This window comes from Eulemur rufifrons, chromosome 20 (assembly GCF_041146395.1).
Source record: "Eulemur rufifrons isolate Redbay chromosome 20, OSU_ERuf_1, whole genome shotgun sequence".
Lineage (NCBI taxonomy): Eukaryota > Metazoa > Chordata > Mammalia > Primates > Lemuridae > Eulemur > Eulemur rufifrons.
Genome location: NC_091002.1, coordinates 14751883 through 14821391, shown reverse-complemented (window position 1 = coordinate 14821391; position 69509 = coordinate 14751883). Strand labels below are relative to the sequence as shown.

The 69509-nt window shown below is 46.0% G+C and overlaps 3 protein-coding genes and 2 non-coding genes across 14 annotated transcripts; 3 read left to right on the top strand and 2 right to left on the bottom strand.

Moving 5' to 3' along the window:
* Positions 1-1118: 1118 nt before the first annotated feature.
* Positions 1119-4599, bottom strand: TP53TG5 (TP53 target 5). The gene is made up of 5 exons (XM_069496334.1): positions 4552-4599; positions 4208-4264; positions 3878-4008; positions 1824-2328; positions 1119-1127 (listed from the first exon to the last, which is right to left on the bottom strand). The coding sequence occupies exons 1-5, from the start codon at positions 4597-4599 to the stop codon at positions 1119-1121; spliced, it is 750 nt and encodes a 249-aa protein (XP_069352435.1).
* A 14709-nt stretch (positions 4600-19308) lies between these two features.
* Positions 19309-23899, top strand: DBNDD2 (dysbindin domain containing 2). 5 transcript variants are annotated; one of them, XM_069496542.1, is made up of 4 exons: positions 19309-19334; positions 21741-21887; positions 22079-22216; positions 23223-23899. In XM_069496542.1, the coding sequence occupies exons 2-4, from the start codon at positions 21749-21751 to the stop codon at positions 23426-23428; spliced, it is 483 nt and encodes a 160-aa protein (XP_069352643.1). In that variant the 5' UTR covers positions 19309-19334; positions 21741-21748; the 3' UTR covers positions 23429-23899. The 5 variants fall into 5 exon arrangements, with proteins under 5 accessions (XP_069352643.1, XP_069352642.1, XP_069352641.1 ...); XM_069496541.1 differs by lacking the exon at positions 19309-19334 and adding an exon at positions 19352-19389 and having other exon boundaries at positions 23223-23868; XM_069496540.1 differs by lacking the exon at positions 19309-19334 and adding an exon at positions 19366-19555.
* Positions 23900-29981: 6082 nt separating this feature from the next.
* On the top strand, positions 29982-37797 carry PIGT (phosphatidylinositol glycan anchor biosynthesis class T). 6 transcript variants are annotated; one of them, XM_069496359.1, is made up of 12 exons: positions 29982-30184; positions 30350-30487; positions 31516-31643; positions 31923-32023; positions 32131-32217; positions 32766-32853; positions 32952-33049; positions 33142-33307; positions 34023-34223; positions 36054-36219; positions 36334-36417; positions 37128-37797. In XM_069496359.1, the coding sequence occupies exons 7-12, from the start codon at positions 32969-32971 to the stop codon at positions 37378-37380; spliced, it is 951 nt and encodes a 316-aa protein (XP_069352460.1). In that variant the 5' UTR covers positions 29982-30184; positions 30350-30487; positions 31516-31643; positions 31923-32023; positions 32131-32217; positions 32766-32853; positions 32952-32968; the 3' UTR covers positions 37381-37797. The 6 variants fall into 6 exon arrangements, with proteins under 6 accessions (XP_069352460.1, XP_069352455.1, XP_069352461.1 ...); XM_069496354.1 differs by having other exon boundaries at positions 30350-30527; XM_069496360.1 differs by lacking the exon at positions 30350-30487.
* A 6012-nt stretch (positions 37798-43809) lies between these two features.
* On the top strand, positions 43810-43916 carry LOC138401278 (U6 spliceosomal RNA). The gene has a single exon (XR_011236442.1). It is a non-coding gene; the product is annotated as a U6 spliceosomal RNA (small nuclear RNA).
* A 14020-nt stretch (positions 43917-57936) lies between these two features.
* LOC138401332 (small nucleolar RNA U13) lies at positions 57937-58037 on the bottom strand. The gene has a single exon (XR_011236488.1). It is a non-coding gene; the product is annotated as a small nucleolar RNA U13 (small nucleolar RNA).
* Positions 58038-69509: the final 11472 nt, after the last annotated feature.

Below are 69509 nucleotides of genomic sequence, written 5' to 3'. Positions count from 1 at the left end.
GCAGTCCCCGCACCATGGCTCCGCCCAGTCACCCTACGGAGCACCGGTGGGGAGGAGTGGTAGCCGGCGGGGTAAGAGGGATCCCCCCAATCGTTCTCCTTCTCCCCCCAAGTGGAGATCTCTTATCACTGTCCCGACTCCCTCCGGGAGGGCTCTGCGCCCCTCGATGGCTCCGCTGCTCTCCCGAGGGCGCCCGCTCTGTGCAGCCTGCCTCCGGGAATATGGAGGTCAGAAAATCTGAGCTCCCTCGACTTCTCTCTCCCCGACTGCGTGTTTAGGGCCCTGTGACTCCTAGTCACAGAGGTGACTCCAACCAGATGGGGTCGCCAGGGCTTGGGGTTGAGGGTGGACATACTGTGTCACACTGGAGCAGTACGGACGCAGTACTGACTTCCCGCCTGATCCGGTGCTTTCCGTGATCTGTGACCAAAGCAGGGCACATTTGGAGGCCCAGTTGACACCCATTTATTGACATCAGAAGCACCAATAATCAGGGCGCGACGCGTGTGCGTGAACCACTGGACGCTGGGGCTACTCCGCCCGACCGACCTGTGACTTCTGTGCAGGCTCTCATTTCGCTGTTTTCCTTTCTTGAGAAAACGGGATGGGGAGCAGCCAGGAGACCTAGGTTAGAGTCTTTGCTGCTGCTACTTTCTAGCTGAGCGAGCCTGGTCAGTTTACTTTCCGGCTCGGCGCCGCAGTTTCCCTGGCTGGCAGAGCCATTGTGAGGCCGTGCACCCAGGCAGCACACGGCAAATGTTCCCCTTCTCTGACTTCATAGAGAAGAGTGAGACCAGCTAGCGGAGGTGGGGGAGGAGTGCAGATCGCTGGCTTCTTTGTTCGGTTCTAGACTGACCTCTGGGGCCTGGGGATGTGGATGGGGATGGGGAAAGCCTGAAGGCGTGACACAGGCTCCCTCCCCACCTCTGCGAGGGCCTCTTTCCTCCATCCTTCCCAGCCCCGCATGAACAGGCAGAGTCAGCGGTAGTACTCTTCGGTGCCATATGGGAGATTTTATTTGTAGACTCGTAAATTTCCCCACCCATCCCTCCGGTTCAGCTGATTTTGCGATCATCCACCCTCTGCCCTCGGCTCGCACCTCTGGCTCCCATCCAGGGTCACATCACCTGCGAGCAGAGACCTCGGTGTTAGGTGCTAAGATCGCCCCCAGGGGGCGCTGTGGTTTGGGGAGAGGGCGTTACGGTGTCTGTGGCAGGTTGGAGACGCTGCTTTTGCTAAATGGAAAGAGCCTCCTTCAGCTGGAACCCTGGAAATAATCACCCACTTCCTTTTATGGGACTTCAGTTCTCCCATGAAGGGAGGCTGGAGTATTTTCTTCTTCTTCTTCTTTTTTTTTTTGCTAAGGAAACTTTTCATTTGAAGCATGAATAAATCAAACATAAATGGAGAGTTGATTTGGTCTAAGAAGGGATGAGATGCAGTAAAGCCCTACCTGACCACTTCCCCCTCCCACATTTGGACATCCTTAAACTGCTTAGACCTCTGACTGTGAGATTCAGAGCCACAGCAATTTCCTCCCTTCCTAAGGCCCTCAGGCGATGAGATGACCCACCTCAGAACCCACACTCCAATGCCCCCTGCTTCCCCAGAGCCCCTGGCTGCACCCTGAGAGGTCTCAGCCTAGCCATTGCCCTGCTCTGTGGCCTTGGTCAACGGTTTCTCCCTCTCTGGGCATGAAGGCAGAGACTCCCAGCACTGCCAGACACAACCCTCAAGATTCTGGAACCTGAGCCTTCTGACTCTAGGGCCCAGCTCTGGGCCTGCATCTCCCCCTGGCCTGGCAGCAGTGTTGTCACACCCACCTTGTATGGATGGTGCATAGGCAGCTCAAGTGATGCGGAGCAGAAGCGGGTGCAGCAGCGCTTAACCCAGCGCAGAGCGGAGGATCTGCACAGCATCCGGGGAGCTGGAACATGGACTCGTGTGGGCAGCCCCTCAAACCACATACACTGGTCAGCTACATCAAGCTGCTTCATGTCTCCCATGGGGGTTCTGTGGTGGGGTTTCTTCAGGAAGATGATTTGGGGGCCCTCAGTGAGTAGTTGCCCCCTCGGGGCTCCAGTGTTCAGACCTCTCGATGTGCTTGGGACCTCAGACTCCATCTGTTCTGTCCATAGCACTGCTGCAGGGGACCCCTTTGCCTTGTCCCGCATGCTTGACCCCACCTTAGGCTTCTGCTCCTTAGGGTTTGTCTCCTTAGATTTCCCTATGGACTCTAATTTCTTGGACTTCAGTTCTGTCTCGGGGCACCTAGTCTCCTGGAACTCTTCATGATTTTGTTTCACTTTATTGCGGACATTGTTTTCCCTGGCAGGGAGAGGAAAGGCAGTCAGAAGAGGAGGACTAAGGCCCTGGTCCTCTAGCCTAGCCTAGCTCTAGCCTAGGTCCTCCTCTAGCCTAGCTCTGAGATGGCTGCTATGCAGTCATCTCAGGGGAGCCTGTTAAGAAAGCTAGAGAGGGCCTGAAAAGAAACTTCTCTAGTAATCCTAGCACTCTGGGATGCCGAGGTGGGAGGATTGCTTGAGCTCAGGAGTTTGAGACCAGCCTGAGCAAGAGTGAGACCGTCTCTACCAAAAACAGAAAAAAATAGCTGGGCGTGGTGGCATGCGCCTGTGGTCCCAGCTACTTCGGAGGCTGAGGCAGGAGGTTCACTTGAGCCCAGAAGTCTGAGGTTGCTGTGAGCTAGGCTGACGCCATGGCACTCTAGTCCAGGCAACACAGTGAGATTCTGTCTCAAAAAAAAAAAACAAAAAAAACTGGTGGCCACTGCTGATTGAGTGCCTGCTCTATGTCAGGGTCAGCCCTGCAAATTAGGAGGCAGTGAAGCAGCAGAGTGGCTTATAGAACAAGGCTTTGCAGTCAGACAAACTGGGACTCAGATCCTGCTTTTGTCTCTTACTATCTGTGTGATTTGTTTTGAGGGCTTGTTTGTTTGTTTGTTTGTTTTGAGACAGAGTCTTGCTCTCTTTCCCGGGCTAGAGTGCCGTGGCCTCAGCCTAGCTCACAGCAACTTCAAACTCCTGGGCTCAAACGATCCTTCTGCCTCAGCCTCCTGAGTAGCTGGGATTACAGGCGCAAGCCACCACACCTGGCTAATTTTTCAATTTTTGGTAGAGATGGGTCTTGCTCTTGCTCAGGCTGGTCTCGAACTCCTGACCTCAAGCGATCCTTCCACCTCGGCCTGCCAGAGTGCTAAGATTACCAGCGTGAGCCACCATACTTGGCCCATCTGTGTGATTTGGGCAAGAAATTTAACTTCTCAGAGCCTTAGTTTCCCTATCTATAAAACAGGGGTAATTCTATCTACCCAATAGGATTGTTATGAAGAATAAACTAAATGGGAAATACTCATAAAGTGCTTATTAGCACAGTAGCTGGCACTTAGCAGGCACCTAATAAATGTTAGGTTTCTTAATATTTTGAGGGGACATATAAGGAACTTGAGCCTCAGCAAGATTAACTAATGCTTAGACTTCAGGGGCCAGTGTGCAGGTGAATCTCTGGGATATGTTGACTAGGAGGTGGGGAGGAGGAGTGGCCCCTCTCACTCAGTGCCCAGGTGGAGGCTAGGCCCGAGACTGGGTGACAACCATTGTTATGACCACAGCTCTGATATCAGACAGGAGTGGCTTCAAATCCTAGCTCTGCCAGTTACTAGTTCAGTTAACTGAGACATGTCACTTTACCGCTTGAGCCTCAGCTCTCCATCAGTAAAACAGGGCTAATAAATACCTTTCTCACAGAGCCTTTGTGAAAATTAGACTGGTGGTTCTCTAAAATTCCTTAGCACCGTGCCTGTTCCCAGTAAAGATAGCTACTGGGTCCACCCTGGGGACCATGGGTGGGCCGAGCTCACCCAGAGGTGATATCGGGCATCTTTGGAACTCTGAGAAGTGAATTCCAACACCTTTTGGCCAGCTTATGCAGGTCTTGGATCCGCTGGTTGGAGCTCTTGAGCAGCTTCAAGAGCGACAAGTTTTTTAACACCTGCCAGGGACAAGAAACCAAAAAAAATAGAAGCTTCAGCTCTCCCAGGAAAGCCTCCCACTCCCCTGCCTGTCTCTGGCTCAGCTCAGCTCAGGGCTGGGCCTGCTGACTCCTTCTGGGTCACTCAGCCTGGCAACCAGGAGCAGCACTGCGGGGGTACTTAGGCTCCCTAAGCTTGGGCCAAAATGGGGCATCTCACCCTTCTAAGTCGGTTCCACTCAATTCCTTTGCTGACAGGCTGCTCCTTGTCTTGCATCTGAGGGACAGAGAGTGTGAAAGAGAGAGAGAGAGAGAGAATGAACAAAGGAGGAATCCATGCCTTTCCATTTGCCTGAGCCTGGTTTGACCAACCCTAGACTGGGAGTGTTGTCACCTTGGTTTGGGAGCAGAACTGGGGAGACCATTTTAACTCTCCTGACATCGCTTCACCCTTCACCATTCCCTTTCCTCCCAAGCTGGAAGGTCTCTGTCCTTGGTAAGGCTGGACCCTTCCTTAAGGCCCTGCTAGGGGGCCCACCCCCAGGGTTGGGTCCAAAGTCTGACCTTGGAAACCATGCTTTTCTTCAGCCTCTTCTTTGCTGATGGACTCATGCTCGGGCTGTGTGGCCCCAAAGATGGATGAAGCAAGACTTGTACTGGGCACCACCTGCACCCTGCCCCTCTCAGCTCAGCCAGCACTCAGACTGGGCATCACATGGCGGTGCTGGCTCTCCCAGGGTGGGGTAGCTGTGACATCACTGAAATGTGACAGCAGCAGGGCTGCATCTCCAAGGAGTGTGTGTGGCAGGGGTGGAGGGTGGAGGGTGAGAAGGAAACTCCCATCTGTAGGAAAACAGACGGTGGGTGACAGGCAGCAGTGTCCATTGTCACGACCTCCCTGTGAGGTAAGAGAATTATCTCCTCTTTTTTAAATGAGGAAGTCAAGGTTCAAAGAGGTTAAATAATTTACACAGCTGGATAATGGTAAACTTGAAACCTAACCAAGGTCTGAGAGTCAACCCATGAAACCAAGGACCCCCAGACTACGCCCATCCATTCATTCGTGTCTGTCACATGTTTGACTGGGCGACTGCTACATGCCAGGTGCTTTTCTAAGCACTAGAATTACAGAGAATTGTTACTCTCAAAGAGCTTACATTTTAGTGGAGGGGAAACAACACAGTAAATGTTCAATAATTGGCTCTCTGAAACAAAGGGTATGTGTGTGTATTATAAATTTTACTGATAGAAATCTGGAAATAATAAAATTCTACAATACTCTTTATTGTAAACTCCATTAGCCAATTGCTTCTTTTTTTTTTTTCCAAAATTTTTTTAAGGGGAGGGTGGTTATGAGGAGGGGTACAGAGTTTCCATGTTTGTTTTTTTGTTGTAGTTGTTGAGACAGAGTCTCACTCTGTACCCTGAGTAAAGTGCAGTGGCATCATCATAGCTCACTGCAACCTCAAACTCCTGGGCTCAAGCAATCCTCCTGCCTCAGCCTCCCAAGTGGCTGGGACTACAGGTGTGCACACCACACCTGCCTAATTTTTCTATTTTTTTGTAGAGACAGAGTCTCATTCTTGCTCAGGCTGGTCTCGAACTCCTGAGCTCAATCAGTGCTCCCGCCTTGGCCTGCCAGAGTGCTAGGATTACAAGCATGAGCCACCTCGCCCAGTCCCTTACTATCTTTTTAATGTCTATGGAGTCTGTAGGGATATGCCCTGGTGCATTCCTAATGTTGATAATTTAAGTCTTCTCTCTTTTTTCTTTGTTAATCTTTTTTTAAAAAAAATTTATTTGTTTATATTTGAAGTTTACAACATGATGAGACAGTAAAATGGTTATTATAATGAATCAAATTAACTACCCACTATCTCACATAGTTGTTTTGTGTGTGTGACAATAACAGCTAAAATCTACTTATTTAACAAAAATCCCTAATATAATCCAATTTTATTAACCACAGTCCTCTTGTACATTAATTAGAGCTGTAGATTTGTTCATCCTACATATCTGCTACTTTGTATCCTTTGAGCTACATCTCCCCATTTCCTCACCCATCCCTCCCTTGCCCCTGATAACCACTGTTCTATTTTCTATTTCTGTATATTTGACCTTTTTATTTTGTAAAGATTCCACATACAAGAGAGATCATGCAATATTTTTCTTTCTGTGTCTGGCTTATGTCAAATTTGTTAGAGGTTTGTCAATTTTATTGATCTTTTCAAAGAGATAACTTTTTGTATCATTGCTTTTTCTCTGTTGTTTTCCCACTTTCAATTGCATTAACTTTTACTTCTGGGGGGTTTATTTTGCTCTTCTGATTCTAGTTTCTTAAGGCAGGAACTCACAGTATTGATTGGAGGCCTTTCCTCTTTTTATTTTTATTTTTTAATTAATTTAATTTTTTTAGAGATGTGGGTCACACTATGTTGCCCATGCTAGAGTGCAGTGGCTATTCACAGGCTCTATCATGGGGCACTACAGCCTCAAGATCCTGGCCTCAAGTGATCCTCCTGCCTCAGCCTCCCAAGAGGCTAGAACTACAGGGTCATGCCACCACACCTGGCTAATTTTTTCTACCTTTTGTAGAGATGAGATCTCACTATGTTGCTCAGGCTAGTCTCCAATTCCTCTACTCAAGTGATCCTCCCACCTTGGCCTCCCAAAGTTCTAGGATTACAGGCATGAGCCACCACACCCGGCCTACTTCATGTAATTTGAAGGTGTTTTGTTGTTTGGTACATACACATTTATGATTGCTATGTCTTGTCTTTTGATCCTGTCATGATTATTTTATGTCCCTTTTAGGCCCTGGTGATTTTCTTTTCTCTGCAGTCTATTTTATCTGATATTAACAGCCAACTCTGCTTTCTTTTTATTAATCTTTGCATAGTATATCTTTTTCCATCCTTTTATGTTCAATTTACCTATGTCATTATATTTGAAGTGAGTTTCTTGCAGACAGCTTATGTTGGGTCATTTTTTCTTACTCCATTTGCCAGTCTCTCAGAGTTACAAATTATGTCTTTAAAGCATTTGCAGTTAATGTAATTACTTATGTGTTAGGGATTAAGACTGCCATTTTATTGTTTGTTTTCTGTTTGTTCCCTCTGTGTTTCATTCCTTTCTTTTATTTTTTTCACCCTTCCTGTAGGTTACTTAAACAGTTTTTAGAATCCCATTTTTATCTATCGTGGGTTTTTTTTTAGTGTATCTCTTTCTATAGGTTTTTTAGTGGCTGCTCTAAGTATTACATTATACATACATAATTTATCACAGTGTACTAGTATTGACACTTTTGCTACTTCAAGTGAGGGAGAGAAGCCTTACCTCTATTTAGGTGCTTTCACCCTTCCCCTTGTATAATGTAACTGTCCTTTTTTTTTTTTTTTTTGAGACAGAGTTTCACTCTGTTGCCCAGGCTAGAGTGCCATGGCATCAGCCTAACTCACAGCAACCTCAAACTCCTGGGCTCAAGCAATCCTCCTGCCTCAGCCTCCCGAGTAGCTGGGACTACAGGCATACACCACTATGCCCAGCTAACTTTTTCTATGTGTTTTTAGTCCAGCTAATTTCTTTCTATTCTTTTAGTAGAGATGGGGTCTCACTCTTGCTCAGGCTGGTCTCAAACTCCTGAGCTCAAACAATCCATCTGCCTCAGCCTCCCAAAGTGCTAGGATTACAGGCATGAGCCACCGCGCCCGGCCATGTAATTGTCTTAAATATCATCATTACATACATTGAGAACAACATCAGGCAATAATTTATGCCATAGCCATCAGGCACAATTTAGAAAATGCAAGTGAAGGATAGGCGATTATATTTACCCATATTTTTATTCTTTCCATTGTTGTTTCTTCATTCCTGATGTTTCAGGTTTTCTTCTTTGATCATTTCCTTTGTTTGAAGAACTGCCGTTAGCCCTTTTAGGGTACAGCAGGTCCTCAAATAATGTCATTTTGTTCAATGTCATTTCCTTACAACATTGATGAGAAAAAAATTGATTCCCAGCTGGGGCCACTGTCTGCATGGAGTTTGCACATTCTCCATGTCTGTGTGGGTTTTCTCCAGGTACTCGAGTTTCTTCCCATACCCCAAAGATGTGCATGTGAGGTTAACTGATATATCTAAATGTTTCCAGTATGAGTGAGTGTGTGTGTGTTGAATTGCTCTATGGTGGAATGGCATCCTGTCCAGAGTTGGCTCCCACGTTGTGCCCTAAACTGCTGGGATAGGCTCTGGCCACTCAGGACCCCGAACTGGAATAAGCAAGTTGGAAAATGAATGAAGGAAGGAATACACATTATTGCAAAATAAAAATTTGTAAACTGTACGATAATCATAAAATGCACAATAAATGATGTGGTATGAAAGTGCTCAGCAAGCCTGCCATATTTGTTGTTTTTTCGAACTGCATGGTGGTAGGAGGTGCTTATAATTTTTGATTTGCAAACATTTATTCCTTGATTTAACTCACTACCACTATGACTGTCGTCATTTACTGATTCACCAGAAATTGGGTAAATAACAATCTTACTTGTTTTTAATTAATCATTCTTCGATGTATGTACAGCTCGCATTTATTTCAATGTTTAATATTAGTAGTGTTTGGAGGTATTTATTTAGAAGTTTGGTGATGTTTTTGTGGTCAGAAGTATGCTGTAGGAACTTAACTCTTTTTATGTCAATTAGCCTATGGCACAGTTTCATTATACGTGCTTTGGCTTAAAGTTGCAGTTTCCGAGAACCTTCTGATGACATTGAGGACTTACCACAGTTCTTCTGACAACAAATTCTCTTAGTTTTTCCTTCATTTGAGAATACCTTGATTTTACCTGCATTCCTGAAGAATCTTTTCACTAACTGAAATGCTAACTGAAGGTTTAGCATTCTGGGTTTTTTCTTTCAGTACTTAAAAATTTTGTGTCACTTCTTTCTGGCTTCCATGGTTTCTGATGAGAAATCTGCTGCAGTTTGAATTGTGGTTCTCCTATCAGTAAGATGTCACTTCTCTGTAATTGCTTTCTAGACTCTTTGGTTTTCAAAAGTTTGAATATGATGTGCCTTGTAATGGATTTCTTTGGGCTTATAATGTTTGGGGTTTAGTCAGCTTCTTGAATCTGTAAGTGTATGACTTTCATCAAATTTGGGAAAATTCCAGCCTTATTTCTTTGTACATCTTTTCAGCTCTACCTTTTTTTTTTTCTGTCCACCTGGGAATCTGATGACACAAATGTTAGATCTTTTGTTATTGTCTTCCAGGTTTCTGAGGCTCTGTTCTTTCTTTTCTTCTTTTTCTTTTAATCTAATTTCTCTATTTTTCAGATTGGGTAATTTCTACTGTCCTATCTTCACATTCACTAATTCTTTCCTATAATATCTTAGTCCCCTCAGGCTGCCATAACCATAGACTGGGTGTCTGTCTGTGACACCAGTCGGGGAGAAATTTATTTTCTATGTGTGCACACAGAGAGACAGAAAGAGAGCAAGAGTGATCGATCTCTCTGGTGTCTCTTATAATGTCACTAATCTTATCAGATCAGAGCCCTACCCTTATGACCTCCTTTAAGGACCCTTCTCCAAATACAGCAGCACTGGGGGTTAAAGGCTTAAACATATAAATTTGTGGGAGACACAAATGTTCAGTCCATAATGTATCTCGATTCTTCTATTGAACCCATCCAGTGAATTCTGAAACATTTTTGGTTATTCTGTTTGTTTCCTAGGGCTGCTGTAATAAATTACCACAAACTTGGTGGCTTAAAACAACAGAAATTTATTCTCTTACAATACTAGAGGCCAAAAGTCCAAAATCAAGATGTTGGCAAAGTTGGTTCCTTCTGGAGGCCCTGAGGGAGAATCTGTTCCATGCCTCTCTCCTTGCCAGCAATCCTTGTCATTACTTGGCTTGTAGAAACATAATTCACATGTCTGCTCCGTCTTCACATAGCCTGTTTATAAGGACACCAGTCATTGGATTTAGCGATTATGGTTATCCTAATCCAGTATGACTTCATCCTAACTAATTACATCTGGAAAGACCCTATTTCCAAATAAAGTCACATCCTGAGGTTCTGGATATCTTCTGTTTTTGTTTTTTCTTTCTTTTTTGACTGAGATTTTCTATTTTTTTTTCATTTATTTCAAAAATATTAGTAAATGCTTGTTAAAGCATTTTTATAGTGCCTGTTTTAAAATCCTTGTCAGGTAATTCCAACAAGCTGTGTTGGTGTCTGTTGATTTCTTGGGTTTTCTCCAGGTACTCGAGTTTCTTCCCATACCCCAAAGATGTGCATGTTAGGTTAGTTGGCATACTAAATGTTCCCAGTATGAGTGAGTGTATGTGTGTGAATTGCTCTATGGTGGAATGGCATCCTGTCCAGGGTTGGCTCCCACCTAGTGTCCTAAGCTACTGGGATAGGCTCTGGCCACCCAGGACGCTGAACTGGAATAAGCAAGTTAGAAAATGAATGAAGGAAGGAGTACACATTATTGCAAAATAAAAATTTGTAAAGTATACAATAATCATAAAATGTAAAATAAATGATGTGGTATCAAAGTTGGGATTTTCCTGGTTCTTGGTACGGTGAGTTACTTTTCTTATAACTTGGACATTTCAAATATTATGTTATGAGACTCTGGATCTCATTTACATCTTCTGTTTAAGAGACCTCTGCTGAAACTGGGCTGGTAAAATATGGGGGGCACCAACCCTTTACTGCTGGGTAGAAGTGAAAGCCCAGACTTGCTATGTGACCTCCAATGACACCACTCTGTAGGATAAGAGGAGGGTTGCCCCATTATTGCTGGGAAGAGGTAGAAATATAGGCCCCACAGCTGGCCTCCTTTACTCTGTGGGCAAGGGAATGGAGCTTCTTTACTGCTGGCTGGGGAGGGCAGCTCAGGCTCTCCACATGGCCTTTACTGATATCATGGAGGAGGTGGGGAGGGTGCTTAGTTACTGCTGGGCATTAATGAAAGCCCAGGTTCCCCACTTGGCCTTCTCTGAGACCATCTGGAGGTAAGGGAGAAGAGCATTTTGTTATCACCAGACAAAGACTGAAATCTATGCTTTCTCCTCTGCCTTTGCTGATAGAGTTTAGGAGTGAGATTTTTTTCCCCTGGGATTTTGCTGGAGGCATTTAATGTCAAAAGGTATTTGTCTTGGTAGGGTTCCCCTTTCCCAGTCTTTTAACAAGATAAATCGGGCTTTTTGTGGGGACATTTTTGTCTGTGACTGTTTGGCATTTCTAGTTTGCAGGCTTTTCCAGTGCCCTAGCAAAAATAAAAAACCCAGAGACTCACTACTGTATCATTCCTCCAATACTGGGGTTTCTAGCTGTTCTGCCTTCTTACATTTGTTTTATATATAGTGTCCAACATTTTAAACTTTACTTAGTGGCAGGGATAGAAACGAATGCATCTACTCCATCCTGTCTAGAACCAGAAATCCTCTTTTTATTTATACTCTCCTTATCCCTATAAATCCAAGGTGGAGATGTTTCTGAATATATAATCTTTTTAAAAACTTGTGGATCAGTTTGATTCTTATTTGATTCCACTCAGTTAGATGAAAGACATATCCACAAATTTCTCTGAGATAAGTAAGCCTTTCTCTACTGTAGGCTTCTGCTGAGATGGCTAAGAGACAACAATCACTTTTAAGATTTCTAGACTGCCTATTGTTTGATTTAGAGGATCTGTGAGGCATACCCATAATTTGTTCAGATTTTTTTTTTTATCTGACTGAATAATACTCTGAGGCACTGCCTTAAATCTTTCTGAGATGTTAACAAAAGACTTTGCAGTAATATTCCTAGTTTCCTATTTGGGTCAGGTTTTCCTGGCAGTATCCTGGATTTGAGTTTTGCTAGAAAGCCGTTTTTTAATTTTGCCATTTGGACAGGCTGAGCATTTTCTTTTTCTTTCTTTCTTTCTTTTTTTTTTTTTTAATAAGAGAAAGAGGTTTATTTACCATGCACATGGGGAGAATCACAGGGTGATTTCCCCATATCCCAGTGAAGTCCAGAAATTTTTTTTTAATTTCAGCATATTATGGGGGTACAAAAGTTTAGGTTATGTATATTGCCCATGCCCCCACTCCCCGAGTCAGAGCTTCAAGCATGTCCATTCCCTAGACGGTGCGCATCACATTCATTATGTAGGTATACACCCATCCCCTCCCCCCGAGGCTGAGCATTTTCTAAACCATGAAGTCCTGGCTTTTTCATGTTTAACATTCCTTCCTTTTAAAAAGTTCAGGGTTTCTCAGCCTCAGCACTACTGATATTTTGGGCAGGGTAATCCTTTGATGTGTGTTGGGGGTGAGGGATAGGGGTGGTTTGAGAGAGGCTGTCCTACTAATTAGATGCCAGTAGCAACCTCCCCAGCTTTGACATCCAAAATTGTCTCCAGACATTGCCAAGTTGTCTCCTGGGAGGCAATATCACTCTCACTTGAGAGCTGTTGCTGTAGTTTATCCTTCTCCTCCTGCCCTGTACTAACTACAAGCAGCAAAAAGAAAGCAGGTGGCACCATCAACACTTTGTTTGGAAATATCCTTAGCTAGATCACCCAATTCATTGGGCACCTTTCCTATTTTTCACTCTATTGCAGGCAACAGGGGTGCTGAACTTGGTTCCACAACATAGTTTCCAATAATATCTAACTCACTTTCTTGCGTGCCGTCACTGCCACCTTACTCAGGGCCCAAAGGCTTCCATGAACAGCTTCTTCAAGGCACTTAAGGTTTTTACTTCACTCTTCTCAAAGCTCAATTCTAATGCCACTCCCACATTTTAGAGTGCCGTTACAACAGCACTCTACCCTAGTACCAAAACCTCTGTAGGTTCTCTATTGCTACATAACAAACTATCCCAAAATTTAACAGTTTAAAACAAGAAATATTTATTATCTCAGAGTGAGCATTAGGAATCCAAGAGCGTTTTAACTGAGGGGTTCTGCCTCAGAATCTCTCACAAAGTCTCAGTCAAGCTGCTGGCCTGGCCTACAGTCATCTCAAGGCTCTATTCGGGCCAGTGAATCTGTTTCCAAACTCACTCGTGTGGTTGCCGGCAGGCCTCAGTTCTTCACTGGCTGTTGGCTGGAAGCTTCAGTTCCTTGCCATGTGGGCCTCTCCATCGGACTGTTGACAATATGGCGGCGTGCTTCCCCAGAGCGAGTGACCCAAGCAATGGAGAGAGAGAGTACACACCCAAGACAGAGGCTGCAGTCTTTTTTTTTTTTTTAATTTGAATTTTGGAAGTGACATATCATCATTTTTGCCATATCCTATGGTCACATACAGTAACCTTGATACAGAGTGGGAGAGGACTGCACAGGTATGAATAATGAAGGCAAGCTACTCTGGGAGATGTTTTGGTGGCTGACTGCTGCATTTCAATTTTATTCAATTCGGTCGGGCGCGGTGGCTCACGCCTGTAATCCTAGCACTCTGGGAGGCCAAGGCGGGTGGATCGCTCAAAGTCAGGAGTTCAAGACCAGCCTGAGCAAGAGCGAGACCCCGTCTCTACTAAAAATAGAAAGAAATTATCTGGCCAACTAAAATATATATATACAAAAAATTAGCCGGGCATGGTGGCGCATGCCTGTAGTCCCAGCTACTCGAGAGGCTGAGGCAGTAGGATCACTTGAGCCCAGGAGTTTGAGGTTGCTATGAGCTGGGCTGACACCATGGCACTCACTCTAGCCCGGGCAACAAAGCAAGACTCTGTCTTAAAAAAAAAAAAAAAAAAATTTTATTCAATTCAAGATATTTTGTCTAATGTCCCTTTGGACTTCATCTTGGACTTATGTTTTATTTCCAATATCAGGGTTGTTTTTCAGTTATCTTTCTGTTATTTGTATTTTAATTCTGTTATGGCCATAAAGCATGTTTTATATGATTTAAATTCTTCTAAATTTGTTGAGGTTTGTTTTTATGGCCCAGAATATGATGCAGCTCATTGACTTTTGTATGTGTAGTTGAAAAGAATGTTTGGGGGGGTGCGGGGCATGGACAATATACATAACCTAAACTTTTTACCCCCATAATATGCTGAAATAAAAAAAAAGAAAAAAGGAAAAAAAAAAGAAAAGAATGTTTATTCTTCTGTTGCTGGGTAAAGTGTTACGAAAATATCAATTTGGACAAGTTAGTGATGGTGTTAAGGTTTTCTATATACTTACTTTTTTGGTCTACTTGTTTTATTGATTACTGAGAGAAGTGTTGAATTCTTTAAATGCAATATAGATTTTTCTATTTCTTATTTCAAGTCTATTGTCTTTTACCTCATATATTTCTAAGTTCTGTTACTAGATAATACTCATTTATGGTTGTTAAGTTTTCTTGGTGAATTGAACCTTTTATCTTTATGTAATGTCCCTCTTCATCCCTGCTAATAGTCCTTCTTCTGAAGTCTACTTTGTCCAATATTAATATTGCCACTCCAACTTGTTCATTAGTGTCTGTGTGGTGTATCTTATTCCATCCTTTTGCTTTTAACTCATATATTTCTTTACATTTAAAGTGGGTCTTAGGACAGCATATTATTGTCTTTTACTGTTTTCCCCAATCTTCTAATTTTTGTCTTTTAATCTGGTATCTTTTTATTGATACACTTGGATTAAGATCTTCCATCTTGCTATTTGTTTTCTCTTTTTCCATCTGTGCTTTTTTCCTTTTTTCCTTCCTTGCTTTGGATTAATTGATTATGTTTTGAAAGAGAAAACTTCCAATCTCATGGGTGCTGAAAGTAGACAATGAGATATATTGCATTATATTGAACCAGTTTATTACTCATACACAACAAACAACATGAACATCATCATAATTGTGTTGGTTTCCCTGCCCCTATGTCCAACAGGGGGTGTGGTGAGCCCAGATATATGATACACACATGGTGGTTTTGCACTGTAGCTCAGGAACCCAGGCCCAGCACTCTTTATAGCAAGCAATAAGCAAGCCTTCCTTGGTCTGAGAAAAAGTAGTATCTCATCTCTCAAAATTGCCAGCTGTATTAACAATACTGAGCAAGGGCCCAGGCGAAAGAGAGTTCAGGGCTTTGCAATCTTGACATACTCAGCAAGTTATGTAGAACACAAGAGACCTAGGGAGGATGCCTCCTAATGTTTAAAAAAATTACTATATATATATATTTTTTTATGTTCAACATTTATTTTTAAAAGTAAATTTTGTTGCATATGTTTAAGGTATACAACATGATGTTATGGAATACATACAGATAGTAAAATAGTTACCATAGTGAAGCAAATCAATGCATATATCATCTCACATAGTTACCAATTTCAACATGTTTATGATTCCATTTTACTTCCATTGTTGGCTTGTTACTTATATCTTTAAAAAATTTTTTTTGCTGTGGTTGCCTTTGAATTTATATGTCTTTAGTTAATCACAGTCTATCTTCAAATAATATTATACCACTTCTTATATAGAGTAAGGATCCTTTAACAGCATAGTTCCAATTCCTCCAGCCCATCATTTTTATTATTATTATTGTCATACATTTTACTTTTGTATATGCTATAAACCCACAATGGATTGTACTCTTTTGCTTTAGTCAAGCAATTACCTTTTAAGGTGATTAAAAATCAGAAAAATGTCTGTTATATTTACCTTTATTTTATCCATTGCCAGAGATCTTCATTTCTTTATGTACATCCAAGTTTCTCTTGGATAGCATATTTCTTCTGCCTACAGAACTTCCTTTACCATTTCTTATAGTGCTGGTCTGCTGGTAATAAATTTTCTCAGTTTTTGTTTATCAGAAAAAGTGTTTGTATCTCCTTGGTTGAAAGATATTTTTGCTAAGTATAGAGTTTGGGTTAACAAGTCCCCCCTGCCCCAGCATTTTAAAGATATAATGCTGTTATCTTCTGGTCATATAATTTCTGATGAGAAATCTGCTGTAATTGTCATCTTTGTTCTCTGTAGGTAGCATGTCTTTTTCCTGTAGATGCCTTCAAGATTTTTCTCTTTATCTTTGGCTTTCACAAGTTTGAATGTGATATATTAGGTTGTGTTTGAATGTGCTTATTTGTTGTGTGTGTTTATGTATTTAATCTTCTTCAGATTCTGTGGGTTTCTTGGCTCTGTGGTTTACTATCTTTCATTATTTTGGAAAACTATTGGCTATTATATCTACACATACATTTTTTTCCCCTCCATTTCTTCTCCTGGGATGTGAATTACTCACTCATATGTTAGCACTTGGTTATTTTGTTCTGTTTTTTGTTTATTTGTTTCATTCTTTTTTTCTCTTTTGTTTAGCTTGAGTAGTCTCTGTTGACCTATCTTCATTCTCACTGATTCTTTCCTCAGCTGTGTTGAGTTTACTGATGAGTCTATCAAAGGCATTCTTCATATCTCTGTGTGGGTTTTTTTTTTTTAATTTCTAGCATTTCCTTATGACTCTTTTTTGATAGTCCTATATCTCTGCTATAATTCCCCTTCCGTTCATTCATGTTGTCTACATTGTCCATGGGAGCCTTTCATATTAGTTAAAATTGTCTTAAGTTCTCTGTTAGATAACTATAACATGTTGGTCTGACATCTGATCCTGCTGACTGCTTTGTCTCTTGACTGTAGGGTTTTTTTTGTTTGTTTTTTGGGGTTTTTTTTTTCTTTTGGTATTTTAAAATGTGTGTGTGTGTTATAATTTTTGATTGATATTTGGGATATCGTAGGACAGTAGGGACTGAGTTTCCTATTATTTATGACTGGAAATTGTCACATTTCTTTTTCTGTTAGACCATGAGTGTGGAGGATTGAGTCAATCTTGTTAGGAGTTGAATTAGGTTTCAGTTTTGTTGTTTCCATGTTTACTACAGTGTCTGTGGCTCCTATGGATTCTATACTCTCATACGAGCCACACTGGGACTGTAGGAATCAATAAAAATTTTGGCTGAGCTCCCCTTACCAACTTGGGTGGAGACCTTGTCTCCCTCCTGCTTCACAAGTGAGCCAGTGCCTGCATCCCACCTCTTTTTGGAGGTTCCCATCCTTTGGAATTCAGGTTAATTGGTTGCTCTGCAACCTTAGCTCTCTGATGAGTTTGACAAAAGTTACCATTTTGTAGATTGCCCAACATTAAAAAAAAAATGTTATTCGTGTGGTAATGATGCTCTTCCTAGATTTCTCCATCCTAGTTGGAAGCCAGAAGACTCAAGCCATCTACTTTTTCACTGCTCTTTTCAACTGCTTTGGCCATCCACTTCTGGCCTGCTGCTTGGGTCTTTCTCTTGGGTAACACCCTTCCAGCTTCTCGGCCCTAATTATTTTCAGCTTGGATGTTTCCCCCTCTCCACCATTCTGGTGGCAAATATCTGGTGAAGAGAAGGGACAGAGGCCTCATCTTTCTTCAGCTTGAGCTCAAAATAATCCGTGGAGTCCCATTCCCAGGGATGTTTGAAAATGGGGGAGATGACTTTGGGAGCTGAGCTCTCATCCACTGTACTCCTGATTTGGCCTCATTCTTCTGTGCTAGAAAATGGGATGAAGCATCTACTCTATCCATAAATGAGAAATAAGAATCTCACTGGTCTCTGGAGGCAGCCTGCCTGGGTTCAAATTCCAGCTCCATCACTTACTGGCTATAGGGCTGTTCCTTCACCTCTCTGCATCTTCACCTTTCTGTATCTGTAAAACGGAAATAACGAGAATGACTGGTACATAATAAGCTCTGTAGAAGTGGTAACAATCTCGGCCGGGCGCGGTGGCTCACGCCTGTAATCCTAGCACTCTGGGAGGCCGAGGCGGGTGGATTGCTCAAGGTCAGGAGTTCGAGACCAGCCTGAGCGAGACCCCGTCTCTACTAAAAAAATAGAAAGACATTATATGGACAACTAAAAATCTATATAGAAAAAATTAGCCGGGCATAGTGGCGCATGCCTGTAGTCCCAGCTACTCGGGAGGCTGAGGCAGTAGGATCGCTTAAGCCGAGGAGTCTGAGGTTGCTGTGAGCTAAGCTGACGCCACGGCACTCACTCTAGCCTGGGCAACAAAGTGAGACTCTGTCTCAACAAACAAACAAAAAAAAGAAGTGGTAACAATCAGGGCTCACTTCCTTTAATTTCAGAAATTCATGGAAGAAAGCAGTTCCCTCCTTTTCTCAGAACCTATTACAATCAAAACAGCTAATGTTCATTGAGCTATATCAAAGTGCCCAAGTCCTGTACTAAGCATTTCATATGAATCTCCTCATAAGAGGTAGGGATTAATTATTCTTATATAATAGGTAAGGAGATCAAGGATCAGAGAAGTGTCTACCCAGCTGGCTAGAGGCAACGGTAGGTTTACAACCCAAGAAGGTCTCACTACAATGCCTGTGCTCTTAACCATCACACTTGTTGCCTCCCACAAACTAGTTTCCAGGCTTGTGAACTAGTGGGAAAGTTGCTTGCTGTATTTATCTCACAGCGTTGTTTTGAGATCCCAATGATATAATGTAAGAGCCAGTGCTTTAGGTATTTGTACACAGTGTTGGTTCCCTGGCAGGGAAACCTGAATGTGTCATGACTTTTCACATCCTAATCCCTCTGCACGTGCCCTTCCCCCACTTCTCTGCTTGTTTAACTCATTTCTTCAAGACTCAGCGCAGATATCAGCGCCTGGATTTTGTTCTAACAATGGAGGATTCGAGCAGCGGGTGCACATCAGACTTGGGTTCTGAAAAGACACAGCTAACCGCTGTGTGGGGAATGGAGTGTAGCCGGGCCAGAGTGAGTACAGGAAAATCAAATAGAAGGCTACTACAGTAGGAGCCCAAGCGAGAGACGGTGGTGGAAACGGAGGGGGAATGGTGGATGCAAAGATATTTAGGAAAAAGAATCGACAGGAAATGGAGGTGTATTTTAATGTGGGCGGCGAGGGAGAGGGAGGTACCAAGGATGACTCCTAGTTCCTGGCTTGCTCACGGATGTTTGTTGAGTGATCTAGTGACCCACGACAGAAGCATTCTCAGACGGACCCCGCGCCCCTCGCGCCGGTCCCCGCGCTGCTTCCTGAGCTATGACCACCAGGGGATGGGTATGAAGGGAGGAGGAAGAGAATAGGCACGGAGTCTTGGTCCAGAAGCTGCTAGATTGGGCACTTCTAGCATTGGCCTGAGCGAGGAGGCGCTGCGAAGGGGGCAAGCGTTTGCCCTCTCGGCCTGCAGTTTCCGCCTCGCCCCTCCAACCTCGCCAGGCCGGACCTGCAGCGCCCCTCTCAGCACTGTTGAGGTGCTGGCTCCCTGCCAGCGTCTGGGGGCGCGGCGCAGCGGCCCACCCCTTTGGCCCTGACCCGCCCGGTCTCGGCGCCCACCCCGCCCAGTGCGCTGGTAAACTGGGCGGCGGCCCTGTCTAGACCCGGAGCCAGGAATCAGGGGCAGCCGGGTGAGTCCCGGGCTCAGGGGGTCCTCCACCGCAGTGCACCTGCCCTGCTGGCCGGCCCCGGGTCAGTGCCCTGCCGCTCTCCGGCGGGTTCCCAGCGTGCGCCTTCTCCAGCAGTGCGCGCGTACGCGTGGCGAGTGTGGCCGAGGTGCCGGGAGTCCGGGTGCTGGTGCTGGGCCGCTGCGTGGGCGCTACCAGGACCCGGAGCGCAGCAAGTGTGCGTGGGCGGAGAGCCGGCGCGGGTGCCCGCCGCGGGGCTGCGCGGGGCGGGGGCGCACTCAGCAAGTGCATCTGAGCGTGCGGAGACCAGCGCACGGGCGTCGGCGGCGAGGGTGGTGTGCCGAGGAGTCGGGCCGCTCCGAGGGAGGAAGGATGCGTGCGGGGAACTTTTTGACCGCCCTGGAAGTACGACTAGTCGCGCTCCCAGGGGCTGCCTTTGGCCGCTGGGCGAGAGGCGGGCGAGTGTGCCCGCCGCCGCCCCTCCCCCACTTCCGCCTCCCGCCTCTTCCTCGTTCCCGGCTCCCAAGGCCCGTCGGTCCCGGGGGAGACCCGGAGGCGCAGCCCCACCCCGGCCGGCGCGGCTCGCTCCCACGCCCCCGCCGCCGCCTCGCCTTAGCGGACAGTCTGAGTCAGCGGGGGCGCCGGGCGCTGCAGGTAGGGGCTCCGGCGACGGTGGGCGCAGGTGCCGCGGGGGACAGCGGAGGGGACCGGAGCACGAGGGGAACGGCCTGGGGGAGCGCCCTTGTCCGCGCTCCTCCCTTCCCCCGCCGACGCGGCGTGTCCCTTTTTAGGGAATTCTTTCCCTCTCGCTTGCTCCAGTGCGGGTGGGGCCGAGACCGAGAGGGAGTTCTCCATTTCCCCGGCTCCTGCCCGAGCCCCTGGCAGCCTCCTGCCCCCAGATCTCTTGGCCCCCCTCCCCAGCACCCATAGCCTCGTAAACAACTCCCTTCCTTGCTCCAGCTCGGCTCCGCGGCCCCCGGAGGGCAGCCCCTTCAATCTCTGGAGACTGGTGGGACTAGGGGGAGGGGAAAAGAAAGGGGGCGTCCCTGAGCCCCTGGTCCGTGTCGCTCCCCCCACCCTCTGTCTCTCCCTTCCCCGCCCCCCTGCTAAAGCAGACTGCCCCAGGGGCCCTGGGTATTTTTAGCGTTGTGACCTGGGCGGCAGCTCTGAGAGCCTTTCCCAGGAATCGGCGTCAGCGCCTCCCTCCTCCACGTCCAGTCCGCGGCCACACGGTCTCCCCACATTTCGTTTGGGTCTCTCGGGTTTGTGTCCCTCTCGACAGCCCCATCTGGGGCTGGCCAGGGTCTGGGATGCGCTGAGTCCGGATGAGGTGGGGAAGGCAGTGTGCAAAGGATGACGACCAGATCCTCAAGCTAGAAACTCCCCTGCCTCTGGCGATGGGCTCAGAGCAGAATGCCAGGAAGGAGATGGAGCGAATGGGAGTGAATGCAGAGGGCCTGGCCTGGCCCAGAGCTCTCGTGTTCTGGAAAGCTCTCAGCACTGGGGTCAGGAGATCTGGTTTGAATCGGACCCAGGACCCGCCCTTCCAATTGTTCCTCACTGACTAATGGGGAGATAAAACAGTGAGATGTGAAACAAAGAGCTCAGAGAGATCAGGGAAAAGATGGTCATCCCCTAAATAGCTCACCTTCCCAAGCAGCGGCTTGTGTTTGAGGTAGGTAGGACGATTATGCCATTTTCAGATGGGGAGACTAAGGCTAGAAAGATGATTTCCTTAGGGGCAGAGCCCAGTGTGGAAGTCAGGTCTGTGACTTCAGAGCAAGGGTTTGAAGGGGATGGGGGGAGGTGTGTTTGCAGAGAGAGAAGGAGGAGGAGGAGGAGGAGTTGTTGCTTTAGCTTTTGTCTGAGTTTTGAAGGATAAGGAGGAACCACAGTTGCAGCACTAGAGGAAGAGGACCCTCCACTCCAAAATCTCTATCCCATCCTCTTCCCTGGCCTTCTGAAGGGAGCTGGGTCCATTGAGTGGAGAGAGTACCTCCCCCATTTGGGCTGAACCAGCCCCACCCCTCCAGCCGCTCTTAGAAGGGTAGGACACTGAGAGTTGGCCATAGGCTGTGTTTCCTGAATACAGAGGACCTCTTTTGCAGTGCCTGGAACTGACATCCCCTTTGTGAGGCTAGGGCCAGCTCTGCCTCTGCATGAGATTTGAAGTTTGTGGGATGAACTTGGTTTCAGGGAAGGGAAAAGAGGTAGCCAAGGCCAGAGGTGTCCAGGCTGGAACCAGAGGTCCCACTGCTGGGATGCTGGCTGCAGTGAGGCTCCCTATGCCCAGACCCCCACTACCTTCTCTCTCAACTTCACAGCTGCACTTGTCTTGTTTATTTACCCTCCAGGAGCTGACATGGACCCAAATCCTCGGGCAGCCCTGGAGCGCCAGCAGCTCCGCCTTCGGGAGCGGCAGAAATTCTTCGAGGACATTTTGCAGCCAGAGACAGAGTTTGTCTTCCCTCTGTCCCACCTGCATCTCGAGTCACAGAGACGTAAGTCCCGAGGCGAGGGACTGGGGTAGGGTGGGGAAGGATGTCTTGTGGGACTTGAATCTTGGGAAACCGCCCTCCCTTCTTATTTTCTTGGCCTTCTAAACTCCTCATTTGGGACCTGACAGGTAACTGTCATCATTCTGTTGGCTCCAGCCTGGGTCCTCCTGACTTGCCCCCTTCTTGATCTATAGCCCCCATAGGTAGTATCTCGTCTATGGAAGTGAACGTGGACACGCTAGAGCAAGTAGAACTTATTGACCTTGGGGATCAGGATGGAGCAGATGTGTTCTTGCCTTGTGAAGATCCTCCACCAACTCCCCAGACGTCTGGTATGCCCCTCTGCTTTGGGGACTTGGGCACTAGTCAGCCAGAGCCGGATGTTGGGGCTCTGAAATGAGGCTGCAAGGCTGGGGAAGTATACAAGTAGGCGCTGGAAGTGGGTGTTTCTACCAACAAAACAGCTGCCTGCTCTGATTTTAGGGAAGTTGACTCTTAGGGGGGAACTGGGTTACAGATCCCCAGTTCAAAGTTCTAGCAATGGTTAATCCTAAGCCTTTTAAATTTTACATTTGTGAAATTAATATATTTGCTTACTATAATTAAAATAATACAAAAATATAATTTTTACATTTTAAATTTACCATTTAAGTAGTTTTAGTCATCATAATGATACTAATACTTACTGATAACTTTACTACGTTCCTTATGTTGTGCTAAAGTACTTTACATATATTATCTCAATCCTTACAATGTCCTCTCAGGGCGGGTGGTATTATCCCCATTTTATATAGAAGGAAATTAGGCTCAGAGAGTTTAAATCACATAGCCAGAAAGTGGAAAAGCTGGGATTCAAATCATGTCTGTCTAACTCCAAAGCTCATATACTTAACTTGTAAGATATTCTCTTATTTAAAACTGCAACTCTTTATTGGTAGCCTACTATGTCAGACATTTTTCTAAGCATTCTTAGATTTTTATCCTCAAAGCTCTTTGGGAATATAGATACCCGCCCCCCCCCTTTTTTTTTTTTTACAGAGGAGGAGCAGAGTCCTTGAAAGGGAAAGTGACTTGCTCAAAGCTACAAAGCAGCAATAAGTGATATAGGTAGAACTTGAACTCTTGCATCGATTGACCTGACACAGACACAGTGTAGTGACATGGAAGGAGCTGGGAGTCAGGAGGTGGAGGTCTTAATCCTGGCTCTTTGCTGGGCTGGCAAAATGACTTTGGACAAGTCCCTGCCCCTCTCTGGGCTTCAGTTTCTCCTGGCTAGGTAATCTCTAGGAGTCCTCTGAAGTGCTGTGTTGGCCCTGATCAGCTCTTTTCTCTGGGCAGGGGTGGACGACCATCCAGAGGAGCTGAGCCTGCCAGTGCCCATGTCAGACAGGACCACATCCAGGACCTCTTCCTCATCCTCTGACTCCTCTACCAACCTGCACAGCCCAAATCCGAGTGATGGTGGAGCAGACACGCCCTTGGCACAGTCGGATGAGGAGGAGGATGGGGGTGATGCAGGGGCAGAGCCTGGGGCCTGCAGCTAACAGTGGGCCCCTCCCTACAGACTGACCAAGCGGGCTAATCTCCACACGAGGCTGAAGGAGAAGAATTTTCTTCTTCGGGAGCAGACCAGACTCTTCACTTACAGTAGGCTCCAGAGGATAGGGAAGGATGGCTGGATTGTGTCTCTCTCTGAGAATTAACCCTTTCCTGCTTTACTGCTAACCTCTTCCTGCTGCAACCCTTGCACTAGTTTTTGGCTTACTCCTGAGGTAGGACTTGCAAGTAAGGCGATGGAAGATGAGGTAGGACAAGATGCGACTGCTTTTCTTAGCACTCCTCTCTCCCCTGAACTATCCTGTAGTCTTGTAATAGAGTCTCCCAAACTAGTGTCTCTAAGTGGACGTGAACTCCTTCGCACGTCGAGTGAGATGGTACTCCAGCCATCCTGCCTCCTTTACAACCTTTTTGGAAGAGAGCACGGTATAAATAATAAACAAATAATAATATACCAACCATTCCATTTCATTTTTCACATCGCAGAGCCTTTAGCTCTCTAACCAACACCATGTCCTCATCACTCATTCACTCCACTATTGCAGAAATATTTATTGAACATCTGTGCTAGGCATTTGGAATGCAGTTTTGAACAAGACAGGCCGATACAGAGTCCTGCCTTCGTGGAGTCCACTGTCTTGGAGGAGAAAATCAAGTAAATACCAACATTCACAGGGTAGGCAGTGTGAGGAGGGACTGACTCCTCCTGTATTGGAGACTAGGGGCATCTTAACCTAGCTTGCGTGTCATTGAAAAGCTGATTTTTAAGCTGAAGGATGATTAGGAGTTAGACAGGCAGGGGGCCATAATCCAGACAGAAAGAGCAGCTTGTGGAGACTTTAAATGGAGAGAACATAGTCTCGAGGAACTGGAAAAACACCGTTTGGCTGAATTGTTGGATTTGAGGAGGAGATGCAGGGGTAAGACTGACAAAGCTCAGGTTGTGAAAATGCTTTGAAGCCTGGATCAGGTTTCAGTCTGACTGCTAGTAAAAGATCATGACTTAAGATATAAATTTATTTCCTCATTAAAAGAAGCCCAAATTACAGGCTATATGCAAGCTCCATAGTTACTGAGCACTGGGCTCCTTTGTGGCTCTTTTTGCACATGGCTCGCGTTCTTTTTGATACTTCAAGTCTAAGGTGGCTGTCAGAGCCTCAGCCATCATGACCTTGAAACTGGCAGAAAGCAAGTGGGGGATGGGCAAAGAGGGCACAGCCAGATGTCTGTTCCCACTTTCAGAAGCATTTTTGGAAGTTCTAATTAACAGCACCCACTTTCATCTCATTGGCCAGAACTTGGTAGCATAGGAAATGTTTCATTTGTAGACCTTTTATAGACATAGGGAGACAGCACTATCTAGAAGAAAGGAAATTCTGGCCTTTGGAAAGACCATAACCTTTTCAAGTCACTGGATTATCAATGCATCTGATTTCTGAATACTGTTAGACCTCTCAGAAGCACCCTTGCTACTGGGGTGACTGAGATAGTCATTTAGAAGGACACATTGCTGTCTTGTTAGATTCAAGGTTTTGTAATATTAAGGAACAAGAGAACAGTAGTCATTGGGTAGGTAATTAGCAGTTTACATGTTAGAGGCCACGTTAAAGAGTTTGAATTTATTGGGAGTAATGAAGGATTACAAGTGGTTGGATTTGCTTGTTAAAAAGCTAATTATGGCTGCCGTGTACAGAATATACTGGAAGAGGATAGGCTGAAGACAGACAAGTAACACAGTAATCCATGCAAGAGATAATGGTAGCCTACAAGACATTAGTGGTGACTGGCTTAATTGAGTCAAGGCAGAGTATAAACTGATAAATGACATTATTCATTCAATAAATGTCAAATGTAGGTATTTAACATGTGCAAGACACTGAGCATGGCCTTGTGGATGTAGTAGCAGCAAAGAACACAGTTCCTCTTCTCATGGAGTTTACAGTCTAGTGGGAGCCCAAATGCAACTATGACTAGTGCCAGGAAGGAATTAGTCTATTCAGAGGGGTCACGGGGGTGTTTCCCTGGAGGAAATGGCTTCTGAACTAAGATCCTAGTGACGAGTGGGAGTAAACTAGGGGAAGAATGACTGGAAAGGGCTTCTCGTGGAGTCCTGATTGAAGGGACCAGAGTGGATTCGTGGAAAACAGAAGCTGATTGCAGCCATCTAGATAAGAAATAATGGATGAGGGTGGAGGTAGAGGGATGGAGAACCCTGGAAGGAATGAAGAGGTATTTAGGAGGCAAGTTCCAAAAGATTTAATGGGTAGATGTGAGAGGAAGGGATCAAGGGTGCTGCCATTGCTTCTGCCTCCTGCAGCAGGGTGATTTGGAGGGCTCTTCACCCAGATGGGGAGTTTTGGAGAGAACCAGGTTTGGGAAGGAAGACATAAATTTGGTTTTGGTTTATTTATTTATTTATTTTTCTTAGAGGGACACTGTTCTTGTACATACATGTTGAGTCTGAAGTGCCTTTGAGACATCCAAGGGGACATGTTGAGTAGGCACTTGGACCTATGAGTGTGGAATTTAGATGAGAGGATTGGGCTTGAAAAAGAAATGATGAGTTATCAATATATAGATTATGGGTGGTAAGTGAAGCCATGGATGTAAATGAGCTTGCCAAGGGCGAGAATGTTGAATGAAAGGAACATATACTCATTTCTCACATTTAAAAAAAAAAAATCATTCAACCTCCCTTCACACATCAGATAACACCTGTGGGATCAGTGACCTTAAGCCTAAGTCCTAAACTGTTCCTAAGTGCTTTTCCTAAGGCTAGTGAGAAACTTTTGGGAGCTCCAGGGAAGTAGGAGTATCCATTAGTATTTCCCTGTCTGCAGGAAGCTTGTGGAGTGAATACCTTTTGTCCAAAAGCCCTGCGTCCAAGTTGAAGTCATCCACTAAGCTGGGCCAGGGCCCAGTCTTATGTTAACCTTTGGGGGTTTTCTGGGTTGCCTGACTTCGCTGCACACAGAAGACATGATCTCTGTCCTCTTGTGCCTTCTCCCATTCCTTCCTTTAGAGTAGCAAGGCTCCACCTCCTGTCTGACCGTGGCTGAGTCTCCTCTTGGGCAGTGGCCCATGACCCCAACAGCTTTGCTATGCAGGGCTTCTGAACTCCCCAAATCACCCCACCTCCTTCCAGGGTGAATGATGGGAAGCTAGACTGGCTTGGTGTCAACATGTCAATAAATCTCTTAGTACCCCAGGCACACAATGCTAAGATTGTGGGGAGCCTGCCTGGGGAGAGGGATTTACAGCCTTCTCAAGAAGTAGAATTGTTTGTGAGCCTATGGGGAGCCTTCAGTTTGGCTGCTATGAGCCCCAGCCCTGCCTGGAAAAGTCTAGGATCAGCTGAGATCCCGGGACCACTTCCTGGTTGGGACAATGACCTTTTCTCCTGCCAAACCACAGGGGCTTGGCTGGCCTTCAGTGCCACCATCTCCAGCTGACAATTTTTTGGTGTTTTTTGTTTGTAAAAAACTTTTTATTATGAGGGTTTCAAACATAAAACAAATATAGAAAGAAAACTATCCCTTGTTCCTATCATACAGCTTTAAAAATTATCAAAACAATACCAATATTGTATCATCTATCTACCACGTACTTTTTTTTCCTATGGAAAGATATGATAATTATTGAGAGAAAAAGAAGATTACAAAACAGTGTATCCAGTATGGTCACTTTTTATAAAATATAATCTGAGTATCTTCAGGATTCACCATTTGATTACAGTGTCACATTAAAATTAAACCATGGTTTATGCCGGCCCGGAGTCTAGCTGTCTGTTTTTTGAGGCCACACGGTGCCCTTGGAGACGGGAGGATGATTAGGAGCCAACTCTGAGTCAGGGAGCCCAGCTTTCAGTCTCCAGGCCACAGTGTGGCTTCTGACTATTGCACAGACTTGTCACAGGGTGGAAATCCTGACAGACTCTGGAGAGGAGGGGAGAAGACAAATCCATCCTGGTAGAACCCTATGCTGTGGAAGAAATAGGAAGGACCACAGCTCAGGAGAAGATTCCCTGGGACGCTCACACTGTGGCATCCCCAGGAGTGTACAGAACTTGACGCTGAACAGCATGGCAGTGTGGGGACAATACAGAACTGTGCTATGATGTTGTTTGTTTGTTCATACATTCAAACACTACTGAGCAACTACTTACGTGCTAGCCACCTTGCTTAGGCAACAGAAACACTAAGGTGACCAAGAGCTCTTCCAGGAGCGGACATAGCCACAGATAATGGCAGTATAATGTGATGAGGGCTGTAGCAGAAGCACACAAAGGACTGTAGCTTCCTAGAGAGGGAGAAAGTAAGTCTTCACTGAAGGTGGCTGGGTCTTAACTGATGGGGACAGGCAGTTCAAAAGCAAAGCACAGAAGTACAAAATCATAATCATAATGATGGAAGCTCTACCTTTTAGAAAATTATTTTGAGGTCAATAGTGTAGTGTAATCTTAGGAAATTATCTCAGTTTCTGTACTTCAGTTTCTTCCTCTGTAAACTGGACATAATAGTACAACATGATGGGGTTGTTTGAGTAAATGTTATTATTTGGCACTTTCTACATTCCAGATCCTACATGTACATAATTTCTAATCCTAACAACAACCCTGAAAATAGGTTTCTCCATTTTACAGTTGAGAAAAAGTGGCACTTGCATTGCTCAGGTTCATATGGCTTAAAGGCTGGCACAGGGATTTGAACCCATGTCTTTCTGACATCTAAGCTCTTGGCCTTCCTGCTATTCCATGTCTAATGAGGCAGGAACACTGAATTTAGGTAGAGTGAGAAAAATGAAATAAAGACATCTTTTTGACATTTCCTTTCTGGTTGGTTGGAGTATACCTTGGCAGACCTGCCTGACACCAAATTTGGCTCTTCATAGAAGCATGGTTGTTTTCCCAAGAGACTGTTCATGAAATCCTTCATGAATGTGTTGCCCATAAGGCAGGTAGAAAAACCAGAGCATAAATGTAACATTGGAACTCCTACAACTTGATCATAAAAGGGCAAACAAGCCAGTTAAAAGGGGGGGGGGAGGGTACAAAAGATTTTAACAGACCTTCCACAAAAAATATATGAATGGCCAAGGAGCACATGAACAAATGCTTAATATTGTTACTTACCAGAGGAAAGCAAATTAAAACCATAATGAGACACCACTACATACACACCCAAGCAGTAAAACTAAAAAGTCCAAAAAAATTAAAAACACCAAATGTTGACCAGGATGTGGAAGAACTGGGATTCTCACACATTGTTGGTGGAAGCACAAAAATGATACATTTTGGAGAAATGTGTGACAGTTTCTTATAAAATTAAACATACACCTATTCTTTGACCCAGCAATTCTACTCCTAAATATTTGCCCAAGGGATACAGTAAGTGTGTCTTCAAAGTAATTTGTGCAGACAGCAGCCTTGTTCATAATAACTAAAAACTTTAAAGATCACCAGGAGAATGGATAAACTAAGGTATATTCATACAACATAACACTACACAGTAATAAGAAGAAAAAATTGCTGATACATGCAAGAATGTAGATGATTCTCAAAAACATTCTTCCTGTGAAGAAGCCTTACACAAAAAATATGCACGTAATGATTTCATTTATATTTAGTTCTAAAAACAGATTAATCTGTGGAAGAAAAATCGAAGAGTGGCTGCCTCTGGAAGGTGGTGTGGGAGCAAGGATTGACTAGGAAGTGTTATTAGCCAACTTTCTGGGGTTTTAGGAATGTTATGTATTGTGACAGGAGTTTGGGTCACAAGGGTTGTGTGCATTTGTCAAAACATAGTGAATGTGCATTTCAGATTTGTGCATTTCACTGTATGTGAATTTTACATAAAAAAACAAATATCGAATTCTAACAACATACATGCTGAACTATTTAGAAGTGTACAAACTACATCTGCAATTTACTTTGAAGTGCATCAACACATAAGATGGACTGATGGATGTATGGGCAGGTATGTGATAAAGCTCAAGTATAGTACAATGTTAATGGTAGAATCCAGGTGATTGGGAAACAGGTGATCATTTTTTCAATTTTAATGTATGTTTGAAAATTTTCATAATAAGTGGGCCAGTTATTTGAAGGTTTTGCAGGAAAGCCCTGCCACTAAGAGGAGCTGGATAGGCTAAGGGCCGAGCAAATGGAGACACCAGAAGCTAACGGAGGCACGAGGCCCGCTGTGTGACTTCGCAAAAGTGACCTCAGTCTCTGTTTCCTCAACTATCAAATGGGTAAATGGCAGTGGCCGTGCTCCGTATTATTAAGCACTTTCTGGTGGGTGGAATCACCTTGAACTGGGTGAGTCGTCAAGGCAGCCCCTCGACCTGCCACACGCCCACTCCCTTTAGTGTCCTCTCAGTGCCCACTCAGCCCCACCAGCCCTGTGGAATATCCGCGGCCAGGGCAGACAGCGGCTCTGATAACAGCACCTCGGCTTCCGGGACGTATCGGAAGTCACCTCTCATACGCCCTTCCTATTGGATGCCGGCCTCTCAGGGGGCGGGCGCCGCTGGGGGCGCGGAAGCAGCCGCAGGCATGGCGGCGGCCATGCCGCTCGCTTTGGTGGTCCTGCTGCTCCTGGGCCCTGGCGGCCCAGCCCTTGCAGAACCCCCACGCGACAGCCTGAGAGAAGAGCTTGTCATCACCCCGCTGCCTTCGGGGGACGTAGCCGCTACATTCCAGTTCCGCATACGCTGGGATTCGGAGCTGCAGCGCGAAGGAGGTCAGAGGGCTGGATCTCACGGGAGAAAGATTGCTGTGGCACCTGCTGGGGGTGGGGTGGAGGCAAGTCTTGGGGGCGGGGCCTGATCTCGGGGGGGAGTTCTGGACCCTGGGAGTGGGTCCCAATGAGGTGGGGATCATAACTCACCTGCTCCCTCTTCCCCAGTGTCTCATTACAGGCTCTTCCCCAAAGCTCTGGGGCAATTGATCTCCAAGTATTCTCTACGGGAGCTGCACCTGTCATTCACACAAGGCTTTTGGAGGACCCGATACTGGGGGCCACCCTTCCTGCAGGCCTCATCAGGTGCAGAGCTCTGGGTCTGGTTCCAAGATACTGTCACTGAGTGAGTGCCCACCGTGGGTCCTGTTCCAACTATGGAGGGAGTGTGGCAGGGGAAGCTGTAGTCAACTTGCCACTGCCCTTGGGGGCAGCAGTTTCAGTAGGCAGCGATTCCACGGTGGGTAGAACATTGTAAGAAAGAAATGATCTTACCACTGATTGGCATTCAATTCTAGTGCTTATTAAGTTTTATGCTTCCCATTATTAATATAGAGGCAAATCTTTGATATTTCTCTGAGAAATGAACATCTAATTTAATTTGATATTTTTTGTGAAGTCCTAGAATAGTTGTCTTTCCCTTTTTCAGTGAGCTTTTTTTGGTTATAAGACTTCCCACCGTAGAACCAGGACTTACCTTCACATCCAGGGTACTCATGGGGCAGTGTGTGTTGCTTTGCCCAGCTGAGCAACTGAGGGAAGATCAGTGAGCTCATCTCAGCTCCAAGGTATGGGGCACTTTCCATGGTGTTGTGGGAAGTACATAAATGACCCAGACTAGTCCTCGTCCTTAAGTTGCTCACAGCCTAGTTAGGGGGAAAAGGTGCTTAGGACAAGATGCTGCCACCACCTAGCAATCTCCCAGGACAGACCGAATGAGTGGCTGGGATGGTCAGAACCGCAGCAGCACAGAGGAGGCTGTGCTCAAGGAGGGCAGGAAAGGCTTCCTGGAAGAAGGGGCAAGGACTAGAGCTGGACCTTGAAGGTGGGAAGAGAGAAGTGAGCAGAGCTTTCCCAGGCAGGAAGAATCACCTGAGCCAGGAAGACCCATGGGGACGCAGGGATGTCTGGAGGAGAGTGAGGAAGAAGAGGCTGCATAGGGTGAGACCCAGGAAGTGGGGTGAATGGGAGCAGTGATGTTCCAGCCATCAACTGCCCTGTCTAAGGTTAAGAATACTGCCTCCTCCTACTGTGGGTTTGGCGGACAGCTGTGGGCTTTGAGGGAGGAAACAGAGGCAGCCTCGGGACAGTGAGTGGTTTGTGTCTCCATCCAGTGTGGATAAATCTTGGAAGGAGCTCAGTAACGTCCTCTCAGGGATCTTCTGCGCCTCTCTCAACTTCATCGATTCCACCAACACGGTCACTCCCACTGCCTCCTTCAAACCCCTGGGGCTGGCCAATGGTGAGATAGCCCCTTATCTCCTTTTCCCCTCAGTTTCCTTCCTCCTCAGCCTGGGCTAGATCCTAAGTCCCCTGGGTGTGCAGGCCTCAAAACAAGGTTTCCCAAGGCTGTGCTGTCTCTGCATTGCCTTCTCCCACGGGGAGGAGGGAGCCCCACCCCCACCTGGGAGTGTCCCGGCAGTGGTGCCAGGGAGTGGTGCAGGTCATCCCTGTCTCTGGAGTGTGTGTCCTGAAGGGTGGGCCCCAAGGCCCACCCCAGGCAGACCTCTGTCTCCCTCAGACACTGATCACTACTTCCTGCGCTATGCTGTGCTGCCGAGGGAGGTCGTCTGCACTGAGAACCTCACCCCATGGAAGAAACTCTTGCCCTGTAGTTCCAAGGTGAGGCCACGCAGCCTGGCAGCCAGGATGCATTTACAGAGACCCCGTGTCCCATGCCAGGTGCTTTACGCAGATGGTGACCTGTCATCTCTCCCCACCTCCTCCAGGCAGGCCTCTCCGTGCTGCTGAAGGCGGATCGCTTGTTCCACACCAGATACCATTCACAGGCAGTGCATATCCGCCCTATTTGCAGAGTAAGTCATGGGGAGTAGGGGTAGGTGCGATCCGGGGGGCTCAGAGAGAAGGTGCAGGTAAAGCTCGTAGCCCAGTGTCTGGCTCAGGCTGAGTGAGTAGTAAGTGGTAGATGATGATTATTCAAGGCATTGGCCAAACACCAAGGAAACTGAGTGGCTGCCTGGCGAGTACTCAGTAAATCTTTGTCATGGAGCGGAGTGGCTAAGAACAATAGCCGTGCGGGTGCAACTGCTAGCTCAGTCACTTGCCAGCTGGCATGATCTTAAGTGAATCATTTTATTTCTCTGAGCCTGGTTTCCTCATCTGTCACATGAGAGTAATAATAGAGAGTCAGCTCCTAAGGTGGTTGTGATGATTTATCAAACTGATGTACAAAAAGTGGTTGGCACGGAGCATGGCACAAGGTCAGGCGCTCAGTAGGAAGTGATAGCAAATCGATGGGTGTGAAGATTGATAGGTGAGGGACTGCATCCAGGTGGGAGTCCTTGAGACTGTGTGGTTGGTGAGCGTGATGCTCCTCACTGCTGCCATCTGGCCTTTGTGGTAGAATGCACGCTGTACCAGCATCTCCTGGGAGCTGAGGCAGACCCTTTCGGTTGTGTTCGATGCCTTCATCACGGGGCAGGGGAAGAAAGGTAAGCTGCCTTCGCAACCCATCTCCACTCACCTGCCCCGGCCCCTCCCTGTCTGTGCGGATCAGGCCTAGCCCCAGCCCCTGCTCTCTGCTCCTCAGACTGGTCCCTCTTCCGGATGTTCTCCCGGACCCTCACAGAGCCCTGCCCTCTGGCGTCAGAGAGCCGAGTCTACGTGGACATCACCAACTACAGCCAGGTACCAAGGTCTCCAGCCACACATGTACCCCACTCTTCCCCAAGGCCAGCCTGCCCCTCTGCTTGCTTCTCAGCCCTGCTCTGTGTCCCCAGGACAATGAGACAGTAGAGGTGAACCCGCCCCCAACCATTACATACGAGGATGTCATCCTGGGCACTCGGAGGACCTATGCCGTCTATGACTTGCTTGACACAGCCATGATCAACAACTCCCGCAACCTCAACCTCCAGCTCAAGTGGAAGAAACCCCCAGAGAATGGTGGGTGCGGTGAGTGGGTAGGTGGGCGGGCTGCCAGGGTCACAACGGGCTACCGAGACTTCTCTTGGGAGAAGACTCACAATCCTATGTCTTTGCTGTACGATCATGGGGTTGTCTTCTGAGCCAGATCTCTGGAGTCATGGGCTCCTGGTTCTGACTCTACCTCTTCTAAGCTCTGTGACCTTGGGCAGGTTCCTGACCGCTCTGAGCCTAGTGTCTACATCTGAAAAACAGGGACAGTCATATCTCTGGATGAGGTAATTGATGTAAGAAATGGAATTTGTTCATGCATTTACTTCATCCATCAAATATTTTTGACCTGGTACTATGTGCCAGGCGCAGAGTGGTGAATAAGACAGAGGACACCGCATTCAAGAAATGTAATGTCTGCTAGTTGAGGCAGGTATCAGTTAATTACAGTTGTGTTCAGTGTTACCAAGGGAAAGGGCAGAATGTCCTAAGAGCACCTGGTTTGAGTTGGGAGAGGGCATAGTGTTGGGCACGTAAGCACTTGGTAAATAATAGTAATCCTGTCATTGTCATTGGTGGGCTGGGAAAGACAGGGACGATTCCAGAGTCCAGGTTGCCCAGTTCTGATGAATGGCAGGACTTTTCCCCTCTACTCACGGGCTTGGGGCTCTGAACATGGCCTAGGGAGTTGGCGTTTAAACCCTTTCCTTTAGCAGCAGCTAACTGCTGACTTTTCTTTACATAGAGGCCCCTCCAGTGCCCTTCCTGCACGCCCAGCGCTACGTGAGCGGCTACGGGCTGCAGAAGGGGGAGCTGAGCACGCTGCTGTACAACACCCACCCCTACCGGGCCTTCCCCGTGCTGCTGCTGGACTCCGTGCCCTGGTATCTGCGGCTGTATGTGCACACCCTCACCATCACCTCCAAGGGCAAGGAGAACAAACCAAGTGAGGAGCTGAGTCCCGAACCAGGCCCCCCAGCCCACCTGGCTCATTCTCTCTCCGGGTCCCCCAAACTCTCATTTTTCAGGATACTGCCTGAGTACCTCTGAAAATCTACACAGGCATGAAGAGTTAGGAATAGTTTGGAAAATGGAATGGGAAGACTCACTATGCCAGATTCAGAAGTAATTTATTAATCAAAGATCATTAAACACAAAATACTGGTGATTCTTAATAGGCCTGTATGAAGGCAGTAGCTTTCTGATCTTTTTCATTCACTTTCTCCTTTCTGGAGCCTCAGGCACCAGCTCGTGTTTTGTGATGACTCATAGACTCTTTAAGGTAGAGAAAGGGATGGTAATTTTGGGTTTTGGAAGCTAAGCTAAGCTTAGCAGAGCTGGGGTAGACAGTTTTTGCTTCCTTAGGAGGGGTAAAGACATACAGTTTTTAAAATTTATTTTTATTTTCCATTATTTTTCTAAGGGGAAATTAATATTTACTGAGTACTTCTATTAGCATAACACTAAAGCACTTGTTTTTCTTTGGTGTAGGGGGAGACAAATAATAAAGAAAAAGATATTAGGAAGGTGTTATGTCACATTCCAAACAGCCAGACTTAAAATTCTTCTTTGCATACCCCTGTTGTTTCCCATGTTTTCAAGCCTGTGGTTAATCGTCGTGCTTATTTTCAACACCATTATTTGTACCACCTTCAAAATCTCTATTTCAAACATCTTACCTATGTATTCTGTAAGTTTTTCTGTTTGGTTTTGTTTTTTTATCTTTTTCTTTGGAAAATTTCAGACACTAACCCAAATAGAATAGTGTACTAAACTCCCATATGTATACCCATCCTGCAACTTCCAGTCTCCAGCTTCCTGTCATTTTTGTTCATCTCTCCCCTGTTTTTTGCTTTTTCTTTTTTCTTTACTGGCTTATTTTTCTGCTGGAGTACCTTAAAGCAAATCTTAGACATTGCATGAGTTTACCTTTAAGTATGGTATATATGTCTAACAGAAAAGGAACTTGAAAAAAATATAACCATATCATTATCCCTGCATGTTCATAAAAATGACTTTTTATTATTGGTTTGTTTGAATTGAGATCTAAACAAGGTCCTCGCATTGCATTTGCTTGATATGTCTCTTAAGTTTCTTTTTTTAAGACAAATAGACTTTGTGTTTTAGAGCAGTTTTAGGTTTACAGGAATATGGAGCAAAAGTACAGAGTTCCCATAAACTCCCCCTCTCCCCACCCACAGTTTCCCTCATGATTAACGTCTTACAGTTGGGGTGGTGCTCTTGTTCAGTCTCTTTTAATTTATGACAGTTCCCATTTTTTGATAAGCTATTTGTTGGGGAAACTGGGTCATTTGTTTTGTAGAATGTTCTACCTTCTGGATTTGTCCTTGTGCTGGTTTTTAACATGTTCCTCTGTCTCCTATATTTCTTGTGTATTCGTGGTTAGATTTAGAAACTTGATTAGATTGATGTCCCGTATTTTTGGCAAGGAAAATTCCCCCGTGGCTCTGTGAACTTCCTCTTGCATCACATCAGGCACTTGGTGTCTGGTGCCCCAGTTTCAGCGATGTGAAGATTGATTAGTGGTCTGTAGCACTCTGACAGCCTCTCTGGACCACGTCCTGGGATCACTGCCCTGGAAACATCTTCTCCCTTTCCTGAGACCCCATTTCCTTCCTTAGACTCCCTGACTTCTGTGACCCGGAGCCCACCACCTCGGCACCCAGACTGAGGCCCCAGGGCAAGGTGGTAGGAACCCGAGGGTAGGTAGTGTGGCCCCAGGAGAGAGGTATGAGTGGCCTTTGCCTGTCTCCAGGTTACATCCACTACCAGCCTGCCCAGGACCGGCTACAGCCCCACCTCCTAGAGATGCTGATTCAGCTGCCAGCCAACTCGGTCACCAAGGTCTCCATCCAGTTTGAGCGGGCGCTGCTCAAGTGGACCGAGTACACCCCAGACCCCAACCACGGCTTCTATATCAGGTGGGCTCCACCCCCACAGGCTGCCCCCCACCTTCCTGATCCTCCCTCTCTGCCCCTCACCCCTTGGTGGGGGAGCCCGTTGGGAACACCGGCCATCTGTCTGCTTTTCCACAGCCCATCTGTCCTCAGCGCCCTTGTGCCCAGCGTGGTGGCAGCCAAACCAGTGGACTGGGAAGGCAGTCCCCTCTTCAACACCCTGTAAGTGTAACCGCGCCCTCCTGAGAGCGCATCGTCAGTGGCCCTAACACAGATGATCCGGCTCCTGCGGGGTGGGCTGGGGTAGGTGTCACCTCTTCCAAAGCAACGTGTGCGTTTCACTCACTCCTACTGAAAGTCCTAGTGGTCTATGATATTTGTAAAGACTTCATAAAATGATTTTAAAGTGCTGCTAGAAAAATTAATAGGTGAGGGTAGGAGTAGTTACAGCCTACATTTAGTCAGTGATACTCTTAAATATTTAATCGAGCACTTATCAATGCCAGTGCTTCAGAGAGCACCGGGTATACGAGAGAAAACACAACAGACTCATCCCATCCTCCTTGTGCTTACAGCTAGAGGGAAGTTCTGTTCTAGAGAGTAACACAGTGGTGATTGGGGTGGGGTAGGGAGTAATTTAGTGGGTCATCTAGGAGTGCTTCTTGGAGGAGGTGGCAGAGACCAGGCTAAGAAGGGGCAGCCAAGTGAAGACAGGGTCCCTTCTCTCCACTTCAATGCAAGGCTACTCTCCTTTTATCAGGTTTATGCGTTGAGCTTTCAGGTAAGATGCCTTCTGTTGAAAGGTTTTGATACTAAGAGAACGTTGCAAACCCTGACCGTGTGGCAGTGGCCCAGTGCAGCCCGGGAGTGAGGACAGGGGAGCTGGGGAGGAGCAGCCAGTGCTGTGTCACCACTCCTTCCCTGACCCCCAGGTTCCCAGTCTCCGATGGCTCTAGCTACTTTGTGCGACTCTACACGGAGCCGCTGCTGGTGAACCTGCCGACACCGGACTTCAGCATGCCCTACAATGTGATCTGCCTCACGTGCACCGTGGTGGCCGTGTGCTACGGCTCCTTCTACAATCTCCTCACCCGGACCTTCCACATCGAGGAGCCCAGCACGGGTGGCCTGGCCAAGCGGCTGGCCAACCTCATCCGGCGCGCCCGAGGTGTGCCCCCACTCTGAGGCCCGTCCTCTTCAGCAGCTGCTGTTTCTCTTTGACAGGCATGGTGGGGACCCCAGGGGGCTCTTGCTGCCACTCATTCTCCCCAGAGTTGGCTTTTGAACCAACTACCCCTGGACCACGCCAGGGCCTAGAGCTGCGCTGTCTAGTCCAGTAGCCACAGGCCAAATGTGACATTTGAATTTAAATTAATTTAAACTAGAAATTCATTTCCTCAGCTATGGTGGCCACAGTTCAAGTGCTCAATAACCAAAAGTGGTTACTGGCTACTGTATAGGACAGTGCAGAAAAGCATTTCCGTCACTGCGCGAGGTGTTACTGCACAGCACTGGCCTGGGTGAGAGGGTGTGCTGAAGTCTGTGTCGCTGTGTGGTAGGTGGGATTTACTTGTTGTGGAATAAAAAACAGCTGCTTCCTTGGTTCTTTGCCTCCTGTCTTTGAGGCCTGGGAAGAGTGGAGGACTAGGGCCTGTTTGCTGGGTGCCTGAACAGGACCTCCGAGCCTGCCTCCCCACCTAAAAAGATACCCAACAACTTCCCTGCCTCCTTTCATCCTTGCCAAAAATTCCTTCTGTGCTCTTCCCTCCTCCCCTCCTCCATCCTCCCTTCCTCCCTCTTCCCTCCTCCCCCCTCCCCATCCTGTAATTCCCAGAACTCCCTGGGTTTGGCTGGGAGTGTTTTCTGTAAGCAAAATCATGACCATGAAAGTGAATCATCCTGCCTTTTGGGGTCTCTGAGAACTAGTCCACATCACCAACGGGAGAGGGGAGAGGCAGGAGAGCTTGGGCTTGTAGTTCTTCAGCTTTAGTGTGCATCAGAATTATGAGGGGCACTTATGAGACTAACGCAGATTCCTGGGGTCCAGATCCTACTAATTAATTCAGTTGGTCCGGGTGTAGTCCACCTTCAAATGTTGAGCAGGCTCTTTAGGAGCCTGTGTTGCAGGTGGTCCTTAGACCACCCATGGGCTTGGAAGCCAGGCCCATTGGATTGATGCCTGCCCCTGCCTCCCTCCCCTGCTTGTTATATAACCCTCATTCCTGTAAAACAAGCCCTTGGGCTGATGTCTCCTGCTACCCTCATCTCCTGTCTTTTCCTCTCGCAACTTGGCATCGACTGTGTAAGTTATTTGTGGTTACGCCCCCACCCCCCAGCCCACTCAGTTCTCCTGCAATAGCGGTTTAGCCTAGAATGCCCTGTTCCACGAACCACACACACCCTTGAGCTGCCTGCTTCGCTCTTACTTACAAAACCAGACGAGAAGTTGCTTCCTCCAGCAAGTGTCCCCTGACATGCCAGGCTGCTGTAGGTGCCCCTCGTCCAGCTCCCTGGACTTGGCGTTCCACGTTCCTTATCACCTGGCTGCTGTTCTCCTTTCACTGCCATTAGACTGTGTGCTTCCTGGAGGCATAAGGGCTGTCTGCCACCGAGGCCAGACCATCTGAGGACATGTAAGCGCCCAGTCAGCAAATGGTACTGTGAATGGATGTGGCCTATTCCGGCTTGGGATCTGGGCTCCAGGATAGGGCTGGGGCGAGGGCACCCTAGAAGCTGCACATGTCGGAGTGCAGCAGGCTAGCAGTAGTGGCATTGGTGGTGTCTGTACAGCCAACACGGGGGGTTTAGGTTGCCTCAGAGGGTTTTCCGATAGCTCCCAGAATATGCAGGTGATGTGTGTACATGTGTAGGAAGGAAAGGTGGTGGGCTAGTCTAGACCATGGACAAAAGCAGCTTGGTCAAGGTGCTTCCCTTGAGTTTCCTTCCAAAGCAATAAATAAGCAGGCTGAAAATGAGACAAGAACGCAGGTGGGTGGACGTCCGAAGCTAAGCGGTCTGCACGGCGTGCCATGCATGAGATGCAGCCCGCACAGTGCAGGCTGTCTGCCAAGTCGGAAGAGCAAGGAGTTGTGGCCTGGCTGTCTTTTGTACACCCAGCCATGTCAGTACCTAGAAGTGACCTCCACTGCCATGCCATGTGTAACCTGTGACAACACCCGCTATCTCTCGTCCAGACCTCCGCCCTGAATTCTGGATTCGTTCCAACTGCCTACTTGCCATCCCCGTTGGGATATCTCAAGGCATCCCAAATTTAGTATCTCAGAAACTGAGCTTCTGATGTTCCCACCCCTATGCCAAACATCCTCACCCATAGTCACCTCATCTCTGTTGATGCCAACTCATATCTTTCCAGGAGCCCAGGCTCACAACCTTTGAGTCATCCTTAATTCTCTCCCACACCCTGTGTGCCACCCATCAACAAATCCCACACCCTGTGTGCACCCTACCTTCAAACAGATCCAGAATCCCAGCCCTTTCCACCTCCACTGTCAAGTTATTCATGAGGTCGAATTGCCGGCCTGGCCACAAGCTTCCATCTTCCCTGTTCTGTTTATCTCTGTAGCTCTTATCACCATCTCACGTACTGTGTGTCTTACTTATCTTGTTTATTTATTATTCCTCCTCACTAAAACCTAAGCTCCATGGCCGGGCACGGTGGCTCACACCTGTAATCCTAGCACTCTGGGAGGCGGGATTGTTTGAGCTCAGGAGTTTGAGACCAGCCTGAGCAAGAGCGAGAACCCGTCTCTACTAAATATAGAAAGAAATTATATGGACAGCTAAAAATATATATAGAAAAGTTAGCCAGGCATGGTGGCGCATGCCTGTAGTCCCAGCTACTCAGGAGGCTGAGGCAGAAGGATTGCTTGAGCCCAGGAGTTTGAGGTTGCTGTGAGCTAGACTGATTCCACGGCACTCACTGTAGCCCAGGCAACAGAGTGAATGAGACTCTGTCTCAAAAAAAAAAAAAAAAAAAAAGCTCCACAAGGGCAAGGATTTTTACCTTTTGTAGCTGCAGTGCCTAGACCAGTGCCTGGCATGTGGTTTGCATTCCAGCGATTGATGAATGAGAGAAGGAATGTATGACTATCACAGTCATTTTGCTGCTGGCAAGATACGTCACCCAAATGTCTAGGTTCTGAGCCTTGAAATTCTAGCTGTGCCAGCACTGGGACAGTCGTGCCTTATCTCTGCATTCAGGGCTAGGGCGGCTCCTTTATGCTTGGTTAGGGCTTCTCTGAGTGGAAGCCTGGCATGGCCTTCTCCAAGAGCATTGGCACGAGGCAGTGGCATCTGGGAAGGGCCAGAGGTGCTGAAGGCCAAGTCAGTCAGCCTCCTGGGGCATTGTGAGGTGTGCTTTCCATTCACACAGCCCAGGCCTGTCCCCAGCTCCGGTGGGGTGGGGGTTGGGGTGGGAGAGGGGAACGTCTATCGTCTGAGGGCTGCCAAGGACAGGGAGTGAGTAGAGGAGGGGGCTTGGAGAAACGGAGTTGCCAGCAGAACTAGGGTCTCCTTTGGAGTCTTCTCTCAGCACCTGGGACAGTTCTTGTGACTAACTGCTATCCTATTCGCTGGCCAGAACCCGCCAACACTCACTGCTCGGCTACCGGGACACTGCAGAGGGTGCCCTGTGGATTCTAGGAACGGAGGGTGAACCTAACCCTTGGGGAGCCCCTGAAGATTTAAGAACATGAGGCATGTTCGTTGGGAACAAACCTGGGGAGTCTGTTATACCCGAGACTGTGTGCCTAGGACCGGGAGAGCGCGGGCAGGGCGCGGCAGTCGGCGAACACTGCTACCTACTGTTTGTTGAGTCCTCCCTATGTTCCCGGCACCGTGCCAAGCACTTTGCTAAGCACATAGCCTTTGTCCTCACAACAGCTCAGTAACGTAGCTGTCATTCTAATATCCATGTTACAGATGAGGAACCCGAGAGTTTAAGGACACTTAGCTTGTAAGGGATGAAGAAACTGAGGCTCAGAGAGGTTTGGTAATTTCCCAAAAATCATAAAACCTGCAAGTCGGGACCTGGGATTTAAACCGAGATCCAATTTCATACCCCAAGCTCTGCAGCCTGCTGCCTCTCCCAACTTAATATCAGGATGTTTGTTGTAGCCCTGTTTATAATTAAAAAAAGGAAAAAATGTAAATGTTCACTAGGAGATTGACAGGCTACTGTGCAGTTATTAAACACCATAGTGCTGATCTATGTACATCAATATGGCTCACATATTTGTTGAATAAAAAATCAAATTACAAAACAGGAGCTGTAGTGCAGTCGTATTGATACAAAATATATGTATAACCCATACAGTGACGACTTGAAGGTTGGTCCCCAGTATATTTAGGGTAGTTATCTCTGGGTGATAGAATTTAGGTGGTCTTTATTTTCTAAAAATTATTTTAAGTATCTTTTAAATGACAATGAACAAGTATTCTTTTTATTTATTTTTATTTTATATCTGTATTGGAGTTATGATTTTTCCTTTTTTTTTTTTTTACATTTTTTTTTATTATTATTTCAGCATATTGTGGGGGCACAAAAGTTTAGGTCACGTATATTGCCCATGCCCCCCCACCCCTCCTAGTATCACTCTTATAAATAGGAAAAAGGTATTTGCATTTAAAAACTCTTTAACATCCATGGGTGATGCGCAAATAAAGAAGCTGGTATCTTTTATTGAATCACTTATTTTGACTCCTTTCCCATGTGGATCTGGATATCACACAAAGTGATTTATTAGAATCATGCGCACACATACCCCCCTCAGCCATGGGACACTCAGGAGCCCAGTGTGCCCCTTCGCGGGATGTAAGACACACCGTTTTGATGCGTCCATCTTCCCCAGCAAGGACAGCAGCCCTCGCTGATCGGTGACTCCTCCGTGGATCTGCCCCTGGCCATGCTGCACGTGTGGGGAGAGCCCTAACCCTAGAAGACTGAAGTCTTCTGGCAGCACCTGCTTTCCGGAAGCAATCTTCAACCTGGGTGGCACATGAGAGTCACCTGGGGGACTTGAAAAGTCCTGACGCTCAGGCTTCACCCCAGACCTATTAAATCAGAATCATGGAGGGTGGGACACACAGGTCCCCAGGTGACACCAATGTGTAGCCAAGTTTAGGAACTTGGTCTCATTTTTAAAGTAGTATGAAAATTTATTTTCTCTCCTAAGCATTCTAACAATGGATACCTCTGGGGAATAATAGGACTGTTGGGGCCGTTCAAAAAAGGGGACCCCTTTTTTTTTTTTTTTTTTTGAGACAGAGTCTCACTCTGTTGCCTGGGCTAGAGTGCCGTGGTGTCAGCCTAGCTCACAGCAACCTCAAACTCCTGGGCTCAAGCAATCCTTCTGCCTCAGCCTCCCGAGTAGCTGGGACTACAGCCACGTGCCACCATGCCCAGCTAATTTTTTCTATATATATATTTTAGTTGTCCAGATAATTTCTTTCTATTTTTTTTTTTTTTAATTAGAGATGGGGTCTTGCTCTTGCTCAGGCTGGTCTGGAACTCCTGACCTCCAGCGATCCTCCCGCCTCGGCCTCCCAGAGTGCTAGGATTACAGGCGTGAGCCACCGTGCCTGGCCAAGAGGACCCACTTTTTAACTTTACACATTTATGTATTGTTTGTCTTCTTAAAACAAAAATATGTATTGTGTTTACCATAAAAAATTAAAATATGGTGATGATTTCATTAAAGCAAATAGTCATCTGGAAGATCTGGCCGCAGATCTTGCCCAGGGCTGGATGGTGACCACAGGTGAGCCCCTTTCCGAATCTGGGCCTTAGGCTCCTTCTGAGGTGGAAGTGACCAGGTGGCTTGTGGGAGCCAGGCCCCCCTCACATAGGCTGTGGGTTTCAGGAGTCCTTTCTCTCAACATCTTGGCTCACTTGAGGTCTTCTCTGAGCTGCCCACCCAGCAGATGGCAAGGCAGAGGGCAAGGGGGCTGCTGGTTCCATGGTGCCAGTGGCTGAGAGCTGTGGGCCAGGGCTGGAGGCTGAACTTGTACCTGCAGCTGAAGGCGAAGGGGCCCCATTCCTCTGGCTGAGGGAAGAGGAAGCACCTTGGACAAGGGCCATGATCCCAGATGACCTGGACTCCTCGTCTGGAGGTGGTACCACTCACCTTGGAGGGGCTCACGGGAGCTACTGAACAAGTCCCCTAGGTCAGTGCTCCTGCCTCATCTGGAATGCCAGTCTTCAGCCTCATCTGCAGACTCAAGTCCATGAGACCTTACCCTGGTAAGCAACCCTCTAGGGCCTCAGTTTCCCTCTCTGTAAAACAAGTGGACTGGACAATGGTCCCTAAGAGAGATCAGCTGTTCTCCATTCTATTATTATTGGTTTCCATCCAGAGCCTCCCAGCTAGTTGTCTCAACAGCCCAGGAGAGAAAACATAGCTCTTTGTCCATTGGTTTATTTATTTAATTTTGGAATAACGAGTTTATTGTTTTATATGAATAATCATACTTATTTTAAAAGGTCAAGCTATGCTGATCTAGTGCAAACAAGAAGCACAATCTCTCCCCCAAATTGTACCATGGTGCTGTGCAACAGAAATATAATGCAAGCCACAAATAGAATTTTAAATTTCCATGCTCACTTCAGCAGCACGTATACTAAAATTGGAACGATACGGAGAAGATTAGCATGGCCCCTGCGCAGGGATGACACGAAGAAAAGAAAAAAAAGAATTTTAAATTTCCCAGTAGCTACATTTTAAAAAGTAAAAAGAAACAGGTAATATTAGTTTAACAATAGTTTATTGAACTCAATACAGTATATCCAAAATATTATTTCAACATATGATCATGTAATTAAAATTAATGCAATATTTTTTAACTTTTCTTTGTACTAAGTCTTTGAAATCTCGTATGTATTTTAACACTTATAGCACATCACAATTCATACTAACCACACTTCCTGCACTCAATAGCCATGTGTGGCTGGTGGCTACTATATTGGATAGTAAAGCTCCACCACAGGAAGCAAGTTTCAGTAATTTCAGAATAACCTCATAAACATTTCGTTAGATAGACAAAAATAATTCTACAAAAATGAAGAGTTTACAGGTATTGTTTTTCCTGGATTTTTGCCTATTCCCTTTTTACTTGAAGGACAATTTGATGGAGTAAAAGATCCTGGGTCATGTTTTCTTTTCCTCAGGACAATTGTGGACCTGGCTTCACTGAATTCTGCCAGTGAGTTTTGTTATGAAACAGCCTGAATGTTTTTCTCCCTTAGAGGTGAGTTTTTCTCTGCATGAAGGCCTAAACATATTTTTGCTTACTCTCAAGGTTCAATGACTTAAGAATATTTTGGTGTCATTCTGCATGTTTTTTTTTTTTTTTTTTCTGGAACATGGAGTGCTTTTTCAGTCTGCAGATTTTTTTTTTTTTTTTTTTTGTTGAGACAGAGTCTCACTTTGTTGCCCAGGCTAGAGTGAGTGCCGTGGCGTCAGCTTAGCTCACAGCAACCTCAGACTCCTCGGCTTAAGCGATCCTACTGCCTCAGCCTCCTGAGTAGCTGGGACTACAGGCATGCGCCACTATGCCCGGCTAATTTTTTCTATATAGATTTTTAGTTGTCCATATAATGTCTTTCTATTTTTAGTAGAGACGGGGTCTCGCTCTTGCTCAGGCTGGTCTCGAACTCCTGACCTCGAGCGATCCACCCGCCTCGGCCTCCCAGAGTGCTAGGATTACAGGCGTGAGCCACCGCGCCCGGCCTGCAGATTTTTTTTTAAAAGGGAAATTTTCTTGTATTATATCTTTGAATAAGTTTTCTGTTCCAGTTGTTGAGTTTTCTACTTCAGAGATATCAATTATGTCAAATTATCTTCACTGGTAGGTAGTTGTTAAAAACGTGGACACTGGAGACACAAGAATTTGAATTCCAGTTTTGCCATTCACTATCTGTATGACCTTGGACAAGTTATTTAACCTCTGTGCACTATAGTTCCTATTTGGAGATAGTAGTGGAAACTGCCTGTTTGGAGTCCCCAAGACCATACTCAGGCTCAATTCCTTACAGGGACTCACAGGACTCAGAAGTTGTTATACTCAAGTTTACGGCAAAAGGATACAGAATAAAATCAACTAAAGGGAAAATGTGCATGGGATGAAGTCTGGGGGAAACCAGGCACAAACTTCCAAGTGTCTCTTCCCAGTGGAGTCACATGGCTTGAGTGACATGCTTAGTTCACCCAGTAACAGCGCATAATAACACGTGCAAAGAAGTGTTGCCAACCAGGGAAGCTTGCTCAGGCCTGGGTGTCTCAGCTCTTTGTTGAGGGTCAGTGACTGCGTGACCAACCTGAGTCAGTGAAGCTCCAGACCCCCAGAGGGAAAGGGGGCATTCAGCATAAATCACACTGTTAGTATACACTGTCCGGACAAACTGGTACGGCGTGGCCCAAGGTCTCAGGTATGCAAAAGCACTCCTCAACCCCAATGGTCTACAAGCCCAGTTCCCAGGAGCAGATCAAGGGTCAGTCCTGAAAACAGACTTTTCTTGGGAATGTGCCCAGTTTGAACATCCTGCTACCTTTATAGGATTATTGTGTTCATTAAGATAGTTAATGCATGTCAAATGTTTAAATTAATGTCAATAAATAATATATGACACGTGATAAACTGATATTTTAAGAACTCATTTGCCTTTTTTTTTTTTTTTTGAGACAGAGTCTCACTCTGTTGCCCGGGCTAGAGTGAGTGCCGTGGCGTCAGCCTAGCTCACAGCAACCTCAAACTCCTAGGCTCAAGCGATCCTACTGCCTCAGCCTCCCGAGTAGCTGGGACTACAGGCATGCGCCACCATGCCCGGCTAATTTTTTGTATATATATATTTTAGTTGTCCATATAATTTCTTTCTATTTTTAGTAGAGACGGGGGTCTCACTCTTGCTCAGGCTGGTCTCGAACTCCTGACCTCGAGCGATCCACCCGCCTCGGCCTCCCAGAGTGCTAGGATTACAGGCGTGAGCCACCGCGCCCGGCCTCATTTGCCTTTTAAAAAATATAAATAGAGGGTTTATTTGGGCCAAGTTTGAGGACTGCAAACCAGAAGCATAAACTCAAGTTGTCCTGAATATAAATAAATGCTCCCTCCCCAACCTTTCTTCTAGCTGATAATTTGATTTTTAGCTCTGACTCATTTCTACCTTGATATGTTCAATTTGTTTGCAAGTCTTTTAGTGGTATTACATATAGATCTTTCATTGTCCCTTTAACACTCATTTTTAATATCTTGTCTTGTTAAAGCTTTTTAAGCTCAAACTCCTGGAAAGTTACCCATTTCTTGAATTAAATTTTCTTCTAAATTGAGTATTTTTCTTTGTGTCTGTTTCTTTTCTTTGATGTCCTTTCCTTTTTCATTTTCTTTCTTTTTTCCTTCCTTCCTTTCTCCATTTCGGAGGCCTCTTCCCCAACTGACGAAAGGGCCACAAGCTTTCCGGCCGGGTAACACGACCCAGTCCCGAGCGCTCCGGGCTAGGGCGGGCGGATGCTTTCAGTTTGCAGCTCCCAGGGCAGCCCCGGGACGTGTGGCCCTCGCAGACCCCGAGGATGCCCGCGACAAGGCGCAGCTCGGGCCAAGCGCGCGGCCGAACCTGGGGGTTTGCCGCCCCCGCGTGGTCGGACGTGGGAACGGCAGCTGCTGAAACTCCCCGTGAGTGGCGCGCTCCGGGGACCCGCCAGGTGCATCAGCCTTCGTGGGGTCACCAGTGGTCTTGCCGCCACCACAGGCTGGTGTGGGCGTGGGCAGGTCGCGTCTCTTTTCTTTTTTCCACATCTTTGGCAGGGGTTCCACTCTTTCCACCGGTGGCTGATTCCATGGTAGCTGGGGGGGATAAGTGCGGAAAGGACGTTGTGTCTCAGCGCTCTGAGCGCAGTCCCGGGCTCAGAGAGGTGCAGGTGGGGTTCGTAAGGCCTGATTTCCGTCTGACCCTCTGCTTCCTCCTGTTCCTACTCTGGCCTGAAAGGAAAGGGGGATTCCTTTACAGGCCTGAGATCGTCTCAAACTTTCCCCCGGGGAGTTGGGTGGGCAATGACTTTAATAGGAGACCTGAGTTATTGAGCATTTACTGCCCATGGGCAGAGAGCTCAGCATTCTACATTCATCAGTCTGAAAAACCCTTCACAACAACCCTAGGAAATGGGTGACGATTTTATAAACAGCCCCATTTTACAGATGAGGGAATTGAGGCCCAGAAATACTATTAATAGGTCCTTCTCACCATGAAACATGCGGTCTTACCCACTGCAGTGCCCTGCACACTCAGTTGAGAGTTGGCTTCCAGCTTGAGACAGGACTCTCCCAAGGGTATTTGTAACTTGGGTCTAGCAGGCAGCTGGGTGGGGTGACATTGGAATGACAAACCTTACTAACTTGTGCACACAGCGTGGTGTGGTCCAAGTGCATTGAAATCTCAGTCAATCTTCTGAGAGGTAGCTGTGGAGACTCATTTGCAAAAGAAGTCAAGTGACTTGTACTGTAGATGCAAAGAAGCCTCTTAAAGGCGGAGGTTCAGGCTCAGCGGCAGATCAGTGGGAGACAGACATGGGGCTCTCCGGGACTCATCTGTCCCTGATCTTGTCTCTTCTGCCGCATTCCCCAGGTTCCCCAGTGCCCCATCGTTCCCCTGTATGGGTGTGGGGGGGACAGGTAGCGTTCTCTCTGCCTGCTCCTGCTTCTCCTTTGTCCGTCCAGATGAAGTTTCCTCCCGTCTTGCTGCTTAGAAGTATGGTTCTGCAGACCATTTTACAGCAGGGGAAACTGAGGCTGGGGAAGCACCTCTTTGAAAAGCAGCATCTGAGGCCTCACCCCCAGACATGCTGAATCAGAATCTGCATTTCAACAAGATTCACAGGCGTATTAACATTCAGAGGCACTATGGCTGAGCACGTTGACCCCAGCAGGAAGCCTGGGCAGGTGGGGAGACTATGCAGCGAATGGGACTGACCCCAGCTGCTCGCCTTCCCCTCTCTGCTCTCTGTTGCATCAGTTTGCATCGTGCAAAGCTCTGTCAGCCCCCCGGGTCCCACGGGAGCCCTCCCTGGGGTCAGGAAGATAAACCAGCTCTGCCTCTCTGCAGCTCTTCTCGTCCTCCTGGGCACCCTGGCGGCTGGTACCCAGCAGAATGAGACCAGCACCCTTTCCCAAGGTCGGTCCAGGCTCACCTCTCCTCTGTGGTCGGGGGCAGAAAACGAGGGGAGTCTGTGGGGTGGAAGGGGCTGAGCGAGCTGGGGTGGGGGCTGGGTGGAGTCAAACCTCTCCCTGTGGATTTCTCCTGGGGAGTTATAACTCAGGGACATTTCCCAACTGAAAAGTTCATGATTATGTTTTCAGCTTTTAAAAAATTGTCATGTCAAATGCTCATCAGACAGCTCTGGCGGCTCCTGGGCCCCCATCTCTGAGACTCTATTCCTGGTCTTCGCTTACCCCTGAGCTCAGCTCCTCCATGAACTTCATTGCGGTATAATTAAATAAATAAATATTTGGTCTTTATTCCCTGGTTCCTGGAACTGAGCTCCTGAAACTCTTGGCATTTACTGTCTTCTGTATGCCAATGACATGCCCCAAGGCAGGGCCCCCAATGGGGACCAGTCTCCTGAAAAACCAACCAGGTGATTAGAGGGTTAGAACTGTCAGCCCCATCCCAACCTCAGCGGAGAGGAGAGGGCCTGAGACTGAGTTCAGTCACCAGTGGCCAGTCACTTGATCAGTCATGCCCGCTTAGTGAAACCTCAGCAAAGGCCCCTAAACGATGGGTTGGAGCTTCTAGATTGGTGAATGCACGGATGGCGGGGACGGTGGCACCGTGGAGAGGGCATGGAAGTCCCCCCTCCACAGCTTTGCCCTGCGCATGCCTTCCATGTGGGCTACTCCTGAATTGTATCCTTTAGCACAAACTGGGAATAGTGAGTAAAGTGCTTCCCTGAGTTCTATGAGTCATTCTAGTGAATTATGCACCCCCGATGGGGGTTGTCGAACCCCAAAATGTACATAGCCAGTCAGAAGTCAGAAGTGTGAGTGGCCCCTGGAACTTGCAACTGGCGTCTGAAGTGGGGACAGTCTTGTGGGACTGAGCCCTTAACCTGTGGGGTCTGTGCTAACTCTGGGAAATGAGTGTCAGAAGCGAATTGAATTGTTGGATGCCCAGCTGGTGTCGGACAATTAGCTGGTGTTAGAAATGACACCACATATTCGGTGTTAGGATAAAATCCTCCAGGGTCACTCATCCCTGTTCTTTGGTGGCTGGAGTGAGGCCCAGGGACAGGGGAGAGATGAGTTTGGGCAGTGCCTGGAGACCTTTACCAGTTATCTGCATTTTAAGAATCTCCTGTAGAAGCCGGATGCGTCAATGACTGAGCTGTGGCTTAATAGTAACGTGTCCTGGCTTCACCACTTACCGGCTGCGTGACCTTGGGCAAGTCACTTACCCTCAGGTTCCTCCCCGGTACCCTGGGGAACCTGCCACACAGGTTCTTTGCCCAGTTTTCACTAAGATGTCTCATTCTCACAGACTGTCTACCCGCTTCCTTCCCCCCGGAAAAAATTCAAGTGGCAAATAATGATTCTGTTTCCCCATTATAAAAACCGAATCAGAAAAAGCCTGAAACCGCAGGACTGCCTGAGGCATCTTCAGGCAGAGAACAAGAAGCGCTTTCTGAATTCTGTGAGTTCACCGGAGTTTGCCCGAGGGCTGAGCCTTGCTTCTCCCGGGCTGTCAGGATATAGTAATAGCTCAAGGCCCTTCCCCTCACCCACATCTGCTATTCTGGAGATCTTAGCGTGTCATTCTGGTTGGTGGATCTCATCGCACTCCCACTCCCCTTCCCGTGTCTTTTCTGAGTTTCTGAGGTCCCTCTGGCTGGTGTTTCTGGGTTGAAATAAAGACATCTGGGCTGAGGGAGGTGTGGGGAGCTGAGCTCTCCTGCTGCGTCCTCGAGCTGCTCTCTTAACTAGACATTCCGATCGCTTCTGCGTCTGTGGTGCCCACACCGTTCCTCCTTCCATCTTCACGGGCTTAGGCTGCTCTGGAGAAATCCTCCCTAAGGTGAAGGAAGTGATGGGGTGTGGGGAGAGGCTCTGGGGGCCTGAAATACCCCCAAATGGAAGGAATCGTGCCCTAGGTCCCCGCGCCCCCTTGTAGTCCCAGTCCTGCCTGGCCTGCAGGGCTCACAACCAGGGCCACTGCCCTGGGAAACTTACCCTGAGTCTCTGGGTGGAAAGAATCGTTCCCTCTTCTCACCTGCCCTGTAGGCCTTTTGTGGAATGTTAGTGCTAGATTCCTAATAATGTAGAGGTGCCCTTTGAGCAAATGGACATTTTTCTAGGGAATTTAGTTATCCTCATTCTGTTCTGACTGCACCCTCCCTGCCCCACCCCAATGAGCATTAGCTGGGCAACTAATTCATTTGACAAATATTTGTCAAGTGCCTGCAAGGTATTTTTCTCTTTGAGGACACACAGCCATAAATAAAACATAGCCAATGACCACACCCTGTATGGGAGGCAGGCAATAGACAAATAAGGAAATAATGTGTCTGGTCATGACAAGGGTTTCAGAGACAAAGTCTGGAAAAGGACAGAGAGTAACCGGGATCCAGGAGGTGATGTTCTTTTATATAGAAAGTGAGAGCGAGCAGTGTGACCGGCTGGGGAAGAGCAATGTGCAGAGAGGACAGGGTAAGTGCAAAGGCCCTGAGGCAGCCCATGCGGGATGTGTGTGAGCAGCAGCGATGAGGCCAGAGTGGCTGCAGCTGAGTGGGTGGGGAGTAGTGGGGATGAGGTCAGAGAGGCTAGGGGGCAGGCCTCACAGGACTTGATAAGAACATGGAGTTTGTCTCCGAAAGAGATGGGGAGTCCCTAGAGGGCGTGGACATAGGAATAACACGATCTGATTTCAAATTGTAACAGGATCCTTTTGGCTGCAGTGTGGAGCGTGGCCTGTGGGGGGCCACGGTGGAGAAAGAAGGCCAGTGATTGGCTACTGCACCGGTCCGGGTGAATAGTGATGGCCTGTGTACAGGTGTTGTTCCCTCGACCTGTCCCAGGTCTCTTTTTTTTTTTTTTTGAGACAGAGTCTCACTCTGTTGCCCGGGCTAGAGTGAGTGCCGTGGCGTCAGCCTAGCTCACAGCAACCTCAAACTCCTGGGCTCAAGCAATCCTCCTGCCTCAGCCTCCCGAGTAGCTGGGACTACAGGTATGCACCACCATGCCCGGCTAATTTTTTGTATATATATATTTTAGTTGTCCATATAATTTCTTTCTATTTTTAGTAGAGACGGGGTCTCACTCTTGCTCAGGCTGGTCTCGAACTCCTGACCTCGAGCGATCCACCCGCCTCGGCCTCCCAGAGTGCTAGGATTACAGGCGTGAGCCACCGCGCCCGGCCCCAGGTCTCTTGAATAGCAAGAATGCTTTGCTCTGTTGAGGATGAGTCCATTCCTTTCTAAATAATTAAATGTCTTTCCTTTGCTGTTTTCTGATACACAAATGTGGTAATATACCTGAACTATGTTTTCATGATAGAAAGCTCAGAAAATAAAGAGAAGCATGAAAAAGGAAACAAAGATTTCCAAATGCTACAACCCAAGATAACAGATAAATCATTCTGACTTAGAGCTCTTAATGTACATGAACTGATCGATTTGCTCATCAAAAGGTGAAGGGGCAGTAGCAGCTGCCCCGGGAAGCACAGCCTTCCCTTTCTAATCATCTCCACTCTGTGGCGCCCACTCTTCCCTCCTCAGGGCTATGGACGTACCCTCCATCCAGGTCCCACCAAACCTGCCCTGAGCTCCAGCTCACGAAGACAGCCCGAGAGATGGTCTTCACCTCAGCAGTGTGGCCAGGACTAGGGTGCGACGATGGAGGCCTTGGGCACAGAAATTAAGGAGAGACGAAAGACTCAGTCATCAAGATAAATCATATCTGAAGCCTGAGCAACATAGTGAGACCCTGTCTCTACAAAAAATAGAAAAATTAACTGGGCGTGGTGGTGTCCTGCAGTCCCAGCTACTGGGGAGGCTGAGGCAGGAGGATCGCTCGAGCCCAGGAGTTGGAGGTCGCAGTAAGCTGTCTCTCAAAAACAAACACAAAAAGATAAACTGTTGCATTCAAATATGATTTAATAAGTCAAAATTAATGTGAAAATTCCATGATGAACAAAGTATCGAAATTTTAAAGACCAGATCCAACCCTGTACGTGCACAAACCTGCCTCACTCCCCTCACCCTAACCCAGCCTTGCTCAGCCTAAAAGCTTTCTGTTCAGACCTGAATACGAGTCATTCAGATTTTGAGTTCAAGTTAAAATGTTAATCGTCTTATCAGAATGTGATTTCTAGCTTCAAAGAGGAAAATCTAGAAAGCAACTTCCACATCGATACAAAGGTTTTCTGATACACGAGAGCTTTCCTTCCGCTCTCTGGACAGCTCCTCGGGATTGCTGGTCAGCATCACACAGGGTTGTTTTTTTTACTTGATGGTTTATTGAAGGGGTTAGGAAGTCTGTGGCTGAATGAACACATTGAATAATTGCAGAGATTTTAAATTCCAATCTTAAATATTCCTCAAGATATTTTACATTTTTGACAAGTTATGCCTAAGCTAGATGATAATTATTTTTCTTGTTCCTGGATAAATGCACATCTTAAAACTTTACACAGCCTACGATGTGTGGTTTTCGTTGCCACGGCCCTGAGAAGCAAGTCATTTATTTAATCCAGTGCTCAGAAAAAGCGGCAGCAGCTTGTCCCAGTGTGGGGAAATCTGGGACTTACCGGGAGATGCCGTTGATATCCAGGGTGTCAGGCCAGTGGGGCCACGTCTACTGTGCTTCAGTTAAAGGGCTTTCATAGCCAATTTGTCACAGGTGATTCGTGGTTTGGATACTGAGCTGAAACATTAAATTAGAATTTATGGAGGGCATCTCAGGACAAATCTAATATAATAACTGCCATTTACTGAGTACCAATTAATTACTACTTAATCATCTCTAATCCTCTCAACAAGTCCATGGGGCTGAAATTATTATGCTTATTTTACTGATGAAGCTGCTGGCTCAGAGTGGTTAAATTTTTTTTTACTTAAGGTCACACAGCCATTGAGTGGCATCACTAAGACCGTAGAGAACATGCCCAGGGGTTTCCACATGATGCTTCTTGACCCCTGGGGGTATTGGGTGGGAGTGATGAGGGGTAAGGAGATAGCTGAGAATGGGAGGGACCTACGAGAATAGCTTTCTTTTGGTAAGATTTCATTTGAAAGAGTCGTCTGCTGCTAAAAAGGATTGACAGTCATGCCTTCATGGTATGTATTTTATTCTTTGCAAAAATAAGATGTCACTGGACATTGTACTTACTCCACAGCACACTGCTGTTAGGTCTGTTGATGTTCCCTGGTCCTCTGTTCCCAGCGTCAAGAGTGAGTACCGGCACCGAGTTGAGCCGATGCCGGAGCAATCACACATGCAAAGCAATCCCACACAGTTTGTTACAGAAAAGAAAGAAACTATACAAAGTGAAAGTAAAGAAGGAAGCCACCCGAAGTGAAAATACGTTCCAGAGAGGGGAACGGGTCAGTCTCCACCAGTGGAGAAAGGCGTTGAGGACTCCCAGGTGTTTCCATTTATTGGCCTGGTCTGGGGAGGGCTCACAGGAGGGGGTGAGAGGTACCAAATGATTGTCAGGTGTTCTGCATTTTCCTGCAGTCCCTTCCCCTGATTGCCGCCTCCCCCACCTTCTCTGCCCCTGGGAATCACCACCTAAGTACACCCTCCACCTAACACCGCAACCATTTTCCAACGTCAATAAACATTCTAGAATATTATTTATTTTTCAATTTGCAAAAATGGTGGTGTATTTCATTTTGAATGTTGATTTTTTGAATTACAAAAGGATATATGCTAACTAGCGGAAGGATATAAACATGTATAAAAATGGTTGTAGCACTCCCCCTCAATATTTCATCATTTCCATCTCCACGGGATAAGCAAAGTTAACAGGCTGGTATGTTTCTTCCATGCCTTTCAACAGGACTCCTTAAGACCTTTTTGAAACATCCACAAAGCTAAAGAGGGTGGTATTTTTTTCATTTGTTTTGTGTTTTTTATTCTTATTTTAGCATATTGTGGGGGTACAAAAGTTTAGGTTATGTATATTGCCTTTGCCCACCCCCCCCCCCAGTCAGAGCTTCAAACGTATCCATCCCCTAGACAGTGCGCATTGCACTCATTATGTATGTATACACCCATCCCCTCCCCCACACACATCTGCCTGACACCCGATCAATGTTATTCCTAAATGTGCTCTTAGGTGATGATCAGTGAAATCAATTTGGTGGTGAGTACATGTGGTGCTTATTTTTCCATTCTTGGGATACTTCACTTAGTAGAATGGGTTCCAACTCAAAGAGGATGGTATTATAACCCCCTGTGTACCCATTGCCCATTCAACAATCGTCGGCATCTGGAGGGTATCATTACAGTAGCCTGAACCCCAGGGAACATGGTTCATTCACGCTCTCATGTGTTAAGTACTGTTTTGTGATAGGCACCAGGGAAACGATAATGACCCACACGATAGCCTTCAAATGTATTCGATCACTCACACTCCTATCAGTAAAAAGTTTTTGAGTGTGCAACTCCCATATAATTATTTACAATTATAAGCACACATTGGACCGATATATATAAGTATTCAATAATGTGGCTTTTAATAAAATATAGGCTAGAAAAAAATAAGCAGAAATTTCTAAATATTTTCTTCCTGTACCCAGTGCATGCCACTCCAGAGTTGGCTGGACCAGGACAGTCTTTATCCTCAAAGAGCTCCCTGCCCTGAGTTCCCTGTCTCGAGGCAAAGGCACAGAGTTTCAGCAACCTAAGTCCTGTGGGAGCCAAGGTGGAGGCCCTTACTCTCCCCTGCGGAGGCCAAGGCCAGCTGCCCCGAGGAGGCAGGCGGTGTTTGAGCTGAATTTGGAAGGGTGAGTTGGATTTTATCAGGTGGAAAGAAAGGGAAAAACATGACAAAGATTGGAGATGAGGAAAAAGATTCTAATTCCGTCCATCTCCTGCCTCTCGGCAAGGACCTTGGCGTATTGCCCCAGTCTCTCTTATAAACGAATTCCAGTTTTCCTCGGAGGTCCCTAAAGCCCTCTTGCTGCAGTGATAGCCTCACCTGGGTCCAGTCCCCGGGAAAACCCGCCCACTCCACCCTGCCCTTGATTTGACCCTCTGCCCTCTCAAAATTGTGGTGGAGAGGTGAGGGCTACTCCTGGTTCTCTTGGACCAAAGATGCTGCTCCTTCATCCCTTAGAAGCCACTCTTTACCAAAGACACCGCCGCCCCTTGGTGGCAACAGAGGGAAGTGCGACCTTCACCTGCACACACACACACACACACACACACACACACCCTCTCCCTGTGATACAGGAAAATTTAAACTTTTTTGGTATCTACTTTTTAAAGACTTCCGCCCACCCTTTTTTTGGTAGAGAAAGTGAGTTTATAAATTACAAATTAGGCCGGGCACAGTGGCTTACACCTGTAATCCCAGCACTCTGGGAGGCTGAGGTGGGAGGATCGCTCAAGGTCAGGAGTTTGAGACCAGCCTGAGCAAGAGCGAGACCCTGGTCTCCACTAAAAATAGAAAGAAATTTATCTGGACAACTAAAAAATATATATAGAAAAAATTAGCCGGGCATGGTGACACATGCCTGTAGTCCCAGCTACTTGGGAGGCTGAGGCAGGAGGATTGCTTGAGCCCAGGAGTTTGAGGTTGCTGTGAGCTAGGCTGATGCCATGGCACTCTAGCCAGGGCAAAAGAGTGAGACTCTAGGCCGGGCGCGGTGGCTCACGCCTGTAATCCTAGCACTCTGGGAGGCCGAGGCGGGTGGATCGCTCAAGGTCAGGAGTTCGAGACCAGCCTGAGCAAGAGCGAGACCCCGTCTCTACTAAAAATAGAAAGAAATTATATGGACAATTAAAATATATATAGAAAAAATTAGCCGGGCATGGTGGCGCGTGCCTATAGTTCCAGCTACTCAGGAGGCTGAGGCAGTAGGATCGCTTGAGCCCAGGAGTTTGAGGTTGCTGTGAGCTAGGCTGACGCCACGGCACTCATTCTAGCCAGGGCAACAAAGCGACATTCTGTCTCAAAAAAAAAAAAAAAAAAGAGTGAGACTCTGTCTCAAAAAAATAAAAATAAATAAATAAATAAATAGATAAATTACAAATTAATATAAATAATGAATATAAAATATTTAGCAAGCACCTGTAGTAAACAGGACAGACACAATCTCTGCTCTCATGGAGCCCACTTGGTTGCAGGAAGGTTCACAGGATATTGAACAAGTGATGGATAACCATGTGGAGGCTGTTGGCGAAGGGGAAGTGCGGGGTGTGACGGAAGAGTTAATAGGGGACCTGGCTACTGCCGAGGTGGCCGGTGGGAGGGCTTCCCAGAGGAAGTGCAGTTTCAGCTGAGACCTGGCAGACGGGTGAGACTTACCAAGAGGAAGTGTGGGGACAATGTTCCAAGCAGAAGGAAGAGCAGAAGAAATGGATGAGGCCAGAGAAGAAGGTCTGTGAGGATGGTTGGGATGACGGGACAAGATGGTACGGGATGTACAAGCAGAGATCAGCGTCCCACAGGCTCAAGCTAAGAGTTTGGGGCTTTATCCGAAGGCCAGAGGAGGGATCTGGATGTCTTAGGAGAGTCTCTGGCAGAGTAGGGGGATGGAGACGAGGCACTGTGGCCTGGAAGTGCACTCAGCGGAGAGCCGTGGGGTGGAGAGGGCATGAGGAGGAAGTACATCAACAGGCCTTGCTCACAGATTGCTCCAGCAAGGGAAGGACAATACAGATTCCAGGACAATAAAGATTCCAGGAGAGCAGCCAGCTCTCTGGCCTGAGCAACAGGAAGAATGCAGAGCTCAGTGTCTTACACACGGGGTCTGTGGAGCCTGAGGACCGTCAAGGCAGAGATGTTGAGTGGGCATGGATGCATCCGTCCACGCGCTTTGCAAACGTTTCTCAGGAGGAGCGTGTGGCGGTTCAAAACACAGACCAGACTCCACGGATTCGACCCTGGCTCTGCCGGCTCACAGGCTGCATGGGCAAGTCACGTCACTTCTCTGTCTTGGTTTGGTTCATCTGTAAAACGGGATTGATAATAACAGCTCGTACCTCTTTGGTTGTGAGTGAGGACCAAGGGGGTTAATGCGTGTACAGGTTTTAGAATAGTGCCTGCACGCAGGAAGGGCTCGGTGACCACGCACCGCGCTAGCTACTGGCTCGCAGGACTGAACGCCTCGCACAGCTCGAGGCCCTCCTGGAGCTGACACTCTGGCTGGGGAGGGGTGTACAAGACCAAAGGATCACGAGCAGTGCCAGACAGTGATGACCGATATCCTGCTAATAACGCAGGACACAAGGTGAAGGGGGGCCAGCGTGGGCAGAGTGGCTCTGAATGGAGCGAAGGGAGGAGCCGTGTGAATTTGTGATGGGTGCAAGAGAAAGAATGAATGCAAAGGCCTCAAGGCGGGCACAAACTCTTCCTGTGTGGTGGAATAAGATCGTCAGGGGCTTGATCACGGGCCGTGGCAAGGCATTTGGGTTGTCATTCTAGGTACAGTGGGAAACCACTGGAGAGCTTAAAGCATGGAAGTAATGTGATCTGATTTCATTTTCATTTTAAATTTTTTATTTTTTTCATGTCAGGTGGGTAATGTGCCCAAGTAGCAAGGTTTGGAGAAGGCACATCTCACACATGAGCGTGAAAAGCCAAACGTCGCGCTTATGAACCACAAAAGGATCTGATTTAATCTAGATTTCGCCGGCTACCAGGAAGAGAATGTAACACACCAAGAATGGAGAGAGGTCTGGGTGGAGAGAGAGCTAAGATTTTTCACCTAGATGGAAAATGGCGTAATGGGAAAGGATGACGTGGCCCAGGGAGTGGATACAGAGCCACAGTAACGGGGAAAGGCAGCTCTGCTGTTGCCTTACCGGGGACCCTGGAGATGTCACCTCCTCCCCGGTTCTCATGTACAACACAGGGTGGTGCGAGGTGGTGCTAGGGGTGACCACTCCGACATCCCTTTTTGCACTCGTGTAATAATCATGTAATGATGCTGATGAGTCATCACTGCCATAAAAATCTGTTTGACAGTTTTGCTCCTGAGACGATGTTGTGAAGCATCCACACTAGTTCTTCCAGCACCTGCTGTACACGCAGCCTGCTCCTGCCCGGCTGCTGCCTGAACTGGGGATTCGACTCAGGCCAATTCAGCCTTTGTCTTCTCCTCTGTAAAGTGGGAACGATAAAATCTGCTCTGCCTATCTCTCATGAATGCAGGGAGGATGAGATTAGATGAAGCTGGGGAAGAGGTATGGGGGAGAGGAAAGGGGGTTTCTTTTTTTAAAAACGGGAGTGGGGAGAAGGGGATGGGCATGCCTGTAGCTCCGACTCGGGCGGTGCAAATACAATATATGTAACCTGAACGTTTGTACCCCCGTAAACATTTTCAAATTAAAAAAAAAAAAACTACTCTACATCATGGGTTTTTTTTGTTTTTTGTTTTCTTTTTGTCACTCTGGTTTTGGTATTTACTCTTTATCTCATCAGATTTGACCTGGAATTACTTGTCCGTTTGGTAGCTTTTTTATGTTTCCTATGATTTTCACTTAACTTACTATGAAAGTGCAAAATATTTGTTGTTGAGCCCCATCCAGAGAGCACATAGCCTCATGCTAAAATATTTCTCACATCTATATTTAATTGGTCTGTTATTTTTATGAAAGCCATACATACCCTTAAAATTTACCAAGAGTCAAATATAATAGCTCATGAGATTTGATATGGAAAAGAGTAGTCCTCTGGCTTTCCCCCCCTCTGTTTCCCTCTCCTCAAAACAAGCTTTTTTTCCCCTCAGCTCTTTTGGCTGATTCTTTTGGTAAAGAATCGTGTGTGTAGATAAGTCAACAACTGGCATATTTCTCACTGATGCCAACTGGGGGCTTTCCGGTATTTCAGCTCACGGAAGCCTTTGTTCTCTCTCATGTTTGTCATCTCACGCTCACAAGATGGCTGCTGTTGCTCTAGGCATCATGTCTCTATTCTCAGTAAAAAGAAGGAAAAGCCCCAAAGCTTCTTTCTTTGAGTCTTGATCTTTTTATTTGGATATAGAGGTCCTCATCAGGAACTTCAGCCTATATCCCATTGGCTAGAGCTGTGTCATGTGACCACCCTTAGCTGCAAGAGAGGCTAGGAGATCCTGTACTTTAGCCAGGTCTTTGTTGCCACACCCAAAACTCACAAAATTGAGCTTTTTTTGTTTGTTTGTTTTGAAGGAAGAAAAAGGAATTACTTACGATAAAGGGATCAGGTTGGCAAGACCCAAATACACAAATCAGTCTTAGCATTACAAAAAGTAAGATAGCTAAATGTTATGGCTGACATGACACAATATGGACTTAATCAAGTCTTTAAATCTAACTGCGAGTGTGGGAGAAATTCAGGGAATATAGGCTTAAATTAAATAATGCCACAAAATCATCTGTAAAATCCAGAACTGGGGCATTCTACAGGATATCCATTCTGATTCTTCAATGAGTCAATAGTAGGTGGAAAATGAGGTGTTTAAGACACTTAAATATGGTTTATCACACTCAAACTACTTATTATAGTTTAAGAGACACGTAAGAGTCACAACAACCAAATACAGTGAGTGGACATATTTGGATTCTGATTTCAAATAACCCAACTGCAAAATATATACAGTTTTGGCAATTGGGAAATCTGAATAGATATTTGATGATATTAATGAAATCTTTGTAATTGAAGAAATTGTTAACTTTGCGAGGTATGATAGAGGCACCATGGTTTATATAAGACAGACAATATCTTTTTTTAATGCAAACTTAAATATTTAGGGATAAAATGATATGGTACCTGGAATTTACTTTAAAACAATCTATCGGGGAAAAAAGTTGTGTAAGGAGATACAAAACAAGCATAAAAAAGAAAAAGAAATAGCTATTGGTTAGATACCTGGGAGTGTCTGTTACGAACTCTCTCCCTGTGGAGACCAGGGAGAGCTGGTCTGATTTTAAACATGACAACAAATTTTTCAATATGCCTCCGATTGAGAAGTGGAGTCTATGTCTCCCTTAGATCTGGGAAGGTTTGTGATTGCTTCAACAAATTTGAGCCTATTCTAATTCTACATCCTATTCTACTTCTATACAGTCCACACACAGGTCCAACAGATTATAAAATACTCTGCCAACATTTTCTACCTGTTCCAATTACCTATTGCTGCATAGCAAACCATCCCAAAACTGGTGTAAAATAGCAATCATTTTATTATGCTCATGGAGTCTATGGGCCAGAATTTTGGACAGGGAACAGTGGGAATGGTTTGTCTCTGTTCTATGATGTCTCAGGCCTCAACTAGGAAGACTCAAATAGCTGGGGGTGACTCAATATCGGGGGATTGGTCATCTGGTGCCTTCATTCACATCTGGCACCTGAGCTGAGATGGCTGAAAGGCTGGGCTTAGCTGGGATTGCTGACTAGAGCACCTACATGTGGCCTCTCCATATGCCTTGGGCTTCCTTACAACATGGCAGCCTCAGGATAGTCAGACTTCTTCCATGGCACCTCAGGGCTCCAACAGCTAGTGTTCCAGTGAAAAGGGTAGAAACTGCACAACCTTTTATGATATAGACTTGGAAGTCACATAGCATCACTTCTACTATATTCTATTGGTTGAAGCAATCACAAACCTTCCCAGATTCAAGGGAAAGACACATAGACCCCACTTCTCAATAGGAGAAGAAACAAAAAAAATTTTTTTTGTCCTGTATAAAAACTGCCACATCACTCTTGGCTCAAGCTAGGAAGATCTCATGGGTCCCCAGCATGCTTCCCTTTGGGATGAATATGGCTTTCATGGCAGTTATGTGAGTCCCCATTTTTCCCATCCCAGGAAGGACCAGGAAAATATAGTTGGCTTCCTGCTAACAGATGAATCAGTAACCATACAGCCTCTCCCTGTGATTTTATCTTAGGGTGGCAGGTCTAATAAATCAGACATGTCTCCAGATGTGATGGACTGAACAGTAACGAGTGATTCATGATCCTTTACCTAATAAAAGGAACCACTACTGTCAATCATTTGCTAAGACAACAGCAAACATCCCCTTTCTACTGGTCTGGTTTCCATAGCTGTCCTCTTACGATCTGTCCTTCAGAGCAGCCAGAGAGATTTAAAAAAATTATAAATCAGATGATTTTGTCCCCCAATCTTATAGCTAAAACTAGCCCATGACTTCCCATTGCACTTAGAAGACAAGCATATTGCTTGTCACAGCCCTCAGGGCTCTACATGATGTCCTTCCTGCCTAGCTCTTTGATTTCATCTCCTACAACTCTCACTCTTCTCCAGCTACACTGGTTTTCTTACTGTTGGCATTCACCAGCCTTCTGCCTCAGGGCCTTTAAACTTGCTTTAACCTTTCTCTGCATCACTCGGGCCCCAGATGATTGCATGGATAGAGGTCAGACAGTGTTCAACTCTCAGCTCACATGCCACCTCCTCAGAGAGCCCTTTCCTGGTCCCTCTGACCGCCCTGACTTACAATTACCTGACCTTGCTTTAGTAATATGTTCCTTATTGCATTTTTCTGTATCTGCAATTATATCTTCCATTTGCTAATTTATTTGCTTATTTTCTTCCCTAGAGAGTATGGTCCATGAGAATAGATACCTTATTCATATAATTTATTACTACTGTCCTGGTTATCTATTGCTGTGTAATGAACCACCCAAAGCTTAGTGACTTAAAACGGTAATTTATCATGATCTCTTGTGGTCCTGTGGGTTGACCTGGATCAGCTGGTGGTTCTTGCTTGGGTTCTCTCATGCAGTTGCAGTCAGATGGTGGCTGGGGCTGCTGTCATCTGAAGGCTTGATCAGGCTGGACATCCACGATGGCTCCCTCACAGGACTAGCATTTGATGCTGGCTGTTGGCTGGAAGCTCAGTTGGGGCTGTCTGTGGGAACACTCACACGGCGTGGGGGCTGGGTTCTGAGAGGGAATGCTCCAAAAACAAGTGCTCCAAGAGGGGGGAAATGGAAGCTGCCAGGCCATTTAAGGCTGCCCCCTGGAAGTGGCACAACGTTACTACTGCCATATGCTATTGACCCAAGCAGTCAGAAGACTTGCCCAGATTCAAATGAGTAGAGAAATAAGCACCGCCCCTTGATGAGGATGGCTAGCTTGTATTACAGAAGAGCTGTGTGATGGGAGATACGGTCATGACCATTTTAATTTTTTCTAATTAAAAAAATTTTTAACTGGCGCATAATAACTGTGCATATTTATGGGGTACATAGTGATGTTGTGGTACAATGTGTAGTGATCAGATCAGGATAATTAGCATATCCATCGTGTCAAACTTTATCATTTGTGTTGGGAACATTCAATATCCTCCTTCTAGTTATTTGAAGCTATATAATATTTTATTGTTGACTATAACAACCATCTTTGGAAAATACAGTCTGGCTCGTGCCAGTAGTCCCAGCTACTTGGGAGGTTGAGGCAGGAGGATCACTTGAGGTCAGGAGCTCTAGACCCGGGGAAGGCTTGTACAGCAGGGAGTGAGGGATGGGGCTGGACATGAAAGCTGAGATAAGTCAAAAAGGCAGGTCAAGCAGCACAGCCTTTATCCTGCAGGCAATGCAGAGCCAGTCAAGTTTACAGTCAGGGAATTAACGTGGAGACAGCAACGTTCTAGGAAGATTACTTGATTTGCCTCAAGACACTTCAAATAGAGAAGTTCTGCTTTTCATGGTTTTTTGCACTGAGACCCCATGAAAAAAAATTTTTTTGTATAAAGCATTTGGTTTGAACATTATTGCATTTATGCTGTGAGGGCCTTAATTGCGGGTTAGAGGAGGATGAGGGCTGAGGAAAGGCCATTGGATTTGGAAATTAGGAACTTGGTGGGGACCCTGGTGTAGGGAATCAGACCTCTCTTGGTTGCTATCAACAGAAACCAACTCTGGCTCTTGTAAACAGAGAAGGAATTCATGAAAATGGTGTGGGATGCAGTGGGCATCCATTCTCCCTTCCCAATCATACCCTTAAGTTTAGCTAGGGTTGGATTCTACTGCTTGCAACCTACTTAGTTTAGCTCACGGAACTGAAGTGAAGGCTAAAGAAGCGTAGCTTGGAAAGGATGGTAAACAAGGCAGAACCAAGGCCTCCCCAGGGCACCTCTGAGTGAGCCCCATAGTTGTCAGGTCTTTAGTCATTCATTGCTCCTGTATGGCAGGCACTTTGATTGACAGTCCCCTCTGCCCCACCTGTCCTGAGTGGAGGAAGAATTATTCCCCCAAAACAGAATCAGGGTCCTTTATCAGAAAAAAAGGACAAATGGGTGCCAGGTGACAAAACAAAATAGGCAATATACGCAGAGAGAGAGGTTTCCATGGAATGAAAGGAAGTTTGACTGGTTCCAATAGTCCAGGAGGAGCGGCCTCATTGTGCAGTTCAAAACATCTTGTTTGTTCCTGGAGATGTCTCATATCTTCACTATTAACTTGTTTATAGTCATTTTAGAGAAGGCATGTCTGGCAGCTGACTGACATCACCTCCCATTATAAACCTTTCCTTTTTTCCTTCCTTTTCTACTTCCTTTCTTCCTTCTCTTCCTTGACAAATATTACTTTTTAATATGTATTCATTTGCCACCCAACCAGGTTCATATGTCCGCTGCCCAAGAGGAAGCCACTACACTGAGTCAGCAGGGTTTACAAGGCAGAGAAAGAGTCATTATTCTGCAGAGCGCTAAGTGGGGAGATGGGAGAAATTTCTCAAATCTGCCTCCCCAAGAATTTGGGAGACAGGGTTTTTAAGGGTACTTTGACAGGCAAGGGATTAGGCAGTTGGGTTTGTTCATTGGGGCAAAATTATAGGGGTGTAGAAATCATCTTCCTGTGTTGTTTCAGTCCCTGGGGTCACCATTCCAGGTGAGTAGGTTTCTGGTCCATTGGGTGGGTCAACCAATCCACTGGAATGCGGGGCCTGGAAGATATCTTAAAAACTACCTTTAGGTTTCAAAAAGGTGATGTCAGCTATGGAGAAAGTTAAGAATCTTTATGGACACCAGCTATGGAGAGAAGTTAAGAATCTTTATGACCACTAGCTGCATGGCTCCGGAGTGACAATTACAGATATGCAAGCAGAGGGACAGTTACTAATTATTATCATTATTTTTAGCTAAGCCTATGTATTATTTTTAGCTAGGCCCTTCCCACAGTTCTCTCCTTGCACCCCTTATGGATGACTGTTCTGGCTGGCAAGGGATGTAGTCAGGGTCGTGCCCAGGGTAAAGTGCGTGAAACCTTTATTTCTCAGTTATCTGCAAATATTCACGAGTGCTGAGTTTCAGATCTAGGGTTTGCACGACGAGAACATTAGTGTCTTTATCTGCAGCCTTAGGATAGTACTGAAGTGAACAGTGGACTATGAGATAGATAATACCTAGGTTCAAGAGCCCCTATAGAACTTATCCAAAGTTCTGGGGAATCCAAGTGAATCATCCCCAAAACTAATCAGGTGTGGGGTCACTAGTAGAGCCCCATTGTAGCCACACAGCTTGTTGGAAAATTGTTTTCTATTCAGGTTTTAACTGTTCCTGAGGTATAGCAGGTAGTGTTTGACACTGCACAGACTCCTCCTTGTTTAGCCAACAGGAAATCTAGCCTGCCTGATTATCTAAGACTACCTGGATGAGGGAGTTGAGGGACCTTTGTTGAGCCCTAAGGCTTTTTGTAGTTTCTTCTGCAATCAGTCCTGGAACCACAGACAGATTTATAATCGTGTCTCCGTTGGCACATACTCTGTAGATAGAGACAAGTATTTCTAGCAAGCTTTGCTACCAGGCGTCCTGGCATCTTCCTGAACCCTCTCTTAAAAGGTCCATGAGGAACTTTATCTAGAGACTTGTAGCCAGGAGAGAACTCAGGATTTAATCCAAATTGTATGCAAATATCAAAACCCCCAAAACAGGGCACAAGACTAGAATCTAATAACAGGTGGACTGTAGTTAATTTTTATTTCTGAACCATATTTTTCTCTCTCCAGTTTCCCATTTTTATTAAAGATGAAGCATAGTAGGATCAATTTAGTTGCCCAGATAAACTTTACTCCTATTATACTTGGCCTGATTATTTGCAGAAAGTGCAGCAAGAATAATTATTAGCCATCTAGGCTTTTCTTTTCGTTTAACATTGGCTTTGCTAGAACTTTTTCATAAGGAATCTCAGGTTAGACTTGAAAGCCTCTCCAGTCAAGCCAAGGGTTTATCCGTGCCATTAGGTACCTGTATGAATGGGGTAAATTCCTTTTTTCTCGAGGTCCCAAAGTAACTTGCGGTTCCTAGACCTGTCAGAAAGTGACATTCTTTACTCACCACAGATCAGGAAATGTTATTGATGAGATACCTGGCCAGTTGTTCCAATGGGCTTTTTATTGGCTTTATAAAGTCAACCTCACTTCCTTAATGCAGTCTGAGCACCTCTGAGAATATGCCATTCCAGTCAAAGCCTTGGAAAAATAACCAGTGTCTTCCTGTTACAGAAGAAAACAGATTCTTATTGAACTTGTGCAAATAACTATATTGCCATAAATTAAGAATACTTACAAATAGTTTTCAAATTCTGAAGAAATCAAGTAGAGAGAAAAATAAATGCTTCAAATTTTGCTTAAAAATATATATTTTGTTGTAAGCTATAAATAGTTCAAAAGAAGGGAAAAGATTTTTCTTGACTTCTGGAAAACAAAATGCAAAAAGAATCAGCGATGTTTCAAACAAAAGTCATTAAAAAAATTTAGTTCGGCTTCATGTAATTAATTTCTGTTCTGTTTTGAGGTTGAGTTATCAATAGTCATGGACATATCAGCTTTCTAATTAAAGTCCTGGGAGTTTGTTTTGTTTTAGTCCAATGGTATATAATCTCCAAAGTTATCAGAAATCTGTATTCAAGAGAACTTGTCAGTCCTTTCCATGACTTGCCTTGAAGAAGCAAACTTTGGACTTAGTCAGTTTAAAGAACCACTTTCTGAGATGAATCAAAGTAAAAGAATAATTGACTATGGATGACAAAGTCTTAGACTAGCCATGGCTAAAGAGACAATTGACAAAGTTGGTTATTTTTGTAGCATACAGCAATTTAACATGATAACCATAATTATTACTGATAACATACACAGAGACATATCAATATTTTATAATACTAGAACATATATTAATAACATGCTTATACAAATATAATCCAAAGAAAGTTAAACACCATTTCATATTTGACAATCTTTCCTGTATGGTTTTAATATGCCAGGTAAGCCTCATTAAAATGTTTCCCTTAGACTTTCAGTGGCCTTAATAAATATATATATATATTTATATAAAGCTAGTTTGAGGTCAAAAGGCTGGATTTAGAATTTGGGTTTTGGAACGTTCTCAAATATCAAAGGCTTGAAACATTTGTTCAGATGAATCACAAGCCATTATAAAATAAGGGTCATTTATTTAACCTAGAGCGATAGTTTTCAAAAGATTCTAAAGGCGATACAGGAAGTTATATGGGTGTAAAACTTAGCCCTTTTAAAGTTTAGTTTTTCTAATTAGTCAAAACCTGACAGAGAACACAGGGATTATCTTGATAAAGCATAAAATCTTTGCTTCTTGTGTAGTGTGATTTTTATTTAATTGAAAAGGAAACAGGTCATAGAATGCAAATGAGTACATTATGTAATTTTATTAACAGCAAATTAATATCTCAAGAAAACTTTGTTTTAACGAAAATTTTTCTTTTTAATTATAGTCAACTGGATCACATAGGAAATTCCTTCATAAATTTCCTTTATAAACTTCATCCCAATCAGACCATCTACAAAACAGACCATCTATAAAACAGACCATCTACAAAACATGCCTAAAAACTTTGTTTTGTCCTCACTTTCCCATTTCTTAAATAACCAGTCATTTTAGGACAAAAATTCCATACAAGATTCTTTCTTTACAGTATTATTCTTCTTTCTGTTTAACCTTTCTTACCAAAAATATATTTCTACACTCACTGACTCTCTTACATCTCTTTCTCTTACTCACAAGTTACTTTCTGTTTTGCCCCATTGTGCGGTTCAAAACATCTTGTTTGTTCCTGGAGATGTCTCATGTCTTCACTATTAACTAGTTTATAGTCATTTTATAGAAGGCATGTCTGGCAGCTGACTGACATCACCTCCCATTATAAACCTTTCCTTTTTTCCTTCCCTTTCTACTTCCTTTCTTCCTTCTTTTCCTTGACAAATATTACTTTTTAATATGTATTCATTTGCCACCCAACGAGGTTCATATGTCTGCTGCCCAAGAGGAAGCCACTACGCTGAGTCAGCAGGGTTTACAAGGCAGAGAAAGAGTCATTATTCTGCAGAGCGCTAAGTGGGGAGATGGGAGAAATTTCTCAAATCTGCCTCCCCAAGAATTTGGGAGACAGGGTTTTTAAGGGTACTTTGACAGGCAAGGGATTAGGCAGTTGGGTTTGTTCATTGGGGCAAAATTATAGGGGTGTAGAAATCATCTTCCTGTGTTGTTTCAGTCCCTGGGGTCACCATTCCAGGTGAGTAGGTTTCTGGTCCATTGGGTGGGTCAACCAATCCACTGGAATGCGGGGCCTGGAAGATATCTTAAAAACTACCTTTAGGTTTCAAAAAGGTGATGTCAGCTATGGAGAAAGTTAAGAATCTTTATGGACACCAGCTATGGAGAGAAGTTAAGAATCTTTATGACCACTAGCTGCATGGCTCCGGAGTGACAATTACAGATATGCAAGCAGGGGGACAGTTACTAATTATTATCATTATTTTTAGCTAAGCCTATGTATTATTTTTAGCTAGGCCCTTCCCACAGTTCTCACTTTGCACCCTGTTGTTTTGTGAGAAAGGCGCTTTCATGACTCATGAAGTCATGTCCAAATTTTTGTATGTATCATGTATGTTAACCTCAGATTTGTGTGAGCAAATATGTGTGTTTTTGTGCGTGTGTAATATTGAAATAACTGGGACGACATGAATAATTTGGCAAGTATTTTCCTTCCAATTTGCCGGCTTTGCTTCCCCCAGCAAGTCACTTTGCCTCGCGGAATCTCACTTTCTTTGTCTGTTCAATGGGAGTAATAAAACTTAATCCATAAGATTGTTAAATAACCAGCTACTTCTCACTGAACACTTACTATGTGCCCATCCCAGAGGTCACAAATTTAAATGCCCTCCTGGGGCCAGGCTAGTACTACGAATAGAAGTAGTTGGGCGGGGGGTGGGGGGGTGGGGGGGATGTGAGACAATAAGGAACGGTGGGGATTATGGGAAACTGGAGGGAATACTTCCCTCATAAAAAGAAAGCAGCTCTACTTAGCTCATGGTTTCCAAAGTGTGGTCCCCTGAGCAGCAGTATCAGCAGCAGCGGGAAACCTGTCAGAAACGCATATTCTAGGGTCCCACCCTAGATTTCTGAATCAAAACTCCAGGGCTGGGAATCCCACAATCTAATTCTGATTTATACTCAGTTTTGAGACTCTCTGCTCTAGCTAATGGTTGCTATGTAAGATTACAAGACGTGTAGCCAGATCTTTCACTTTTTCCAAGAGAACCTAGAGATTTAATTTTTTGTGAAATTCCCCACTTTTAAATCTAGGCAACTAATTTAAAATTTTAAAATGTACTGTATAGGCTAATAATATATGTGTTCCAGCCACATATAGTATTACAACCTCTGGTTTATGCTTTTCCCTTTAATCCTTATAATAATCCTACAAGACAGAATGATACCCATTTTATGAAGGAAGAAGATGTAGATCCAAAAATGTCAAGTGCTGCTCTAAGTCACATAGCCAGAAAGTGGCCAACCCTTGATTTGGACCCGGGTACATTTGGTTCTAAAGCTTCTGCCCTTTGTATTTCAATAAAGAACATATATATGACTATACCTAGCACAGAGCCTGGCACCAAAAACGTTAAACATCTGATGCCACTGACTGATAAAACTTTCTTCTCCATCCTTCTACCCCACTCCACCACACTCCCTCAGCCGGGTGCTAAGCCACATTCCTGTAAGAGACAGCCAATCATCAGGGAGGCCAAAGGGGACTGGGAGGGGCAAGGCTGGGCAGTTTCCTGGCCTGGGGAGCTGGACAGGTCCTGGAAGAAAGCTGCTGG

Coding starts and splice junctions, on each gene's coding strand:
- TP53TG5 (XM_069496334.1), bottom strand. CDS start 4,599: ATGAGTCCATCAGCAAAGAAGAGGCTGAAGAAAAGCATGGTTTCCAAG. Junction 4,009..4,207: donor AGTGGAACCGACTTAGAAGG/GTGAGATGCCCC, acceptor TGTCCCTGGCAG/GTGTTAAAAAACTTGTCGCT. Junction 2,329..3,877: donor ATGCCCGATATCACCTCTGG/GTGAGCTCGGCC, acceptor TCTCCCTGCCAG/GGAAAACAATGTCCGCAATA.
- PIGT (XM_069496354.1), top strand. CDS start 29,998: ATGGCGGCGGCCATGCCGCTCGCTTTGGTGGTCCTGCTGCTCCTGGGC. Junction 30,528..31,515: donor TTCCAAGATACTGTCACTGA/GTGAGTGCCCAC, acceptor GTCTCCATCCAG/TGTGGATAAATCTTGGAAGG. Junction 36,220..36,333: donor AACCACGGCTTCTATATCAG/GTGGGCTCCACC, acceptor GCTTTTCCACAG/CCCATCTGTCCTCAGCGCCC.
- DBNDD2 (XM_069496542.1), top strand. CDS start 21,749: ATGGACCCAAATCCTCGGGCAGCCCTGGAGCGCCAGCAGCTCCGCCTT. Junction 21,888..22,078: donor GCATCTCGAGTCACAGAGAC/GTAAGTCCCGAG, acceptor CTTGATCTATAG/CCCCCATAGGTAGTATCTCG. Junction 22,217..23,222: donor ACCAACTCCCCAGACGTCTG/GTATGCCCCTCT, acceptor TTCTCTGGGCAG/GGGTGGACGACCATCCAGAG.